Source organism: Protomyctophum parallelum, assembly GCF_964188405.1.
Source record: "Protomyctophum parallelum genome assembly, chromosome: 11".
In the NCBI taxonomy this organism is placed as follows: domain Eukaryota; kingdom Metazoa; phylum Chordata; class Actinopteri; order Myctophiformes; family Myctophidae; genus Protomyctophum; species Protomyctophum parallelum.
In genome coordinates this window covers 32,326,822-32,398,910 of record NC_139707.1, presented here as the reverse complement: position 1 = coordinate 32,398,910, position 72,089 = coordinate 32,326,822, and the positions used below count along the sequence as shown (strand labels likewise).

General features: G+C 41.9%; 2 protein-coding genes across 2 annotated transcripts in view; one reads left to right on the top strand and one right to left on the bottom strand.

Annotated features, from left to right (window-relative positions):
- Positions 1-13,899: 13,899 nt before the first annotated feature.
- vwc2l (von Willebrand factor C domain containing 2 like) lies at positions 13,900-53,055 on the top strand (the record flags this gene model as incomplete). Its single annotated transcript, XM_083776554.1, has 3 exons — positions 13,900-14,289; positions 43,539-43,668; positions 52,904-53,055. 3 exons carry the CDS (start codon positions 13,900-13,902, stop codon positions 53,053-53,055), a joined length of 672 nt encoding a protein of 223 aa, XP_083632680.1.
- A 6,853-nt stretch (positions 53,056-59,908) lies between these two features.
- The window catches only part of bard1 (BRCA1 associated RING domain 1), a 41,514-nt gene continuing 29,333 nt past the window's right edge, over positions 59,909-72,089 (bottom strand). The window contains exons 10-11 of the mRNA XM_083777559.1: positions 61,156-61,253; positions 59,909-60,258 (exon numbers count right to left, since the gene is read on the bottom strand). Of these exons, the coding sequence (XP_083633685.1) occupies positions 59,923-60,258; positions 61,156-61,253 (434 nt within the window). The 3' untranslated portion in view covers positions 59,909-59,922. The remainder of the gene's footprint in view (positions 60,259-61,155; positions 61,254-72,089) is intronic.

The window sequence follows — 72,089 nt, the reverse complement described above, 5'->3', positions numbered from 1 at the left end:
TAAAGCTTAATTTGTCAATCACCAAAACGATTCAGCATATTTGCTGATCCTGTTCACATTCCGCTATAGTTAAATTACAGTATATATCATCTGCATACAAGTATGCCTACAATCATATAGGCCTAACTTTAACCCACAATTCAGAATTCACAATATATATACCGGTACCTGTATAATATCTCTGTTGTCGGGAAGAAACCACCTAACTAAAATATACATTTTAAAGCAATACTGCCTCATCAAAGTTGGTGTTTTGACTTTATATATTGTCAATTACTTGGGGGAGAGGTGGTGGAGTTAGTTGCTTTAGCAGACCGTTTGAGGGTCCAATAGAGTAGGAGGTTTTGTCCAAAGTGTTTTTTACTACTTTCCATTGGTTAAATATTTTTGAAACAACACACAAGTAAAGGGTGTTCAATAGCACTGATTCATGAAAAAACTGCTGCAATGATACATACATGCATAAAGTAATTTACCTGAACACAAGAAATGGGTGCTAATGGAGGCATGAACTTCCCTTATTAACACTTAGTCCGCTAGCATTTATTGAAAACAATTGTATCTAATTCTTATTTTGAAAAGCCACATTTCCAGACTTCCGAAAGTAGTATTATCCTAGTAAGCTCAACGGAGCCTGGACAGGTCTTGTTTACAAGATCGATCTGGTGCACTGAAGAGGTCCACATCGTCGGCTCTGTGCCGTCAAAGAAACGTCGTTTTGACCAATAATGCCATCTGGTACAAGGAGTAGCAGATACAGGCGATTGAAAGAAACAGATAGAATGGATTATTATGGCGACGACGATCTAAGATGGGCCATCCAGTGCTGTGACAACAACATAGCTAGCTAACCGGCTAACGTAAGTAGCATTATGGCTTGATCGAATGCACTATAAAAGCGCAATTGCCATTAATCAATGGCAATGACGATAAGCGTAGTATTACAAAATAGGCTTCAATTGACCTAGACCTACGGCAATTGCGCTGAAAGAATGAATCTGTATTCAAGGAGCTCTCTATAAAGTTGAAGGCCTTCTGAAAATCAATATAAGCATGAATATGTTGATTGATTTATTTCTTGAGGTCTTGATGGAATAACAGAAGTCACTCAGTATATATATGGTCAATACAACAGTATAATAAAGTATCATATGGGTTATACATTGCAAAGAGGAAATACTGTGGTGTTTTCAGGGGCGGCCTTAGGAATCTGGAGGCCCGGTTCAAGACCAAATATGAGGCCCCCATATATACCTATGACATAATAATACTGTTGATACAGGCGTATTCACACAAATAGTTTTGACTGTTCAATATCGCACGCAGCCACATCGACAATTACAATTGCCTGGTGCTAAGCAAAGCAAAGTTACTATATTTACCCAGGGTAACTGGACTAAGCTCAATAACTTGTTTACAGCCAGGCCCCAGGGTAACTGGACTAAGCTCAAGAACTTGTTTACAGCCAGGCCCTGCTCATAGAACATTTCATGGTAGGGGTTCAATGCCTTGCTCAAGGGCACTTCAGCGGTGGTAATTTTAACGTGCCAGTCCGGGGATACGAACTAGCGACCATCCGATATCAAGACCGCTCCGCAAACCGTTCGGCCACCTCTGCACATTTTACCCAGGTTATTAAAAGGAAATAGGTGTAACTTTAACATCGTGGGAGAGAGCAAGGCAGCGAGTGAGTGAGAGAGAGAGGGCCAAGGGTGGCGGGGGGTTGACTGACACCTGGCGGTCAGTCGGAGCTCGGAGGCCCCCCTGAGGGTGGAGGCCCATTTCAATTGAAACTGGTGAAACATAGCTAAGGCCTCATATGGGTGTTTTCTCTCTTTGCTATCTTACTAACAGCCGCTAATTTATTGATCATAATGAACCTAAAGCCTTGATGTCATGTAATCAATATATGGTCTCAGACACAGGTTACTTGGTTCCCTGGTTAGACATTGAGTAAAAAAAGAAGAAAATCTATTCTGAAAACACAATGATTCAGAGCAAGTCCGGGCAATATAGCACCACTCAATTATCCCAGCTGAATATGGAAATGTGATGACATTATTAGAACATGCTTCAATCAATACTATACAGTGAAGATGCATTTTAACAACGACCTGGCTTCCCTAATTTATATACATCATTAAAGGCGAAATCTTCTTCAATATGCGCAAGTCATACGTCAAACATATTCATGTGAGTATTTATTTTCTTCTCCCATGTTTGTGGCCCTTGAGGCAGGAGCAAGGAGTAAGTCCAGCGCATTTAACCCTGTCTAATTATGGACGCTTTTCCTGCTCCTGTTATGACTGCATGCTGCACGGTTGCCACGGCAGCGGGCCTGATATTCCCCTCCTCTGTGACAGGCTTTAATGAGGTCTGCAGGTTCCCCCCTCAGTATGCAGAGTGACGTTTTCTTTCAATCTGCTCAATGCTTCTAACACCAAATCAAATCCTCTCTTGCCACAGGGTTCCCTGGATTATCACACCGCCTACCTGTGCCATCAGATCAGAGGCCTCGAGCAACAGACATGGAGATCAGGGGGACTGGTAGTGATGGTGGGAGGCATGGGGAGGGGGGCATAGTTGATGGGGTAAACGATTACAGAAGTGACAGGCACTGATCATTATTATCCGAGAGTTTTCCAGGAATGAGAGAGTGGTTACCAGAGGTATTTAAACCTTGCTGTTGCCTGCTGCAGCCTGTCGATATTAGCAGCAGTCTGCCTTCAGATAATTCCCATTTGGCTGTACTCTTCTACTGTGGAGGAAACAAGTATAAAGTAACTGCAATAAATACAGTGATATGGTTCCGAATCATGCAGTTGGTGTGCATTTTGCCCATTAGCACAGCCTTCATGGGTCAATTCAAGTAAATTCCATAACTAGTGCGACACCAACATCGTCTCCCCTGGAGACTGCAGTGCATTGAGCATCATTGTCTTTAAAGGTATATCCAGTGATTTCACTTAATTCAAATATCACTTCTTTTTTTGTTTTGTTGTGATAATCCTCAATACCATAGAGTGTGCTGACCATAAGGAGTTCCTCCCTGTCCCCAGTTAACCCCTGGGGGTCAAAAAACCGTAGGTTTCGTTTTTTGGCTAGGTGGCCCAGCCTTCATCCAATCAGAATAGAGAGGGGCCTTCTGGCCTATAATGATTGAGCGGGGTGTGTGTGCTGTTGGCCTGTCCCCCCACTGTAGTGCGTGCATGTGCAGTTTTGCACATCTTGTTATCGGGGCGGAACGGGGGGGGGGGGGGGTTTCCAAATCACCCAAATAACTGAATGCTCCTTTAATTAGTGACCTAACGTGTGCAACAGTGCATTCAAGCTGTTCAGCAGGTGGAGTTACAAGTAACAGGTCTTTAATCAGACACAAGCTTTGAGATTAATGCAGAAGCATGTGCACATCATCAGATGAGATGATCCCCTCTCAATACAAGCAAATAGGTTGTTGTGAATTGCAGAAACAGCATCAACGCTGCTACAGTATCAGGAAAGGCCATGTTTCAGCGGATCCACAATCCCAGGGGGTTGAGTCATTGAAGTTGGATACCCCAGAATACATTTCATATAACTGACTGACAGGCCTTCCACGCCATGTATGCAGTGACAATCAATCTAATCTACTTGCTGAATGTCAGAGAACATTCCAACTCCCACCTATCTCATGTGCCTGGAGTCTGATGAGGTTCTGACCGGGTTGCATGCTGCTAAAAACAGCATCATCGTGCAAATCAATTTCAGAGCGGAATATAATGTGCTTATGCTGTCCTTGGGAGGGTCCAATTTAGCCACAAATCACTTATGCAGCGTCCGATCTGTCACATATTGAGGTGCCTCTAAACAACACATAACAAATGTGATTTTATTCCCCCCACCTAATTACAGTTTGCCTGTAATTACCTTAACAAATTTGTGGGTGGGAGTATTTCGTTCTAAATTGGCATATGTAGTATTATGAACGCAAACTTCACTAGTGTTATACAGTAGCCTACATGTACCGATGTGTTCATGAAAATGGAAAATGTATCCAATTGAAGATGCAAAATACATCAAAATATAATCATTCCTCTTGTCATTCCTTCCTCATGACAAGACACTTATTTTGTTCACAGGCGGCAGCAAGACAGACAGACAGACAGACAGACAGACAGATAATAAAATAAAGTGACAATAAAATAAAGTGAAAATAAATAAATACCTCTGCCAATGAGTCCAAGTCCTTGGCAGAGGTAATAATCTTATAAATGGTATTTCCTATGTGGATTACCAAAAAGAGTTGTGTTATAGTTATACTGTAGCACGTAACAGCATTGAAGACTGTGTGGTTGTGTTTCTGTATACATCTTGTCCCTTGTGTTACACAGAGGAATCATCTCAGATTCTATTTGATTCAGATGCCAAAACGTACAGTATATCCCTGTAGGTCTTCTCCCTCTCCTCGCTTTACATGTGTATGTTTTAAAGAACTGGAGTCATAAAGAAGCAACACAGCAGCACCGGCGCTCACCTCTTTGCCTCCCCGAGGTGCCGCAGCGCCATCAGCCTTTGGAGAAAGCAAATTAGAGAGCTTCTACAGGTCCCCCTGGGTGGCTGGAGGGCTCTTAGCCTAACTTGGTGGAAAATGCCAGCACCCACAGGGGCCCTGTAACACACAGCCATGCAGGCTAATAAGCATCACATAGAGATTCAAACGTCCACCGGTGAGCCGAGACTAGAGAGCACACTGTTTATCAACCAGTGGTCCTCGGACCACAGTGTGGTCCATGGCATAGTTACAGGTGGTCCTTGAGTAAATGTTTAGCATTACTTAAATGGAACAAAGAACACACGTGACGTGTCCATAGTGCAGCAGGGGGAGAGGGGTATGTGTCCATTCATGTTCATGTTTCTGCTATTCCTAGGTTATTCATTCATGTTGTTTACTTCTTCTATCTCTCTTTCCTTCCTTTTTGTCTTTGTATCTCTTCCTCTCGTTCCTATTTATATTTCTATCTTTCTACTTGCTTTCATATTTCTTTTTTTTCAAAAGCGAGATTAAATGCCATATGTTTTTGAGGGACTCTAGCCCCTCCTATATTCAGCTATAGATTCTTTATAGCTTTCTGAGATCCGTTTCTTCATGTTTATTTCTATATAACCCTGTGTGAAGTGTATAGTATATATATATATATATATATATATATATATATATATATATATATATATATATATATTATTTTTCACATTTCACAAATACAGGACAGTTCTATCTGAATTAGCATAATATTATGCAACATAACGACGTGAGTATACTGGAGATACACCCTGCATGGAACTACGGATGCTTCCAAATAACCACAATGACTGATCCACTTAAACATTCATCATAATAAGATTACAAAATTACTTTAGTGACTCCAAGCAAAAACCAGCGGAAGACTTATTTTTTTCTACACAGTGGAGAGGCATGAATTGGCTATTGTTATGCAGTCGAAACAGCAAGGGATTCCAGCAGCTCATGCCAAGGATTAGATTTGTCACAGTTAAATTCTACTACTAGCCTTAATTTAAGGGAGGGAGGAGAATATTTAGCTACCTAGAGGTGGTCTGTCTTGTTAAATGGGAAATTCTCTGCTAGGGGACCTTGGTCCAAAGAAGAGGGAAACTTCATGGTTCACTCCTACCACAAGTCTCCAACAGTATCGAGTCACTTCAGTCACGTCACACACCCGAACCAAACTCCTTCATTTCTCTCTCTCCCTCTCTCCCTCCTCCCTCCCTCCCTCCCTCCCTCCCTCCCTCCCTCCCTCTCTCCCTCTCCCTCTCCCTCTCCCTCTCCCTCCCTCTCTCCCTCCCTCCCTCCCTCCCTCCCTCTCTCTCTCTCTCTCTCTCTTTAGTTTAATAAGACAGCATGAATAGCTGTGACCAAATACAATGTCTTGGACCTGCTATAGCAGTCTGTAAATGCAGCCCTAATGACTAAATCATTATAACATGTGGGACCATAGTGGATGCACTGCTGGAGGAAAGCGAGGCATGAGTGTGTGGAAGTGGGGAGGCGGGAGAGACAGCTGCCTGTCCATTAGCTAATTGAATTGGAATCACTCCTGTGGTCTGGGATTTGCTCCCTTCACTGCAAACACAGAGAGCAAGACTGAGAAATAAACATATATCTGTAAGCGCGCACGCATGCACACACGCACGCACACACACAGGCTACCTACCGGTGGTGGAAAAAAGTACTCACAATTTTTCCTTAAGTAAAAGCATCAACCATCAATACTGCAATGTAGACATACTGTTAAAAGTCCAGAATTAAAAATGTAATTGAGTAAAAGTACTGGCAGTAAAGTATTGGCATCAAAATATATTTAAAGTACCAAAAGTAAAAATAATCATTATGCAGAATGCCTCATTTCAAGTTTTCAAATGTATAAAAACCATTTGAAAATAGCAGATCTACAAGCTCACAATGGGTCGCGATGTCACATTGTGAGCTTGTAGGTCAGCTATTTTCAAATGGCCAAAATGAATATAGGGCTGAAGTGGTTACTGTATATTTTGTGATAATAATCAAAATCTACAAAGTAACTATAGTAAATAACGTTTTCAAATAAATGTAGTGGAGTAAAAGTACAATATTTGGATCCGAGATGTAGTGGAGTAGAAGTAAAAGTATTGGAAATTATAATAATTATAAATAATCAAGTAAAGTACAAATAACTCAAAATTGTAAAAATTTACAGTACGCCTATACTTAAGTAAATGTTCTTAGCTACTTTCCACCACCAATTCTAGTTGTTAGATTAATCGGCATCAGTTCAATTAACCTATCAGACGATTAATTAATTGGTCGGTCTGATTAATCGGTCTGTCTTTACAGATAAACAAGCCCAAAGTAACAGCTTGAACAGATCTACAAGCTCACAATATTAAATATAAAGGTATTTAAGTTAAATCTGACTTGTCTAAGCCTGCAGTGCAGATACCCTGTTACATGTTCAGAATGGACAAAATTATTATAATTTTTCAATACAGAATGAGATCATATCGACATCGGTAATATCGGTTATCGGCCATAACAGCAATTAATTATATCGGATATTGATATCGGCCAAAATGTCTCATCGGCACAATACATACACCTAAGCAAAAACACTCCATCCATCCATCCAACCACCTTATTTATAGCAGCAGTAGTTGCCCTGGCTGGTACATTTCCCAATACTGGGGTTGTTTGGTTTCATCCAGTCCATGTTTTTCATGAGTAAGAGTGAAGGCCTAATGGGCCATGCCGTGCTGCAGTAGCTGGCTGTCTGAGACAACACATCCCACGTTAAAACCCAACATGGACCCAAGTGCGATGTCAGATTTAATAATTGATATATCCCTGTTCCGGCTTGGTGCCTTGCCTTCCCCCATAGCTAAAAGTAGGTGCAAGAGGAGGAAAGGAAGTGAAAGGCTTCACAAACCATCAGTGTGTCCGTATTATATACACGGCAACAGCCTGGCTGCTCTGCGTGACACGGCTGGGGTATGGAGCTGTTGTGATGCATAGTTGAACATGTGCTATATGGTGTGGTAACTGGTAAGGCAAAACCTGCCTCTCAGTTTGACTATTGACTATTTTAGTTTAGTCATAGTCTTTGGAATGAAACTTAATTTAGTTTTAGTTACCTGTTAGTGACCTGGAATGTTTTAGTGTTATAGTCTAATTTTAGTCAACTAAATGTCATGCGATTTTAGTCGACTAAATATACAGTTGATTTAGTCGACTAAAATGTATTTTGGCTGGCCTTGATGGCATCATAATGGCTGATTTTACACTCGCTTTTACATTCACAACGCGCCACGCTGTGACACGTTGTGAGCTTGTAGATCGGCTATTTTCAGCATGCAACTAAGTGTAAAATGACTTATACTGGATCTCTTGTCCACTAGTCCCTTGTGCTAACCTAGCTAACCTTGTTGACGAAATTGTCAATATATTTAGTCTTAGTTTTAGTCCTCATTGATTAGTTTTCAATTAGTTTCCATTTAGTTTTCGTCAGCGAAAAAAGGTAGTCGGCGAACATTTTTCGTCTTAGTATTAGTCGACGAAATCAACACTGCTCTCTCTCAGTTAGAGTGAGATTTCTTTTGGAGGCCTTCAGTCTCTGCAACGTCTTCCAAGAGTTACATCCTTGCATGGCAAGGGGGAGTGACCAAAGGATAGAAGCTGCACTACTCAACATCCCCTGTGGAGGAGGGGGCAGAAGGAGGGAGAGGACTGAGGAGCTATACGCCAATACAACTTGCAGAAGTCTGGAAATGAGATGCTAATAACTTTTGAGAGAATAATGCTTAAGTTAAAAACAAAATGCTAAAACGAAATGCAGGAAACCGTGAATGAATTGCACACCCCCTGCTTCTGCATTATTCAGCCAAAGAGAAAAAAAGTTATCTGTAGCCTACGACCTCAGTTTGCCCTCCCACGTTAGCCTGCTAGATGTTTGAGCTGACACTGTAATTATGCGCTTGTCACTTGTCACAGAGGGTTTGCGTGTTGTGATTGCAGCCGAGGCAATCTCTGCATTTCCAGACACCACACCTGTCACCTTTTAGAGAGAACCAAACTCTGCGTGATCCCATACAGTGTCAGAGGTATTGTCTCAGGGTCTGATCGACTTAATGATGTGCTCAGATTGTACAATATATCATTACGCAATAGATCATTAGGTTGCATGCAGTAACCACACAGTATAAATACATGGCCCTGCTTGTGGAGCCTTTAGTAGGAACTCAGGAGCCAATTAGCAGAACATAGTTGACAGCTGCACGTTAACGGGTCACTACCTCGAAAAAGTGAGAAAATGTGTCTCAATTCCATGTCATCAAGCCAAGGATCTCTGATTGCGACCACAGGTCGCAGTTACTATGAAAACGTGCAGGAAGCCTGTCACACTCAAGCCTGTCACACTTCCTGTACCCGCATTAAACCAGGAAATATCGCATCAGGACTTTTGCTTAATCTCGTCGAATATCTTAGTTACATCAATATTGTTCTTATTAAATAGTTGGTTTGTGCCTAAGTATTAAGATTATAAAGATAGCTTTTGTCATTTGGACTGCCAGGGACTTCCCATTCACTTCCCATTTAGGCTTCTGTAGAACTCAGAGAGTCCGAATTCAGGGTTGCGTTACAGGCATCTCTGTTCTTTCTACTGAACCTATAAGGGATGTTAGACCTAAGATATGCCCATACATTGTTGTGCAAATGTACTGTAGGCCTACATACATAATAAGCATGCAATTATGTACACGTATTACACAGGGAAGCTCAGTGGCCTTGTGGTTAGCCCTGAGATTGGAAGGACAGGGTTTGATCCCGACCTTCCAAAATAGACAGATAAAAATGGGACTCCCTGCTTTGGGACCCCTTATCCCTAAATGTCTTTGCCTTTTTTTGAGGGGCGCTATAGCCCCTCCTATACACAGGTTTAATGTTTGTCTTTAGTTCAGTGTTTGTTTTGTAAACGCCATTGACAATGAAGGGAATATTTACTTTATAATGTAACTCATTACATCATATTGTCTCTTTATTGTTAATGGTGTTTAATGTTTGTGTTGGCACCGTTTGTTTTACATCTCCATGACATCACCAAATCAACATGAGTTAGACTTTAATATATTAGCGGGTCACTTCACACAGGTTATTACTTGCGCAAGCAGAGCGCGCAAGTAATAAGTTCGCCCGGTCTCCTTCGTCGTGACAGCCGTTCCGCCATTCGAGGCTTACGCAGAAAAACATGAAATCTGTGCCTGTTTTGCTGGACCAATGATGACGAAATGACCATATTTCTTACGTCATCATTTAGAGCTAGTCACTACTACTACCATACTATATACATAATCAGTAAAAAATAAAATAGCAAATTGTGCCTGATCTGCTGGGACCAGAGTACGTGGTGTGTATGTGTATGACTAGCTCTAAATGATGACGTAAGAAATATGGTCATTTCGTCATCATTGGTCCAGCAAAACAGGCACAGATTTCATGTTTTTCTGCGTAAGCCTCGAATGGCGGAACGGCTGTCACGGTTTTTGGCGCAAAGTAACCACAGTATACCGCTAATCAACTTACAACTACACACTCTATACAGTATAGAGTATAGAGTATATATGTATACATATATAGTATATGCCTATATACTATATATACTATATATATTTCTTATGTCATCATTTAGACCTAGTCATACGTATACTATATACATAATCAGTAAAAAATAAAATAGCTAATTGTGCCTGATCTGCTGGGACCAGAGTACGTGGTGTGTATGTGTATGACTAGCTCTAAATGATGACGTAAGAAATATGGTCATTTCGTCATCATTGGTCCAGCAACACAGGCACAGATTTGATGTTTTTCTGCGTAAGCCTCAAATGAAAACAGTATTTCTTATATAGATAGAAACTTGAATCATACTTAATAATACTAGATGTTTATATGTATAAAGTAGGTAGCAAATAGTTACATCTAAACATTAATCATTTCAAACGTTCCTTCACAGAGATACTGAGATTTGACAGTTTACAGCGGTCGAAAGGACTTGCGCGCTCTGCTTGCGCACTAGTTGGCCATTTATGGCCTACTAGTGTGCAACAAGCAAGTATGCACTCGACAGAGTGCAGTTCTAGTTTTAGTACTATTTTGAAAAACATCTTAAAATTGTTCAATTAGCCGTCCTACATCCACAAGTTGTGAGCTTGTAGATTAGCTATTTCAAAATCGTTTAAAAAAAGGCAAATAACTTTAGGGACAATGGGTTTAGCACTGATGAAAATATAGCCCATATATATAGGCTCCTGCCCTATGAGATCACAGGGCTCGACAAGGCTTACTTTCTTTCTTACATACTGCATGTACACAATTACACACAGACACGTTACATGGACTTTTCTTATATAGTTGTATAGCCTATACTTATGTACTCACGTAGGTCTATAGCCCACAGTGTGTCTGTAAGAGTGGTTGTCCAAGCAGAGCTGCCATATGTACAGTATAGAACATCACTTAACATGCATACCATGTCTATAATATTTTATAAACTTACTTGTAATGCATTATAATCTGTTATTTCTCGCTCTCTCTCTATCTCACTCTCTTTCTCTCTCTCTTTCTGAACATTTGCTGGGAACATGTAGAGCAACAGATATGCATGATGTGAACTGTGGAGGTAGATTGGCATATAGAAACATTTGATGTATCACAGTTATCTGCAACAATGGTAAATTAGGTTTCAATATTCCAAAGAGTGGCATTTGAAATGTATCAGCTCCAGGGCTACTTCAAATATTATGTTCCAATCATTACAGTACATCAGCATCATAACAATTAGCTAGTAGGCTATCTATCTAAGGCAGGCCCCAAGGATCCCTTTGATAATATTGGTGCCATTAAGCAGCAGCGATCATTGATTAATATGTGGCCTCTGTGGCTGATAATCATTTGTGTTTTCACTTTGAATGTGGGCGGGCAGTGGCCTCTATGGGCAATCTTCTGTAAAGTGAAATGGACATTTTTGTTGCTCTGAAGCAAAAGCCACATTCACTAAGAGATGTAATTTTATATAAATGTTGTCAAATTAAAAACTAATGCTGCAAGTGACTGAGGCAGTGAAAACATTGATCATACGGGCAGGCACAAAATCCATGTCCACACACAAACTCACTACACGTGCAGGCACCTATATTCTGCGCACTCGTCCGCACACATAGTCACATAAAGAATGCACAGCGTAGAAGCGCCACATTTTATTGGCATGCAGAATGCAACTAAATCCATTCTTGATGCATTTGTTTTAATCGATGGCCCACGCCCGGTTGTTATTTATTTCTTTTTGTCTCGTCATGATTGCACTCACACTTTCTGAGTTATCGCACGTCGTTTTAACAGAAAGGGGAAGCGGGATGAGTGCAGGTGCTGAGGTCCTCGATAAGACGCGCTGCTGAACAGCAGCTGCATGCATGTGCCGTGGACAGTCGCTCTCCAAGGTTCTGAACAGCGGCTGTGCCGTGGACAGTCGCTCTCCAAGGTTCTGAACAGCGGCTGTGCCGCGGACAGTCGCTCTCCAAGGTTCTGAACAGCGGCTGTGCCGTGGACAGTCGCTCTCCAAGGTTCTGAACAGCGGCTGTGCCGTGCAGGACAGTCGCTATCCAGGGTTCTGAATCGAGGCTGTGGCGTGGACGGACAGTCGCTCTCCAAGGTCCAGAATCGAGGCTGTGGCGTGGACGGACGCTCTCCAAGGTCCTGATCCGAGGCTGGACGTGGCGTGGACAATCGCTCTCCCTCCTCCTGGAAGTCGGAGCGCGTCCTCCTCACTCGCAGAAGGATGATGACAACTTGCTCTGTCCGCTTTCACATCACTGCCCGCATACGGACTTCTTGAATCGTGTGGTTATTTTCAAGCCGGAGGGATGTCCGTACAAAACACTTTCAAGCTCACGGTGAGCTTTCGCCGAGCACCAATAGCGCCGTATTATATCTCTGTAACTGCCCTTCTTGAATATTTTTCGACTCTTGAAGTTGTCCAGTAAGCTATATTGTCTGGATTTTGTCTAATTCTCTCAGTCTATATGCAAAGTGCTGGATGTATGCAACCGAACGCCATTTCATACACCTGCATCGTTTGGAAATATTATAATGACTGGGTGACCGATTGCTCTGGGAACAATTCATAGGATTCCTCTAAAGGTTTTCCCCCATTTTTTCCCCATCACGTGTTTTTCTTTCCATTTATTTTATATCCGTTTTTTACATTACTGTTACCATGATTATGACCAGTGAGTTCCCAGGAAAACCATGAATCAGACCTAGTTTTACGTGGATATCACTTTGCTTGCGGTGGAAAGGGGCTAACGATGTCTACAAAGGGCTGGTGCTTTAATTGCTTTTAAGCAGAGCCGCAAACGGGGAGGATTATACGCTATATGTTTTCGGAGCCTGGCGAATTTACCCCGTGGATAAACTGAAGGTGGCTGTCTTTGATCAGCTCTACGAGCTGTTGATTCAGATTAAGTGGAATCAAACAATTTAACGCGGTGAGTTTGTTATTGCCAAATTTCCAAACTACCATTTACTGAAATACATCATCTTTGGTGATTACTGTATACCTCACCCTGCTCGCTGCTGACAGTAAGTGACATTTCAACGCATTGCAATGCCAGTGAAGCAAATGCAAAATGAATCAGAGAATCCTTTAAGTGTTTACAAAGTCTATTGTGTTCTGCTTTAGTTTCCCCCTCTCAGGAGGGCGATACACTTGGATTAAAGCCCACTGCGCATTTAACAGTGAATCGGAACATGATGGTGTGTACACTAGTATACCGTCTACAGCAGGCTACCTGTTGTTCCGCGCAACTCATAATGGATTTTAAATTGTTCACATCGAAATTAACTATTTAATTTCGACGTAGGCCTAAGAGTAGAAAATAAAGCGAATAGCCTGCACTCCACCCACTTTAAATAATGGACGTGTTGACATTTTCACACGATGGTGGGAGCATAATTGTCATGACTTTGAATTAGGCCTATAGTATTGAAATTAGAGGCATCTCTATTCTCTCTCTCTGCGCCCTCCCCCTGGCACACACTCATTATGAACACACGCGCACACGCACACGCGCACACACACACACACACACACACACACACACACACACACACACACACACACACGATATCCATGAATAGATTTGTTCTATATTATGAGTATGACGTAGACTTAATAGTCAAAAATGCGTTTAATTTGTGTCTGTTATTTCGTTGTCCCCATTGAAGCGCAGGAAAGGCGAGTGGACACAACAGGGGCCTAGAATGACATCCAGACCCTCTTGTTGAATGCAATGTTGGGAATACCGCCGTGGCGAAGGATGGGCCCTTTCTTTCCAACGACCTGTGTTGTTCTCCTCGCCCTGAACGCCGTCTCTCCGGCCTCCGTCAGTCCCGAGGATTACCCCGTGGCGACGGACGAGGCGGAGCGGACAAACAATGACAACATCGTCTTCGACGACTACCGGGGGAAAGGCTGCGTGGACGACAGTGGCTTCGTGTACAAACTCGGGGAGCGGTTCTTCCCGGGACACTCGAACTGTCCGTGCGTATGCACGGAGGACGGGCCCGTGTGCGATCAGCCGGAGTGTCCCAGGATCCACCCCAAGTGTACAAAGGTGGAGCACAATGGATGTTGCCCCGAGTGCAAGGAAGTTAAAAACTTTTGCGAATACCGAGGGAAAAAATACAAAGTCTTGGAAGAATTTAAGGTAAGGAGCCTTAAACTTCGTTTAGAGCCACTTCAAATAATTTGCTTCATTGATGCGTTTGGTTCCATTGTGTCCATACGTTCATTCAAAATGTAGGCTATACATCTTTGGAAAAGCATTATTATCCTATTATTTAGTTTAATGTCTGGAGGTCGCAAAGGAGCCATGCTATTATGGCTGAACCAGAAAGTAAATGTAACTATATACAAATAGCCTTCTCCTGCATGCATGCTCACATTAGGGTATTATGCAATAAGGTCAACATCACGATTGCCATTGACACAAGAGCACTGCACAAAGTCTCTGTTGTTGTGTAGATCAGTGGTTTTCAACCAGTGGTCCCCCATGCATGCTAAGTGATGGAGAGTTTGTAAGCCTTATATATCTTTAACTCTTGACCATTTGGTTTCATGAGAGGCTAAATGTCATCAATTGGTGGTCAATTGGTCATGGCTCAAATGCAGAATAAATAATGGTCCTTGATATGAAATGGGTTGAAAACCACTGGTGTAGATGGCTGGGTAGCATATAGCCATAGCATATACACTGTGAAATAGTCAGGGATCTCAAACTTAATTTTAAGTACCACCAACTTAATATGTATTTGTCTGTGGAACCCCATCTGGAAAGATTTTGTGCCAGAGATGCTAAATAAGAAAATCAAGATCTTAAAAAATTTAAGAAAAAAGAAAAGAAAATGCAGACATAGGCCTTCATTGCAATTTTGTGAGCTTGTACAATAGGTCTGCTATTTTCAAATGGCCGATGTGGGTTAACTTATAAAGCACGGTTAGACTGACTTTGTTGCTATATTGACACATTCAGCTGGGGACCCCACCCCCGCACCCCCCTCAACAACCCCTTGGAAAAGGTTGCGAGTGTTAATTTAACACTCAAGGTTTGTGGTGTGTGAAGAGTAAAGTGTGTTTGTGTGGGAGGTATGCATGGCTGCCTCCCTGAATGACATCACTTGCTCCTCGCTGCTCCAGTCATGCCAACATGCAGCATTTCTAAAGTTCCAAAATGCAGTGCTGATGTTGGGAAACCTTTGCTCTGTGGAGGATCTGCTGACATCAAACCAAGAAGCTGTTAGATGTGTGCGTGTGTGGGCGTTTGTGCGTGCGACAGTGCGACAGTGCGACTGTACATGTGCAGCTGTGCTCCAAGATAGTTTATCTTTCTGGAACATGCATGCATGTAAACCTTGTGCTGTTCTTGATGGAAATCGCTTCCCTTTCAGACGTACAACTTACAATTTAGGTGTTTAGCAGATGCTCTTATCCTGTGCTTACAAAGTGCAAGATGGGAGAAAGCAGCTTGAACCTAAACTAAGTATAGTCCACTGGTCCTCAACATGAGGTCCAGCAAACTCAGGAGTCTTTGAGGCAGCACCACAGGGGTCCCCACAACTAAATGATTGATGGTTAGAAACCAAATGGAAAAAAACTGAAGTTGTCCTTTAAGTAAAAGTACCAATACAAGTAAAAGTCCGGTATTCAAAATTTACTTCAGTAAAAAATACAAAAGTATTAAATATAATATTTAAATATACTTAAGTAGCCTACTGAAAGTAAAAGTACTCATTATGCAGAATGAGTCCCATTTTACAAGTTTCCAAATGTATAAAAATGCTTTGAAAACCGATCTACAAGCTCACAATGTGTCACATCATGATGCATTGTGAGCTTGCAGATCTGATATTTTCAAATGTCCGAAATATAGGACTGAACTGAAGTGGTTAGTGTGTTTTGTAATATTAGTCAAAATCTACAAAGTAACTAGTAACTAACGTTTTCATACAATTGTAGTAGGGGGTGGTGTCATGTAAAGTGGGCCATCAGGTAAAATGAGCCAGCTAAGGTTTCAGCCTCCTAGCTACTGTGTCTTTAGATTTTTACAGCCAATGACTGCACAAATGTCTTGCCACAACTGTAATTGACTTCAAACAATTGATTGTGTATAATCTGTGTTATGATGGTCTTCACCAGATATAATGCTGATATTTTGCTTAGCTAACACATTTTTTAATGAAAATGCAAATGTTAGTGGCCCAATTTAACTTAATGTCTTTCAGGTTAAATGGGCCACCCATTTAAGCTAAAATGGGCCACCCATTTTATCTGTAATGATGAGCCCCTCGATTATTGTCATTTCTGCATGCCTGCACCTGTGTGATTGCAAATAGGTTGCATCTATGTCATATATGTCAAACTCAAGGCCCGGGGGCCAAATCAGGCCCGTGAATGAATTATCTTTGGCCCGCGGGATGATATTTAATTGGTATTAGAACTGGCCCTCTGGTATACTGCACGGACCACCATAATACTACAAGTCCCACAATGCACTGCGAGTGCATTGTCACGTATTGAGGGCCCGCAAGCATGCGTCTTATCTTCACTATTGATCAGCAGTGAAAGTACATCACTTGTGGTCAACTTTCAGCTACCCCTCTCCCCAAAAATGGCCTGTGTGTTGAAACACAGTCCGTCCCTCGACTTGTACCAATTTCTTTATTTTGGCCCACTGTGTATTTGAGTTTGACATCCCTGATCTATGTGATTGGGGCTGTTTTTGCATGCACATACATTTCTTCCAAAGCACAGACTTCTATTGACTTAAAGTTGAACAAACTCATTTGTTTTATCATTAAATGTAATTCTACACTGTATGTTGCATGCTATTCATTGTATTATTAAAATGTAGGCCTAGTGACATTATTTTATCAGAAATGACTCTGTTTTGCTTTTGCATTGTAGATGATAGAGTGGCTCATTTTTGCTGAACACCTTTAAAATGTATTTCACCTGGCATCTGCCCTGAGCATTCATCGGGCGCGTTCGGAAATGGCGCACTGAGCGCACTGTGCAATGCAAACTAATAGGCGAGTGCGCTCCCAGTGTGCATTTCCGAACGCACCCATCATATGACTGATGTGGTTGCACCTCATCAGATGTGATGCATTGCATCTCCCACCATAACAACCATAGACCAAGCATGGTCTTTTTATGTCAAGTACAACTGTGGCAAGAATCATGTGCATCCATTGGCTGTTCAACTTTAAAGAGCAAGGAGCTAATAGGCTAAAAATAAATGTGGCCCATCTTAGCTGATCAGGTGGCTCAATTTACATGAAAATGTAAAATCAAAAAAATATGTGACAGCTTATGTTTCAAAAGCTGTAGGGCCTGAGCTATTATTTTTTTATTATATAAATGTAACTCAAACATATTGAAAACATTCAATGTTAATCATAAAACCCAATGTGTCACTTTTTCTTAGATTCCCAGGCTAATTACCAAAAAGTGGCCCAAATTATTAAAATATTTTCCTGAGGTCATGATTAGTAGAAGTAAAAGTATCAATTGAAAACACTCAAGTAACACTCAAGTAAAAAATACCTCAACATATTGTACAATACTTGTGTAAATGTACAGTACTTATAACTTTACACCACTGCTATGAGCAATGTCAAATACAGGCTGTTTAACCCACTTAAACTCTATATACTTCATTGACCCCATGTGGCGTAGCTCCCCTCCTACCTTTTCCCTCTATATACCAAATATCTTAGTGGAAAATTACCGATCTACCACCTCATGTTGTTGTTGCTGCCAACGAGGTTCAAACAGCTTAATCCAACTGTGTGTGGGCTGTGGATGATAAACATCGCCTTAACCCATTCAGGACGGGAACCCCTTTTGATGTTTTTAACATTATTTTATACTTAAGCTATTGATGCCTGAAGAAGGTCAGTAGACCGAAAGCTTGCAAAATAAATACTTTGATTGTGCGCAGATCTGAGTGTGCGGGGCTTCCCTTCTCATTTTCCCTTTGTGACTCCAGCACCTCACTTATTTTTTTTCAGCAGATGAGCCGTGGTTCTTTTTACATACTTTAGCTATTGAAAAATAGCAGATCTACAAGCTAATAGCGCAGCACCGAACTACGTGCTATGAGCTTGTAGATCTATTTTTTTTTATTGTGAAAACGTGTCGCAAATCTTTGAATATATATTATTTTAGAGCGAATGTTTTTAACTCAAATCTTTACTTCTGGTCCCTGGAACAACATATTTTCAGATGGGGGTCCGCAGCCAAATACAGATAATCCTTGACATGACTTGTTTTGTTTTGTCTTGTTCTCCTGTATGCCAACTGTCTGTTACATGATGTTTGTCTAATTGCTCAGAAACGTGTGTATTTCGTAATCTCTGGATCCCCTTGAAAACGAGATGATTCATCTCAAGGGGCTATTCCCAATAAAGAATTTCCAAAAGGTTGAGCACCACTCACACAGAAACATAGGTTGTTCTGAAAACTTTAAGGATTTAGAAGACTTTTTATTTTAGAATCGGCCTCAGGAAGCGTCAGGGACAAGTGTTAGAGAGACATGGGCAGATTTTAATTTATTTTTGGCAAAAAAAAAAAAAAAGCGAAAATAGAGGATCCACAAGCTTAACAAGATTTGTTGTTTTGCATTCCCTTCACCATAGTAAAAACTGCATTCTTGGTCTGGAGAGGGCAGTTTTTTACATATGGGTATGACAGGGGCTCAAGCCTCCTTTGAAAAACAACAGAAAGGAGCTTTAACTCCAATATGCATGCAGGTATACAGTATTTTCTCATCTTCAAGCCCTATAGTGCCACCGCAAAACAGCAGATCTGCTATTTCCATTTGTGGACTAAGATTTAGCATGATGCAAAACAGCATTAATAATCCTGTTTAAGAATCCTATTACTACTATTAAATCCTAATACTTTACACATTTTTGGAGTAATACAAATTGGCTTTTGAAAGTTTAGACTGTTGTGGGTCATGACGATGCCAGGCGATGCCAGGCCCAGGAAATGAATCCCAATGCATTTTTCCCACAGACATTTCAAACGTAGACCTTTTAGCGTCTCTTGTCGTGACAAATCATGACAACACACACAACATTTTGGACCAAACAAATAATTAATTAAATAATAAAAGAAAAACAACAACAAAAAGTGTTTGGCCCTGAAAAATTGTGTTTGTTGTCATGATTTGTCACGACAAGAGTTGGCTTTGTCCGCGGCGTAAACGTCTTTAAATAAATACTTTCTGAAAAGTCTATGAGGAAAATGAACAGGGATTTATTTTCCGGGTCTCTCGAGGGGGCGGGACTGCGACGCTCTATTATATGCACAGCAAAAGCCTTAACCACTTTTACCCTATAATTAGTTGATTGTGGTCCCTCCAGGGGTCTATAGGTCCCCTCCTTGTTGCACTCTACACCCACTCTCTGTGCAGAAAATAGCCAGTCTACTTGCTCACATCAGAATGTTAATTTGCCTGCTCTGAATAGGGATGTATACGAATGTCTTCAGATTAAGCTTGAATATTGCCATAGAAATGTTGGATTTACACAGGGGATCGTTTTTATCACATCCTGTGTTTTGATAAAGTAGTAAAGTACATACTGTATACAGCCACCATACAGTACGTTCAATCTAAATTCAACTACATTCAGAGTATTACTTCATTCGTCTGGCTTTAGAGTCACATTATTGGACTGTGCAAAGTGTACATGCACCGGATGAGTGCAATCACACACAACTGCAAACACTACTTATTGACTCACTGTAATATTTGTTTTAGGCTAATTTATGAGTTATGTGTCAGGGGAATAAAAGGTTCTCATTCATCAACATTACAAGCAGTAGGATGCGTCAGAGCATTTCTCTTTATCAAACACCTGGAGCTAAATATGGCTTGCTATTGTTTACAAAGCTTATTAGCTCTCGGGGGCTTTAACATCAGGCATGAGCGTGGGGACTTCAAGCACAAACTTGATCTACTTATCTATGTCACATTAATAATCCTTGAATATTATATCTGCTATTTTTGCAAGCATTTGAATTTAACATATGACATGCCCAAAATAGGGACAGCAGTTTTGAAAGTGGTTAAGTGACGTAGTGTGATGTTAATCAGGGGATGTGTAAAATCAGCCCTTTTGCCCATGTAGCTAATCTTATGTGACCAGTGTGTTTGCCAGCATCAGCCTCAGCCTCAACTCTGCATTGGGATGCATGCACACACTCTCCCTGCAAGCATGTGAGCATCTCAGTTTTGAGTCCATCAATAGTGCATCTCACCCTCACTAACCTTGAATTGCGTGGCCGGTGAGGGAAGGACATTTCACGGCACTCAAAAAACGATTCATTTGCTGTTATTGATTTTTCCAGCATTGAAAAAAGACAGCCCTAAAGAGAGAGGAAATCGTGGCTATGAATGGCCACCCAATGTTAATCAGTGGGAAAAAAACTGATATTGCCCAACTGGGAAGGGGCACAGAACTGCTCTAGCAAGGTCATGCGGATTACTCTCAGCAAGTCTTTGTCAAATACAGCAGTGGTATCTCAACTTATAGGGTCCGAGGTCCCCAAAGGAGATTCCTAGGGGTCTCAGAAAATATTTTCTGGGCTGCTCCTTACAGAAAATATTTTCTGTGAACTCCCAGAATGTGTTATTTAAATTGATCATTTTTTGATCATGAAAGGAAAAAAAGTCTGCAAAAGCAGACAACCCGCAACACTCGAAATTAGAAGAGTATTCTTATAGAGCGTTGCAGTTCCGTTCCCTTTCATGACGACAAGCGTCCGTCATGATTTAAAGACCTGTAAGCCTCGGACAAAGCCAACTCGGATGGTGACAAAATCATGATCAATATAAAATTAATAAACACAATTTTTTGTGCCGAACAAATAATTAGAAAGAAGAAAAACAACAAAGAAGTGTTGTACACCACATGCCCTTTTCTTCTTCTGACCTCATCAAACCCTGTACACTCAAGACACGCTCTATATATGGCCAATACATAATTCATAGCAAACAAAATGGTAGGAGCACACACCAAGAGTAAGGAGGTGCTGACCACGGGAGACAAACTTTAGAACAGAACTCGTAGTCCCGATGCCAAAAAATACTTTTTATTTACCAATGTTTCGACAAGCTAGTTGTCTTCTTCAGGCTATAAGCCAGCCTGACGGCGTGCCGTGGGTTCGACTCCCGATCCCGACAGCCTTTGCCGCGTGTCATCCCCCCATCTCTCTCCCCATTTCCTGTCAGTCTACTTTCAACCTATCAATAAAGGCAGAAAAAGCCCCCAAAAAATATCTTAAAAAAAGAAAAGCTACTGTAGATGTCTTCTTCAGGGTATGAATACAGAATTCATTCCATATGTTGATCTGACAAAGCGCCAGCGCTCACCCAGCAGTCTGCCGTCACCCAAGTGGATGCGTGCATGCGACCTCGCCCTTTAGGTATTTCATTTTAACACAAAGTATGCCAAGAACACAGGACTTCTTCTCTCCACAACCCGCCTTTGCCAGAACGAGGGAACTTGTCTTTCTTTAATTTAATTTAATCCAGTAAATAAAAATAATATTAAATAAATGTTCTGCACAAAATGAGACAATCTGGGGTGTTTAGGATCTTAGAAAACATGAAAACAAGCTAAGCTAAGCTAGCGCTGATGGTACCGCCGGTGGGTGCTGCCCCTCCATGAGTAATAACAATCCCAACATGGGGGCTACACCACGTGGTTAGTCAGGGAGCCCTTCTTCTTCTTTGGTTTTTCACGCATTCTTCTGGCACTGGCGCCCCTTTTTCCCCTAGAGGGCTGGGATGGATTGTATTGACTTACAATAAACACATACGTCATTTAATAAAACCACTTACAGTAGGCCCTATTAAAACGTTTAGAAAATGACCAACCTGCATTGCTCACATAATCACATTGTGACACGTTGAGAGCTTGCACATCTGCTAAATTAGAATGTTTTTGAAAAGGTTTGAAAGCAACACACAGGCTGCATAATTGCCTATACCGAGTCAAACAAAAATAGCCGATATGTTGGCCCTATATACCGATGTATCTGTCTGGCCCTAATTTGGTGGACCTTGACAACTAAAAGGCTGGGGAATACACAGCATCCAGCGACAGCCTGGAGTACTTCAGTCAGGAAATGAACGTCCTGGCACCCTGCAGTGTTCAAGGAAATCAAACACTCCCCAGTGTCTGAGAATAGAGACCCAATTAAAAGATGCCGACAGGTTAACCTTTGGTGCAGGCCTCGTGGCATTTATTTGGTTGTGATCCTGGGGAGTTGTGTGCAGCTCTGTATTTGCATTCGACAGCAGGAGAGGATCTGCATTGATAGATGAATTCGGGCAAGAAAGGACCTCACATAGGTCACATATAATACATACAGCAGTGGTTCTCAAACCGTTTCACCTCAAGGACCCCCAAATTGAATGTATTTGACCACAAACACCCCAACTCTCAAGAGTTTGTGTGTGTGTGTATATACACACAAGATCTCTACAGTACTAGCATACAATGCAAGCTTTCAGATATAGGCTATTGGCTATTTCCGAATAGACAAATTATATAATAGGCTTGCTTAAACTGACTTTGATGCTGTATCAACACATTTTAGCTGGGGACCCATTGGACCCCTGGGAGTCCCCCGGGCCCCACTTTGAGTCCCACTGCAATACAACATCGCCCTTGTTCGCCATCATTATAGTGAGTCTCATCACATAATACAACAGAAAGGTCAGCCATTAAGTGACACTTACGTAATGCTGAGAGCAGACATTGTGTCAGTGTTTTCAAGGGCCATTCACCCCATGTATAGCGTTGGTACATTGTCGGACTTCCATTTGTATAATTCTAAGCCTGGCTTGCCTCATGCAGTACATCAGCAACACAGGAATTATTTTGACAGTGAAGCCCAGTTTTGCAGGGAAAAACTACTTTTACAGCTTCCCCCAAGCAGATGACGGCTCAGATGGCTCTGATGAGCACACAGGGGCATCTGTTATGGGTTAAGTGTTTTGGACAGGGAGGGACAATTTGACACGTAGACGTAGACTGAGCCGAGGGTGACCTTCCAATTCCCAGATGTCCTACATACAGTATAGTACTACCCATTCATCTACAATACAGAACAGCCGGACTGTATCAGTGATGCAGTGTTGTTTTGCTGTCCATTACTGCCCTGAGAGAGCTATACCACTCACTCTAGGCATTTCACCTACAGGGGGCAACCTACTGTAGAGGGTGCCTATAGGGATTCTGCTTAGAGATACTGCAGGGGGGCCGAACAAATCATTATTGTCCGAAAATCTTTGTTCGTTTTCATGAGTTGTCACGATCCGAGTTGGCTTTGACCGAGGCGTACACGGATTTAAATGAATACATTATGAAAAAAATAATTGGAAATTGTATTCTGGGCCGCTCATTTTTAAGTGCATGGTTAAGAGTCTGAAAATACACATTAACATGAATCCAACATCAAACTATAAATGTATATACTATACAAAACAATACAATCTATGATAATGTTTAATCTTCAACACAAATCTGTCCAATATGTAGTGGGGGTCCCTTCTCTCTCTCTCACAGAAAGCACAGAGAAAGCAGTAGCTATATTACTATCACTAGTACCGTACTATTTTCATAGAGGTGACCAGGCTGGGACCTAACCTCGCCTCACCAGGCTTTCCACCACCTCGGAGGAAAGCCTGGTCTCCGTTTCAAAAGTCTGTATGATCCGGTCAGGAGCGGATGATATCGTTACGTCATGTAAAGTCAGGAACAATCAAACGGAACTTCCTTTTCCCTCAAACCGGAAGAATAACAATAAAAGCTCTCGTAGCCTGTAGCTTTTATTGAGAAAAATCGGTTTGAGGGAAAAGGAAGTTGCCGCCCCGTTGTTCTTGCCTGTCGACTACAAAACAATACTACAACATGACATAACGATATCATCCGCTCCCGACAGGCTCATATACCCTAAATTAAATGGTGCCCTATAGCCTGGGATCAGTGTTCACTTTAGGGCTGTCTTTTTCTTTGGCTAACTGGCTGTATATGGGTGGGTGACGTGACATGGTGTCCCTGGCTGTCCTTAGTGTCACTCATGTATAAATAAGAAATATATTTGTCAAAAACCTTCTGAATATTGTGCAGGACATTATGGTCCATGTGAACATACTCAAGACTCATTTCTTCAGAATTGTCAACCAAACACAGCAAAACTCATATGGTGCGACTGTCCTGGCCTTGTTTCTCAAAGTAGGAACTTAAATAAAACTAAGGAAAAAAATGCTAAAATTCTTTAAAAAAATCCATAAATATAATATAGATCTAGGTCTATTTGTGAGCCTAATCTTTTCAAAGTCCAAGCATAATGTTTTCAGTCATTTCTGATTAAAAATATTTTGTCCCCCAAACCAAAATCATATTGTGTGACACCATTTTGGGAAATTTCAACAGGCAATTGTTTACACACCCATTGGGATAGAGAGGTACTTCTTCAGTAAGGCTGTTCAGCACTTGCATTACAATAGCATGACAGGTGTCTGTGGTGAATTATCATTTTAACATTTTCATAAAATACGATTACGATACGATTTGAAAAATGAAGATATGATCATACGGTGTGACACTAAATAATTTGGTGTGACGTTCCAAATAGTGAAAAAATCATACCTTTATTAATGATGAAACCATCAATGTTTATGGATTACATAGCAAATAGTCTAAGGAAGAGTCACAAATATTTGTGTAATTTTAGAGAAAGTTTTGTCACAATAAATGCAAAATATATTGAAAGACCGATAACATGGGCCTCACATTGAGTGTTGATTACGAAAATAATATACAGATTTAATACATTTTCACAAAACTATAGTGGATCACAGGTTAGTTATGATAAAGGACTTTGATAAAGTGAGCAACTTAAGAAAGTTGTACTCCATTTTCATTTTATAAACAATTATTGTCATGTCACACCATATGACGATTTTAGGCACAAGTACAACAAAATGCTGAATAAATTCTGATTCCAATAAAATATCTAAAAACAAAATATGTTTCCATAAAGATGAGAGTGAGTAGAACAAAAGTAAATCATTTTTATTCCTGTTATTTACAGTTGTTATTACATCATTCACTCTTACAGTATGTACTGTATACGTGCTGCAGAAAAGTGTCTGTGTGTGTGTGCGCGCGCGCGCTGGGGGAAGTAGTAGGCTAGGCAACATAGTGTCAATCATTCACTGACTATCTGATCAAGATTATCTCTCATCTATTATCTCAAATAGATCCTTGGCCTATAGACTGGTGTGGTCAGAGACAATAGTGACACGTTTCACTATTTGAAAGGAACACAGCAAGTAAAAAAAAAAAAAAAGCACCACATTCCAGAACACATTAAAATGCACTATGTCGTCATGCCACTTTGTCTTTTGGCATCAGCCGAACACGGCAGCGTGCGTTTTGTCTGGGTCTCTGTCCTCAGGCTGCAGGCAGTGTGTGAGCTGAACCTCTTTGAACCACTTACTGTAAACCCTATATACTTCATTGACCGCGGTTCCCGGAGGGTCTGTATTCTTTTTATTTCCCTCAACTGAATGAGGTGCACAACTAAAAAGCATTCTCAGTGGTGCTGAATCAGTGCATGCTTCCGCACAACAACAACAACAAAAGAGAGCGACTCGTAAGAAGGTGCTGTGTGTGGTGGCACCACCACTAGCCAGCCCTTGGCTTATAGGGCACGTGTGCCACTGAGAAAAAGGGAGCAGTGTAGCATGTCTGTTCGGGAAAACGTCTGGCACCAGCCTCGCTTCAATGAAGAACCAAGAGACATAGCTTTCTTCTCTGCAGAAAAAGCAGAATAATTCCTCATTTAAAAGCTACTGATTCATTGTTACAATAAGATAACTGTCGAAATCTGCCATCTAAATACTTTATGCGTACTCCTCTCTCTTGAATCTTTTTTTTTAATAAATCCTCAGGACTCAGATCCAAATGTATTCAGTCAGTGCAATCATTGACTAAATGTGTAGAAAAATACGGAGGAAAAAAATATGACTTTTTGAAGTCCTATAGAAAATTTAAAAAAATCATCAGTCTCAGATTACTTATAAATGTGAATTTAAAATGCTCACACAGCTTTGCATAACTTGACACGATTACTGAAAACTAGATTAGATGAATGCACACATGCGCACTCATAATAACCAATCCTGGGTACACACACACACACACACACACACACACACACACTTAGTGACTTATCTTCATCTTCATCAGTGACACCTATGAGAGGGAAAAAAAAGCAGCAGCGATGAGTAGCTCAAATTGATTTTCCTATCGTGCTGCGTGCGTGCTTACGTGCCTTCATTTGAAGAAGTGATCAAGAGCAAACAAGTAGGCCAGAAGCAACTTTCAAGACAGTTTTTCCTCAAGAACTCAAGAAGTTTAAAAGCAGTCCTCCTCTTAACATCTAGCAAACAACCCACCACCCCCATTCCTTCCCCTGATGTGCTGAACTCCCTGACTGCTGATAACATGCAGCTCTGACACGGGTGACAACAGCTTCCAGTTTGACTGTCAAAGCACTATAACCCTTCATCTGGTAGCTGCCTGCATGAGCTCCCTTTGACCATGTTGTCTGGCTTCAGTGTACGTTTACTCTGCTGTTTACCCGCTCGAAGGTTGGCTTTTAAGCAGTTATTTGGCCTCCTCCTACAGTTAAGTCGGAGTGAAACTGGAGGGGCGTGACAGCCGACTCACTCATACAGTATACCAGGGTGAATGGGATTTGGGGGAGGGAGGGGACTTTGTCTGCGCATCACCAAAACATCCTGCGGCACTTCTGAATTCGGTGTCGGTGCTGTTCGGGTTGCTGGGCTGAGGCATGCATAACTGATACAAAGGTTTTCAATAAAGACTTGAATGCCACTGAATACTGAGTTGATCGCTGCTGTATCACAGGTGCATGTTATTTATTATTATTATAATTAAGCCATTTAGACCAGCTGCCATGGCACCGTTACTTTATCTTTGAAGCCAGGAATGCATGCACTTCTCCTTGATTTATAACCACAGCCCGCTTCTGTGGCCAATGCGGAAGTGCCTCTCGCCTGCAAACTAGACCTAAATATATAATTCTATGGACTACACCGCGACGGAGGCCCGCTGTCTCAAGCAAACTGAGACATTATCGAGTGAGTTGCCGTGTCGAACGTTACAAAGTCGAGCCGACTGAGGGGCGTTCGAGTTGCGACCCGATAGGCAGAGAATAGTAAATCATGTTCTAGCGAGAGCGTTTTCCCCGACTGCCACTCGAAGAGGCCAATCACAAGTGCACTGGCCAATCACAGCGTGTCCTTGCACAACCCTTGTTGGCTTTCGAAGGACGCAGTTAAGACAAACAAACAGACAGGCCATAGGACACAAATATGATGTGCCGTGCTGTATGACACCATAAGAATAACAAGTACGTTGTCACATTGAGCGGTATTGACTGTCACCAGTGCCTTTACCGTCGCACTTTATGTGGCACCACGATTTGACAGAAACCTCTCACTAAGGAAAACAAACGATAGCTTAAGCAGGTTTAGTCATGCATCACTAATGTGGCCCTCAAGGATTATATACAATAACAACTCATTTTCTCCTTTTTTGGTCTCTCTCTAAAGATTGTAATGCATCTTCTGAGGAAAAGAGTGTCTTTGTTTGCCAAATATAGATTTCAAAAGACAGCTTGCCTTCGTGTTTTCAGTTTTCTGCACGTTTTATAGTAATTTCCTCCTCCATGGCGGCGTTGGCAGCTGGTCAAATATTAATAACAATTTGAGTTAGTTGGATCCATGCATCCATTTAACTAATTGTACCACCTGGAACTCCAATTGTGAGTTCATGTTTGTAAACGTGTCTGCTCCCACTATTAGCTAACTTGGACTGACGCGTATCAGAGCATCTGGTAATTCCTGTGCAATAGCATTCTGCTCATCAATTCTACTGTACTCTGCTGTCCAAATAACTATCACATGGATTGTACAAACAAATATGATTTTACCAGGCTCAGGATCAACATAACACTAAATATTCATTTCAATTCAAAAGGGCATTATTGGCATGAGAAAACGTACGTTAAAATTGACAATGCAAAATTATCCTGATAGGTTGAGTTAAATATCTCAACCTATAACAAATGTTGTTTGTCATAAGACACATCTGCTTCAATAACAAGATGGAGATTCAGTGCTGCTAAGGTGCAGGTATAGATTATGTTCAATTTGTCACAGATTTATGGGTGAAACATACTGTATATTTTACTGTAGATCAGACCCTTATTTGTAACCATACACATACATAGCCAATTTGTAAAATAAGCTACAGTATTCTTACTTTAATTCCCTGACTAGGCATATCTGCTGTGACTCAACATAATCTTGATTGAACATGGGTTTTGGCCGCTGGCTATTTCTTATCAGAATAAAGCCAGTTGTGAATGTGATTGCTATTATATTTTTCACAGACCCAGGCACCCTAATTTCACTCGACAGGCAATCAGTCTTGCCAGTAAGCCCCATGTACAGTAGTAGTGTAACCACACACCTTCTTTTGTCCTGCAGGGTAGGTTCCCAAACCTCGCCTCAGAGTGCAGATGTTCTCATTGAAGTAACAGACAAGAGAATCATTAGTTTGAGATAAGCCAAAAACACGGCAATTACACCGTATTACATGGTTTAAACGCCTCAGACTTAGGGAGGTCTCGCTTCTTACCCCCGGTGTTCCTCTACTGACCCTGGCTCCCACCCTCTCCTGGCCCCCGCAGACGCAGCCCTTCAGGCTGACAGGCGGTGAGCCCGTCTCCTCCATATGCATGAATCAATATCTTGCTATTTTAATTGGCATGCTACCGCATGGACGGGTGAGAGGGGCAGCAACCTGTAGTAATGTTAAACACTGCCATTTGGAGAGCATTTCCTTGCATTTTGCTGAAAGAATACAAACTCTTTGACCACTTGTCTTAAACCCTATATACTTTGTTGAATGGAAGGGTCCGTAATTGGTAATTAAATAAACTAGTCCGGGCATGTGGGGGAAGATAACTGAGGGGATGAGGAGCTGATGGGTAAGCATGGACTTAAGGAGAGAAACTAATCTAAGGACAGATGGTGGTGGATTTAGAAAAAAAAGCATGGAAATGGCTGTGGTGAACGCCAATTTCAAGAAGAGGGTGGAACACTGGGTAACAAGAGCATAAAGGTAGGAGCACAATGACTGGACAACTACTGCAGAAGTTGTAAGGGAGACAGCTTAGAAAGTACTTGAGGTTGAATGAATGGAGTGCGGGTCGGGAAAGCATACAGAGAAAAGGTAGGCAGGAGTACAAGGTGATGCAGGGTAAGGTAAAGAGAGAGGTGGCAAAGGCTAAGGAAAAGTAGCATAAGGACTTGCATGAGGTAGGTTGGACACAAGGAGAGAGAAAAGACCAGTACCGATTGTCCAGACAGAGGGACAGAGCCGGGAAGGATGTGCAACAGCTAACGGTGATAAAGGATAGAGATTGAAATGTTCTGACAAGTGAAACAGTGTGTTGAAGATGCAGTACTTCAAGGGGCTGATGAATTAAGAAAATGAGAGAGGGAGGGGGAGAGAGAGAGAGAGAGAGAGAGAGAGAGAGAGAGGGAGGGGTGGATGGATGGATGAGGGGGATTTGGAAGGAGGAAGTGAGGGCAGCTATTAAGAGGGTGAAAAATGGACAGTTGGTCCAGATGACATACCGGTGGCGGAGTTTCCTCTCTAGATTGTAGTGATCTTGGAAGGCAAGAGGATGCCTGAACAGTTGAAAAACAGTGTTAGTAACTAGAGAGGTCTAAGGTTGATGGGCCACAGCATAAAGCTATGGGAAAGAGCACTGGACGTTAGGCTAAGAGAAGAGCTAGGTGACAATTAGTGAGTAGCGGAAAGGGTATAGCACAGACACTGTTCGCCATGCAAGTGTGTAGAATAGATGGAGAAGGTCAGAAGGAGTTACACTTTTGTCTTTGTGGACCTAGAACAAGCAGGTGCCGGAGTGAGGAGTGTGGTAGGAGTGACGGTTTCAAGGTGGGGATGGGCTTACATAAAGGATTGTCTCCGAGCCATTTCTTTTTTGCATTGGGTAGGCTTGACAGAGTTAGGCAGGAGGCACCGTAGAGTAGACTATGATATGTGCAGGCGACATTATGATATGTAGTGAGAGTTGTAAGACAGAATATGTGTGCTTGAACGAGAGAGAGAGAGAGGATAGTGAGGATGCAAGGAGTATAGAGGTGGCAAAGGTGAAGGATTAAATACCTGGGGTAAACTATCCAAAGTAATGAGGAGTGTGGAAGAGAGATGAAGAATTCTTATTTAGGAGTGCAAAGGAACATGAAATTTAAAAAACCCTGTTTGACACTCATTGTCATATGACTCCTGGGATCATGTGTACCTAATTTTGTACAATGTTTATTCAACAAACGCTGGCATTTGCAGCATTTGTGTTGCCCCCTGTGGGTAACAATGTGTTTTGGACAAAATCTGTATAGTAGTAGAAAAATCACACCTGTGTGAGATAAGGGGTCGTCTCATTATACATCATCAGACATCATCTCATGAACAACTGAATTTATGTGATTGGTTAGCCGATTTGCTTGTCTACATATGACGTATATTTTCCCTTCATTGTCAATGGCATTTAATGTTTGTATTGCCACAAATTTACGACATATTTGAGGCACATATTATGACCTTATTTCACGATTCATTGTCAATGGCAAATATGAGACATGTGGGGACAAAAGCTGTATATACTGTAGAAGGGGCTAGCGCCCCTCAAAGAATTACACTCATGTGAAGTGAGGGGCGCTCTTAGCCAATAAAATCATCACATTCCGTGCTCAAACACACCTACACACACACCTATACAAAGCTGTGCATAGGAGAAAAAGTGTTTTGAAGTAAATGCAAAATGACGGAAAAATCTTGTTAGGCAGAAATGTGTGTGGCCTACATGGGGAGTTATGTCATGATCCAAGGAATCCAGGGGGAAGTAAATGTTGATAGTGCGACCTACAGTACACTGTAAAACTTGATAAGTTAATAGTACCCAAAAAATTTGGTGAAACTTATTACATCGAAATTTTTAAGTTAAATAAACTTTTCTATTTCTTTTTTACAGTACTATTAAAAATCTAGTATTGATAACTCTAAAATGTTTGTTATATGTACTATTATTTTTTACGTTATATAAACTTGATATTTCTCTTTAAAAGTACTAATACAAATCTAGTATTGATAACTAAAATGTTTGTTACATGTACTATTATTTTTAAGTTATATAAACTTGATATTTCTCTTTAAAAGTACTAATACAAATCTAGTATTGATAACTCTAAAATGTTTGTTACATGTACTATTATTTTTAAGTTATATAAACTTGATATTTCTCTTTAAAAGTACTAATACAAATCTAGTATTTATAACTCTAAAATGTTTGTTAGATGTACTACTATTTTTAAGTTATATAAACTTGACATTTCTCTTTTACAGTACCAATAAAAACTAGTATTGATAACTCAATATTTTTTTGTTACATGTACTCATTTGCTTAGGTTAAACAAACTCAATATTTATATTTTAATATTAATAGAATAAATCTAAAATAGGTTACCTTTAGGAAACTTTCTAAAGCATTAAAAATGAACTGAAGCAGCTTTTACTCTAAAACACAAACACATTTAAGTCAATTAAAAACAGGTTAACACAGAATATTTAGATTTAAACACAAGTTACTTTTATTAAGTAAAAATATTACACAAGTTACTTGTATCAAGTAATCAACATTTTGTCAAAACAGCCCTTATAAAATGGCTGTACGATGAACAGAGCAATGCATTTATCAGTGCAAAATATTAACAATCTGAACAATTATGTGCACATCCTAATATAGGACTCGAGACCAAAATGTCCACCATAACCCATCCCACTGTAAAGAAATACAGGTAGTATTTGGAAATATGGTTTATAGGAAGCAATACTTCCTAAGAGCTTAGTTCCCTTGCACTATTCTTTTGTAAATTACCTAATCTAGATAAATACGTTTAAGGACCACATCATTTATTGGATTATTTTTATCCAAGTGAATGTTTTTGTAATTTAGTAGTCAATTTTACCACAATTTAGTCATTTTGCCAATTAATTTCTCACCACACATTGGAGTTTCTTCCAGCAACAGTGGTGTACCCTACTAGCTCATCTACCAGCAGGACATAGCCTGTATAGGTGCATGTACAGTGACAAACATCACCCTTCCATTATTGCAATGGAATTATCTGATTGTGACTACCACAGTATGATTCACCCATATTCACTTTCCTACAGTGTAAACTTACACTCTGAACATTGTTTCTAGAATAGTGCAAGGGGCCAAGGGCCTAATGAAATGTCCAATAAAACACAATAAACCATGATTACATTTTGATAAATCAATTAAACTATTTATGGATCCAATCAGATAAGCAGTGTTTGGCTAATTCACCAATTTGAAAAAGCATCGAATCAGATAAGCAATATACGTTTGGCTGATTCAGCAATTTGTTCAGCAATTTTAGTATCTTACAAAGTCATGGTACTTGGTACATGGTACCCATTTAATCTTCTAAAATAACAAAAATCCAATATTGCCATAGACAGTTCAGTTAATTGATTTACCAAATTCCTCATGGTGACATAATACAGTAACATCACAGAAATAACTAGCAGTACAAACAGTATGGCAAATATGCCATACTGTTTACACATCCACATAGTACTTGGTGAAGCGTATATCTATTCTACATCCGAGCATAGACATGGTAACAGACTGATTGGCCTACCGACCCTACACACTGCCCTTCTAGCCTGTCTAGCCCCCATGGTCTCACCAGACTGTCCTCCGATACGCGAGGTTACTCCGTGGTGGGACATAATACAAGTACAAGAGAATGGCAGCATTATTGGCACGAGCGACTATAACTTTAATTTTTGTAGAAGAGGCAAACTAATAAATAAACTAAACTTGTGCCGTTTGCTTTGATTGAATGTAGTATGGTTAGATTTGTTCTAAATACAGTAAAGTGTTGGTGTTAAACTAAATACTATTATACTAAAAAGATAAAGATCAGGGGAAAGATAACTTTTTACAGTACAATAATGTTTCAAGTTTATGTATACAAATAAACAGGCCAACGGCATAAACAATATTACAGTTTGCCTGTCTTCTACAAAAATAAAAGTTACTGTCGCGCATGCCAAGCTGTCATTCTCTTGTATTATATCGTACTTGTAATTTGTATTTCCCACCATGGAGTAACCTTGTGCAGCAGACTATCCAGCATGTATCCTCAACCTCGGAGGAAACATGTGGTAAGGCCGGCAGTGTCGGTAGGACATATAGAGGCAGGCGGGGCCTCTGATTGGAATAAACATTTGTCCAAGTTGTTTCTCAGTTGAGATTGCAATTCACCAGGATCATTAAACTCAGTAGGATTATCTGGAGAATCCAGTTCAACATTCTGACTCTGAGAGGGCCCAGCCTCATCAGTTTGAACTTCGCTTTGACTAAGTTGGCAGTCTGTTTCCATCAAGACAATGTCAGTCTTAAAATCAGAGACTTCACAATTTGCATGATCCCTACTTTTGTGGGCATTGAAGGAGGAATAAGCATTTGTGCTGTAGTTACAATTTTTGAATGGACAAACCACCGTCTCATGGCGTCTTAAATGTGTCCTTAAATGACCAAAGACAGTTGTGTCATTAAAAGGTTGTCTGAATTTACACACTGGACAGACAAATGACTCATTGTAACTTTGAACAGCATTCTGGGTATGTTGCCTGGATAAGTGAATTTTCAAAGCAATTATTGACGGAAATGTGCACACACAGTCATTGTAGAGACAGGGCAACTGACTGACTGAGGAGACATTGCTATGATGCAAACAGTAGTGTTCCAGCAGCTGCGCTCTGTTCTCAAAATTGGCAGTACAAAGTTTGCATTGCCAAGCCATTGTCTGACTAGATGTCAATAGTACATACCACACTGACTTTCTCAGCTCGTTACCATGTCTATGCTCGGATGTAGACTCGATATATGCCTTGTAAAAGCATCTCAGGCATTTACTTTTTCAAAAAACATTACTAAGATGTTTTCCAAAAAATATAAAATGGAATATCAAAGAGTAGTCCAAAAGAATAACTGTAGTGCAATTAAAGCATATCAATTAAAGGTGCATCCTCTACAATTTGTAAAAGTAACACATCTAATTGTAAAAACAAGGTGCAACCTCTCTAGGATTTCAAAAAGGAAAAACACTGTTCAAACAAAAATGTATTGGCCAACTCTTTGGGTAACTTAAAGCATGACAAACTCTTCAGTGCTTGTGGGGAAATCAATGTTAACCTCAAGTACGACCGCAATATTCTCTAGGCATAAGCACGTGGCATTTATCAAGAAGAGCCCATACCCACATCGTATGTCATTAATGTTTGGTTCATGGCAAATATGCCATATTGTTTACACATCCACCTAGTGGTACTTGTTTTAAACATTTAAACAGTAACACTTAAATGCAATAAGAACACTTTCTTATTGCAGGATAAGAAAGGATGTTTTCCAAAAATAGAAAAATAAAAACGCCTATAACTTTTCAGTGCAAGAAAACTATTTTAGTGCAAGTGAAGGATCTCAATCAAGGTGCAACCTCTCTACGATCAAATAAAACGCCTTTCACTGTGTGCAAAAAACGAATAAAACAAAAAGAGAAACACCCATTACTCTACTGCCAAAAGGTCATTCTTAAGGCTCAACACCCTGGGCTTCAGCTTCCCATCATCCAGGCCCATCAACACTTTCTGGGTAAAATCAAATGTATTGGCCAATGCTTTAGGGTAACTTAGATGCAGTGCATAGATCAGTGCAAAAAGCATAGCAAACGCTTCAGCATATGTGGGGAAATCAATGATTATGTTACCCTCAAGCACAACAGCAATCTTCGCTGGGCAGAAGAACGTGGCATCGGTTGGATTGGCATCGATCAAGAGGAGCCCAAGTGTTACGTCAGCAATGTCTGGATCAGCAGACTCCTAACAAACAGGAGAAAATAGAAATTAAAACCCCTTATGTATCATACACAGGAAGAAAAAGAAAAGCACTTCATGTTCTATGACAGGCATGCATCCATGACTGGACAGCATATTCAACACATCCTTGATTTTAGCAGTCTATCCTCTGATGACTAAAATCTAATTTAGTCGTATTAGATAATGTGACTTACATCCCACTTCTTCAGAAAGCTGGAGTCATCTTCCTGGAGGTATGCCGTGAGTGCACGGAGGACTGCAGCACGCCTGGTCTCGACATCAACTTGTTCCTTTAGTTAGAGAACATATTGTCAGTCAGGCAGAAACCATGTCCATAGTAGCCCATTTAGACCTGATGGCGCATACGTGTCACTTTTAACGACTTTAACCATTATATTAAACTCCAGCTGTTGGGAAATAGCAGATCTACAAGCTCATAGCACAGCACCAAGTGCCACACTATGAGCTTGTAGACCTGCCATTTCTTAAATTATGAAAATGTGGCATAAACCTTTGCTGTGAAAGAATATATTCAAACATTTTTTAACTCAAATATTTGCTTCTGGGGGAGAAGGGTCCTCTGGTCTCTTCCTCTTGACAATACAACACAGATTATGAGCTTCAGGTCAGGCCAGTTGGCTGGCCAGTCAAGCACAGTAATATCATGGTCAGTACACCAGTTGCTAGAAATGTGGGTTCTCATCTTCCTCTAAACAATACAACACAGACGATCTGTACTATGGAATAGATAATCTGTGTTGTATTGTTAAGAGGAAGGAGAGACTCTAGAGCCAACCACACATGACCCGATCAACTTCATGTCACGCCCCACTGAATTAAATTAATCAAAAGTATCCGACCAAGTATTGAGCACATAAAATAACATGAGTGGTCGACATTTCTGTATTATAAATCATTGTTTACAGTGGCACGCACATGGTGAAAATACCTGACATGCCAGGCTAGTACTAAAAACAGAACTATCCGTTTAAACAACTTACCTGGAGGTCATAAGTCGTGAAGAGCTGAGTGAGGACTTCAGCAACTTTCCCTGTCCGTCCAGCTTTCTTCCTGAACAGGCTCTGAAGACGAGGGGCATGACGGTCCAACTCTGCATAAAAGCGGTTCCTCAGGTTGACGTTTGAGATTCTGTGGAACTCTGCACAGATCTGAAAAACAATACAATCACTTTAAGTCACAGTATACTGTATAGACATAGTGTGTGTACAGTGTGTCCTTTCTGAAAGGGAAAAATCTCAAAAGAAAAAGTCTTGCTCCTTCTTGCCAGGAAGAACGGGGGATCAAACCATAAATCTTTGGATTTCAAGACAGATACTACCGCCTCCTAAGCCACTGCTGCTGTAAAAGAAAGTTCAATAAATAGGTGTAATGTAGAAACAAATGTATTACCTGTGACTGCAGTTTGAGGGCAGGCCAGCGTTCCAGGATCTCAGTCACAGCTGGGCCATCATTGATGATTTCTTTGCGCCGCAACGCCAAGGTGGTCTGCATTAACTTTCCAATCAGGGGAAGGTTCTTTTCGGTCTTCTTAACTTCTTCTACAATCTGCAGTCTCTGTCGCTCAAGGCTTGCAGCATCTTCACCCCTTGGGAAGTTAGGGAGGAAATTCACCTCTTCCCTATGTGGCCTTTTAATGTTAGTGTGGGGAGATTCTCTGTCTGGATTGTTTCTGCTTCTCTTCCCTGAATTGACAGCTACCTCTTGGCATCCTGCCTGACTCAACTTAGCGCGGTAGTTCCCCATCTTCCACTTCAGACTATTTTTCCAACCAGAGAATCCAGTCCCAGATCCTGGTTCTTTCAGACAGGGATGCTTGGTGACAAGTGCTTCTGCTATCACTGAAACTTCCTTCTCACTGGGGTATGCTTTGTTGAAGCTATACATAAGAGAAGCAAGGGTCTCTAGAATGTCATGTTTCTGTCCCCTAGATAACTTCTGATTCTTCCCCTCTCTCTCATAAGCTACATTTCCTTCACCAAGTATGATTTCTACCGCATATGAGAAGGTGGGCACAGAAGGCGGCCATCTGGGCCTGCCTACATCAGTGGCATGGAGGTCACATATTGTACCATCTGATGAATCTGCGCTGGCTGCACTCTCAGATCTAATCACTTTCAGCACAGCTTTCTGTGGAAGTTCCTCAATGTCTAAAAGGGAAGCTAACTGCCCATTGAAATCTGGATCTTCGTAAGATAGGCTAAAGTCAAAGTCTAGCTTAAATTTTTCTTTCATCGTAGTTTTTAGCTCATCCACAGATTCTGGGCGTGAACTTAATGTCATCTTCCTGACGATGTCTTTGGAAGTATGGACATGAAGTAGGAATTTTTGAGCTTCCATTTCCTAGTATAAAGAATAAAGAAAAGAAAGAAATGTATTAATGATTGCCATTCACTTGGATAACACTTAATCCTGATATTGCTCTAAAGAACTGCCAGCAGTTAACAATTTTTACTGCCGTTTGCAATAAACAAAATCTCTACAGGGCTGTTGTGATGGGCAGTTTGATGGGCAGTTTCACTGATTGCACTCATTTATCAATGGCCTGATTATTTTCTCCACCGTTTCAAGGGACTGTATTGGCCCTCAAAACATTTTAACCAGTTAAACTATATATACTCGTTTGTATTCCCCCAGGGTCTGTACTTCCCTGTACACCAAAACTGTCGGAAATAGCCAATCTACAAGTTCACAACATGTTGCAATTTGATGTGAGCTTGTAGATTGGCTATTTCCACTGAATGTTCACCCCAGAATATGGACAACACGGTTCGAGTGGTTAGTCCTGCATGTCTCTGATCAAAATGAATCTTCTCTGCGTTAACATTAAATGTCCATCAGTACTGTACGGGTACGCTGTGAGAGGTAATGTGTCATTTAAATCTGACAAAAGATGCACAGACATGTGGCCTGTGGAGGTCAGCTCAAATGATCTCAAATGCTCCCTGTACCAGCACTCGTAGTTACTGCAAAGAAAGGACACAGAGTTGTTCACAAGCAGAACCTGATCAATTCTGCTGAAGTTTGGAAGTCCTCCACTGTGGCCTACAGAAACAAACATGCCATTTGCAAACTCTGTGCCCTTTATGGAGATCTTTGATGCGCTGTATATGATTTGGCTGTTTGTCTTTGTCTCAATGAAGTCTTTGGCCACTTGCGGGAGTGTGGTGACTTGGACAGAGCTGAGACTTGAGGCTTGTGTGTGGGGTTTGAAAAATGATGGTGCACTGAGGTGATACGCCATCATATATTGATGCCTGGTTGCAAGAGTTTTCAAGACATTCTTGAAATTCTGTGCGTCATGTACAACCCTTTTGAAAAATCTGTGCTTTCCCTCAAACCTCATGGTCCATAGATGAACAAGAGGCCCAAATCGCTTTGTCATTTCTGGGTAGTGTTCAATGTAATGATGTTTGGGTCTGAGCTTAAAGTCAGGAAACATAGCTTTAAGACCCTGTCTGTGATCACTTATTTTAGTCTGCATGTACTGTATGGACTCCTCTGTGAAAGATGGGGACAACGCCATCTGCACAATTTCTTTCAGGTCCATCAGTATGGCCCATGTGTCGTCACCTTCAGGAATTTTACTCCCTATCAGAAGAGGCAATAACCTGATTAGAGTAGAATTTTCATGCCCATTTCCACCTATGCTTTTCTTTTTCGCAAAAAGCTTTGAGATTGGTTTAGGTTTATCAACCTTATCAGAGTGCTGATATGGAAATGTTTTAATCCTTGCGTTTAGATAATCCAGTGTGAAATACTTCTGACGAATCATCACGCCGATGCACAGGGCCAACTCAACTGGCACAATACCCTCAAAAAGGTCATGAAGTACATCAGGCGGGAAACCATCAACAGGATGAAAATGCTGCAATGTCGTAGTGAGAGCACACCCAGCTGTGACACCCAAATACGCCTTTTCTCCTTCCACAGCATTCTGCACATGAACATCATGGCAGGCCCTCGTTCTCATGCTAAACTCTCCTTCAGAAACTTCTGTGGACTGCATCTCATCAAAAGTACAGCAACAAAATCTGCAGATATAGTTTTTGTTGAAACACCGTGCAAAACCTGCAAGACCATGGGCACCCAAATTATCGGCTGCAACACACATGACGGTGCCTTTTACACATTGCCCAAGAGACTCAATAAAGACACCATCCTGCTCAAGTGTTTGCAAATCCTTCAACAAAGGTGAAAGAAGGCTTTCATAAGTACAACTCTCCAGATCAGTTACTTTGAACAGCATTCCTAGCTGTATGACATTAAGGCTGGACCGATACTCACTGGGTATATTAGCTAACAACCAGTATACTGCACAAAGCTTGTGGATCTTTCTAGATGTGCCTAAAGGATTTGCTAGTTCCAGGTCGTCCATGTACAAGATTAGTGATAACTTCAGCTCTCCTGTTTCTGACAACAACGGATTGTCTTTGAAATATGTGCCATCTTCATGAGACATGTACATGCCAGGTGGCGATGGTTTAGCTTCTTGAATCTTGTCAAGTAGATCTGTATTCTTAAACATTGTTTGGAGCATCTCTAATACTGGAACATAAACTGCTGTGTGTTTAATGGAATCCACAGCTGGCACATCATATTCTACAGGCATTACCAGAGGGTAGTTATTCTTTACAAATGTTTTCCTTCGCTTAGTAGTGGACAGCTCTGCACGTTCAGCAGTAGCGCTGACAAACACATTACTTTTCATGACAGCTTCCACAACTTCATTAAGAAGTGCATCGTTCATAGACTGGCCATGCTCTCCTAAAACCTTAATGACAGAGTCTTTCACAAGGGGTTTGGACAAAATGAATATTTGTGCCAAATTTTCAACTATGTCTTGTATTGCCATCTCTGATACATGCAGAACACTCTGCATTTTCAAGAACAGAGAAGCCAAGTTGTTTCTCAGTTGAGATTGCAATTCACCAGGGTCATTAAACTCAGTAGGATTATCTGGAGCATCCATTTCAACATTCTGACTCTGAGAGGGCCCAGCCTCATCAGTTTGAACTTCACTTTGACTAAGTTGGCAGTCTGTTTCCATCAAGACAATGTCAGTCTTAAAATCAGAGACTTCACAATTTGCATGATCCCTACTTTTGTGGGCATTGAAGGAGGAATAAGCATTTGTGCTGTAGTTACAATTTTTGAATGGACAAACCACTGTCTCATGGCGTCTTAAATGTGTCCTTAAATGACCAAAGAGAGTTGTGTCATTAAAAGGTTGTCTGAATTTACACACTGGACAGACAAATGACTCATTGTAACTTTGAACAGCATTCTGGGTATGTTGTCTGGATAAGTGAATTTTCAAAGCATTTATTGACGGAAATGTGCACACACAGTCATTGTAGAGACAGGGCAACTGACTGACTGAGGAGACATTGCTATGATGCAAGCGGTAGTGTTCTAGCAGCTGAGCTCTTTTCTCAAAATTGGCAGTACTACAAAGTTTGCACCGCCAAGCCATTGTCTGACCATGTCAATAGTACATACCACACTGACTTCTTTTTCAGCTCTTCTTGTTTGTTTCCAAGCTGAAAAGAGATGATTAAAAATTAAGACAGGCTGCAATCCTTTTTTTCAAAAACCGTATCAGAACAGGGCTCTAAACAAGACACTATAAACATTAATAAATAAATAGAAGCCTGGTAGCACAACATTAAATTATATCACCTTTACTGAAACATATGGTGACATCAAAGGAAATATTCCCACCGAGAAAATTTAATTAGAGATGACAAGATTAGTGGGCATGTCGGCAACCACAAAAGTGCTTTCCACAGTAGCCTGGTGGCGTGACTTTAAATAATATTACTAATACATTTACTGAAACAGGACGACGACCATGGACATAATTCCATCGACATGTAAAGTCGGCATAATCGTCATTAACGTTCGTGATGTTTAATACAGCCTGCCGACTGTTTAACTACAAAAACAACATCGCTAGCATGCCAAGCTAACGGGAGGAGGAGGAGGGTTGTTCAGGCGGGACTCGGGAACCTTTACTATGGCTGAATCTTTAATGTACACATACACAACAACTGAAACTATTTAATGAGTAAGGTCTATATATCGGCATAATCGTCATTAACGTTCGTGATGTTTAATACAGCCTGCAGGCTGTTGCTACAAAAACAAAATCGCTAGCATGCCAAGCTAACGGGAGGAGGAGGAGGCTGTTGTTCAGGCGGGACTCGGGAGCCTTTACTTTAATGTACACATACATACACAACAACTGAAACTATTTAATGAGTAAGGTCTGAAACAATTTAATGAGTAAGGTCTATAATTCTATATGGTTCTAAAACAATTAAAAAACGTACCCGTATCGGTGTTCCGTTGCAGGCTGCAGCAGGCTTGGCATGACAGGTTGTTGTCTTGGTTGAGCGGGGTTTTTAGCGCACAAAGAAAATGGCCGCTCTCCAGTTTTGAGAAGGGAACCTGACGTTCGTGACGTCGTGACGTCACTCGGAGCCCCAGCTAAGCTTTGAGCACCGAGTACTAGTATACATTGAAATGTATTAAATAATATATGGATTGTTCACTTAAAGTTTGAAATGTGCTCTGATAACTCATACCGTTTAAGGTGATATGATGATTATTGCATCTTTTAGGTCAAACAACTCATATTATTTATGAGGCTTGCACTGTTTGGATTTACAGTGTATGGTTCATGAGTTATAGGCCAAAATGTAAAGCAGTCTGGTATAGCTCCACTATGAGGTTAATAGAAAAAATTAAAAAATTGGGTAGTGTGCACAAAACGTTTGATGACGATCAGTCCAGCAGTTTGCGAAATTAGCTGCACATAGACACAAACATAATTGCTGCCGCCTAGTGTTAATAATAATAATTATAACTTAGTGTTAAAGTCTATACCAGGGTTAGTTAAGCCTCACTGAGAATCCACAGAAAGTCTGGTTTAAGACACTCAAGCTCCCACGGAGAGCTTAGATAAAAAAAAAGAAAATACTAAAAAAGAAAATCCTGTCACATCTCAGTTGTGACTGAAGGCTCATTCTTGTTATGAACTGCAATGAGCAGGACAACAGTGACATCGCTTGAACTGGAGGAATAATGGAATAACGGGGGCTAACTGTGTCACACATTCCCTTCTCAATCTTATTTTCCCCGGTGATCTGCTGCAGTCACCTCACTACTCACTCTCCTCCCAGCTGGATTGTGAACAGAACGAAAGGGGAAATGAGCAGAAAGGTAATGTTAGCACAGAAAGTGCTGCTGGAGCTCGCATGAGTGCAGCTGGGAGGGACTGTCGATGATGGCAAGACTAATAGAAGAGATAAGATAAGATAAACCTTCATTGATCGCTGGAGGGAAATGTGGGTGTCATAGCAGCAACAGCAGTAAGAGTGAAACACAGGAGAGGTACAGTCAGGTACTAGAAACAATGAAAGACTTTCCAAACAAGAACGAGATGTACTTATCGCTAACAAGAAAATATAACAGATGAGTTATTGTGGTCTCATCATCTTAAGACTTTTGCATGCTATACACTAATACATTGGACAAGGTCATGAGTTGCCTTCTCTTTCCAATTTTCTGGGGAGGTGGGGGAGTGGGGTATGAAACACTTTGTGGCATCAATATTATACATCTTTCCTACATCCATATTTTCTCAGCAAGTGCAGACCTATTGCATTTGTTGACAGAGGGCATGCACTGCTGATGACGAGCGGTTGGAAAATCTGGAATGATGAGTAGTTGACCTTTGGCGTGTTGTGAACAATGTGTATTTTTCCGCTTCATGCAATTGCAATTTTACGGTCAAAAGAGTTTGTACAGTTGATGCAGTCAAGATGCACCAGCGCAGATGGGACAGATCATCACTATAAAGAATGCTAGGCGAGGCCCCTGAGCCGGGTCTGGAGGCACAATGCAGCAAAATGCAACACACTGTGAGCTAATTGAACGACTGAAAACATACCAGATTCTATATTACATTCTTACTCCTAATGCCCTTGTTCAATGTTGGTTCAAGGCTGTGCCTGTGCACAAAACACAGACTTATTTCTCAGCTGGACATTAGTTGCAGAGATGGAAAATTTGCATTAGACAAAGATCAGCACAAAGGCATAAAAGGAGCTGCGAAGTGTGGAGAATGAATCTGAAATATGACTGGCGTTACTGTATAGGCACTCGAACTGCACTTCAATAAGGGAGATGAAACATGTTGAGTCATCTAACCCACATTCCACTCTCTCTATCCCTCTCTCTGCTCCCATAGCCGTCGCCTTGTGAATGGTGCCGCTGCGAACCAAATAATGAGGTGCACTGCGTGGTCTCCGACTGTGCCATTCCAGAGTGTGTCAACCCCGTGTATGAGCCGGAACAGTGCTGTCCCATCTGTAAAAACGGTAAGTGGCCCGTCTTCTATGCTGGAATGCATGCAATGCGTGCACTCTCTCCAGAAGTAATTAAAATTGCATTAACCACTTAACCATATATAATTAGTTGACTGAGGTCCCCAGGGATCTATACTAGGCCTCCTCCTTTTTCCCTCTACTCAAAAAGCTTTGCCGAAAATAGCCGATCTTTACAAGCCAGTGTGTCCTGTTGCAACATGCTGTGTGCTTGTAGATCGCCTATTTTCGACAAATGGTCTCCCCCAGAATAGAGACACAAGGCTCGTTATTAAACTGACAGCAGAAAGTGTATCTGTATCTGTGGCCATTTTATGACCAAGCCTTCAGAGGATGAGGACATAATTGATGTTTTATTAATTAAAATTGGCCCGTTGGTCACTAATGAGTGGTACTAGCTTTAATTATAAATGACACACTAAGCAGAGTAAACATTGGCCCATTGATTAAGGCCAGAGTAGGAGGGGCTAATGGGACCCTGGAGAGCCCTTTATCTCCCAGTGCCCCCATGCCCTTGTCACACTCAGCCAATCCCCAAATTAGAATTATAGGATTCCAATGGCTCGTTGGCTATTTACAAGGTGGGATGGGAGATTTCCCTTAGCCAGCCCCAATTCTGTAGGGCAGATGGAGCTTTATGACTGAACTGCACTAACTGCTCCTTCTGAACATGGCCCAAGAAGGGCCTGGGAATGATTAAGTACAAGAAGTGCTTAGAGTACATAACATCGAATGCAGTCGACAACAATGTTGCGGTATGCAAGAGATTTATAATCAGCCACGTACGTTCTTACGTATGTGGCTGATTATAAATTGTTGTGGCAGTACTGATTAGAAGACTAATAAGACTGTTAAACCTCCAGGATAAAATTCAAAGGAACCCCTGATATGCAATGATAGGAGCATAGAGAACAGAAGGAAATGCAAACTCTGGTTATTGTCTTCTCAATTTGTACTGTACCTCAATCAAATGTAGAAATTTATTTCGATAATTGCCTATATATAGGATATATATTTTGAAGGTTCTAATGGCTGACCTACTATACTCAACTTAGCTTATTTAAAATACAAATGAAAATGGTATTGGACATGGACAAAGATATTGACACCTACTGTATACATTGAGGACTCTAACAGGAGCTCTCATTCAAGGTTTCTTCGACTATGCATGCACCTTGTGGTACCACGTACAGCACCACAAAGGCCCTAACACGGCTCCAGACATCCCAAAACAAACTGGTCAGGCTTCTGCTTGGCCTCACTGCTACAACACACCTTACCCCTACTCTTTTTTTTGTTTTCTAAGATTTGTTTTGGGGATTTTCTATGCCTTTATTGATAGGGAAGACAGGAAATGCAGGGAGAGAGATGTGAGAGAGAAAAGAGATGGGGGAGAGAGGGGAAGAGAGAGAGGGGGCGGGGGGAGAGGGAGAGAGAGAGACACGCGGCAAAGGCTGTTGGGCTCGGGAGTCGAACGTGGTCTACTAGGTGCCCAGATGGTTGAGATAACCGTCCGGGCCACCCCTACTCATTCTGATAGGTTGGGATGGCTCAGGGTAGAGGACAGTACATAAACTTGCAATGGGCCATGTCTACAAGATATGCTACACCACATAGACACCCATGTCAAACCACGTCCTAAACATCAATGCCTTCCACAATCACCACACCAGAGGAAGCTCCACTAATCACGTTCAACCCAGATTTGGCTCAAACTAGGGGGTAAATGTGTTCTCCTCCTATGCAAATCCCTACTATCCTTCAAAACTGCTCTGAAAGAGCACTTACAGGTGGCTGCAATTTGTTTGATTTCTAACCGGTTTTTTTACGATGTTTTTGCATAGTACTGTATATTTGTATGTCATTAAATGTTTCTTAAGTATGAAAGACCTTGATGGAAAGAAGCCAATAGGCTTTCATGTCTTAGCAGACATACTGTAGTATTGAACTGTACTTTCCTGTTCTTTTTTCTGCAAACTGTTAAAGCAATCAATCAATCAAACCTCAACTTAATATATTCTAGCAGCTTTGTTGAAGCTTTGGAAGCAATAACTGCAATCAAGCACTTTCTGTAACTGAATTTGATCTACTTTACTTGTACAGTAGCTTGTTGGCCCACTCTTGAGCAAACCGTAACCGTAGTGCGTAATGCAGCAATGCAACCCCAAATCATCACTGAGCTCTTGCATTAGAAAACTTAATTTTGTCTTGATGGCATTTACCAAAACACTGCAGTCCAAAGAACATGACAGTGGCTTGTCAACATGCATGATCTGGCAAAGTCCAGTTGGACCTTTTGTGCATTCAAACAGCGACAAATGATGCAACTGTACCTTCAAATTAAAGACCAGTGTGATCTATTTAAAAGTTTCCCTTGCTTTTTTCCCTCAACCATTCAAACAATCTTTCTTTTCCATCTTGCGACCGCATTAAAGTTAGCTACAGTCCCAGGGGGTCCCAGGAGCATTAAACTTAATACTATTCGCAACAGTTGTCAAAGGACCATCAAGCACTTTGAAGATAGTTATAACCTTTACATTGAGGCAAGGCAAGCAGAATAGCAGTAGTTTCTGAACTTTTGTGTTTTGTTCTTCTGCAAATCATCTTGCACACCGACTTGTAGGTGGTGCGCATAATAAAATATATTCTAATTTGAGCACATTTCAGGAGAAAACTTTCGTGTGACCACGGCGCTCTGATTTATGTTGTGTTACCAACTTAGATCAACATCAAAAGCAGAGAGGTCGAACACACCAACACATACATTTGAGCAGGTTTATTTACTTCTTCAGGACAAATATTTCGGCTACAAGCCTTCTTCAGTGTTCCCCACTCCCAACTACACTGAAGGCTTGTTCTTCAGTGTTCCCCAGTCCCCACTCACACAACTACACTGAAGAAGGCTTGTAGCCGAAACGTTTGTCCTGATGAAGTAAATAAACCTGCTCAAATTTCTTGGTGTGTGCGACCTCTCTACTTTTTATGAAGTACATTTCAGGAGAAATTATACATTCTCTTAAAAAGTGTGTGTAAGCCAAATAGTCTCCTGTAGCAGTAGAAAGGGGAGAGTTAAGCCTAATATATCCATTGTCTCACGATTGTGGCACGACACTGTCGTGCCATTATTGTTTTGGTGTCTTTATGTGATAGTTCAGTGAAAAGACAGGAGAGTTGGTGAGTGACAAGCCGCAAATGTGCCGGCAGGCTCAGGAATGGAACACGGGACACGCTGTCAGGCATCAAACCCTATGTGGTAAATGCCTTAACCACTTGGCCATCAGCACCACCGGAATCAGGCTTTAATCCGGGCAGACAGGAAACACCACAGTGGCATTTTAGGGAGGCCTGCTGTCTCCAAGCCCCCAAGGGAGACTGGCCCAGCTTTGGCAGGCATATGAAAACTCTCTGAAGGTGGACAGCTGAGTGGTGGTGGGGGGTGGAAAGAAACACATAGTAGCAGAGCTTCGCTTAAGCCATGGGACGGGCAACCGTGGGAGGAAGCCATCCACTCGTGTACTGCATATGGGTGCACAAGTCTTCAAAGACTCGGGCTTGTCTTTTTTTTTCTCTCTTTCTTCACCTGCTCAGAGAAAGGAGAGAGGCAGAGAGAAATGGAGGTTTAAGGCTCCAGTCACGCATTCGAAACAGAGATTCTAATGTGTGACTAAGGCCTAAAACCTACTGGCCACTGGCTTCCTGAGATTGGACACTTGGCCATTGGAAGGGGCTCTTACATGCATCACCAGATACAACTCTTAACTAAAACATTCTGCCGGAAAGAAAGAGATATCAAGCTCAGAACAGTTTCACCCCAGGCCAGTGGAAACTCAAGAAAATGTCTCCTCCTTCTGTGCCACACTAATCATATGAAATCACGAAGGGGATACCTGCAGTATAATTATAGAATATTTGTGCAAAGTGCCCCCCGGCACATACAGTAATTAGCAAGTAAAAATAAATGGCCAGTGTTATTTGTGAACTCAAGAAGGCTGAATCATTTACAACTCATGTCAGCTGGCCATTGTGAAGCCACGCAGTGACACAGAGGTTACTAAAGCCAGGTAACACTTATTCCTGATGACACTTTGACAGCGTTTCATGGACAACTGACAACTGACAGTGACACGAGACTTGATACACCAGATAATGTCATATACTGTAGCCTGCAGGTGCATTTTCAAGACAGAACACCATTGCAAATTTAGGAAGTAAGCGATCTGAAGCGACGGCGTGGACACAGAACCGGGCAGAACTGGGCTCGTTTCCCTAAAATGTTATGGACCATAAACCCAGAGAGCCTGCAGACCAGCATCCTTTGAGCAGTGACAGGTAGCGGAAACTATGTCCTTGTGCCTTGCAGCGATACGATCTATCTGCCCATAAACAATCACACACTTGGCAGCCATTAGTGGTCACCCTCTTTCCTCATTAACCTCCCCTGGGTTTGTCCTGTAACCTGTGCCAGCTGTCCGGGGGCAGATCTATGAGAGTTTAGACTTGGCAGGCTCTCTCATAGGGGATTCACACTGAGACGGACTGAGTCCGTTTCATTCCGTTCCCAAATATGGTTGACTGGTCCCCGCTGGCCATGATTCACATTGGCCGAGATTCAACAGCGCACCCGGGTACAATTCATTCAACTTATGTGCCTCAGAGGGGCGCTGTGGACGATGGGGCCTTGGGAGAGATGAAATGTCATGTCACAGAAGAGTCACTTTCAGAGTTTAGAGCAAATAATAAAGTTTGGCTGTGTTCCTGACGTTGTCTTGAGTTATAATAATAACATAACAACAATACACAACTAAAGCAGTGTGCGCTGATGGTCTTAAACAGCACAATGCAACGTTGTCTCTCGTCTGTATGACGGTGATATCACGTACATATCCTTGGTATGTTAACAGTGAAGTCACTGACTAATCCTTGGTATGTTTGTCCTAGCTGCATTGCGTGGCATGCGTTTCTTTTCCACAGCTCGTGCTGTGCTACTCAAACACTAGCGGATTACCAATCATTCTTTGTCAACATTCAAGTAGAACTACAAGAAGTACAACCGAGGTCAAATAATGTGTCATTATAAAAATATCTAAATTATGATAATAATAATAATAATAATAATACACTTTATTTATATAGCACCTTTCATACATAAAATGCAACCAAAAGTGCTTAACATAAAACAAAAAGCAGCCGAAGACCAAAAAAAACAAAAAGCTAGTCAGTACAAGAAAAAAGTTGTACAAATTAACAAATAAAATAGCAATACAAACACAAGACACAAGATACATTTAAACAAATGCCAAGTTGAAAACTCGGTCAACTCGGTCTTAAAGACATCAAGGGAGGTCGCCCTTTTAAGGTGCAGTGGTACTGTGTTCCACAACTTAGGGCCTCACCGGTGTTCTTATGTTGAGCTTTAGGCAGTTTTAGTAGAAGAGCGGAGGAAGACCTGAGTGTTCTAGGTGGAACATAAGAATTGATGGAATTCTTTGTATATGAGGGTGCCAGGATATTACGTGCTTTATACACAAATAAAAGTGCTTTAAAATTATTCTAAAAGATACTGGTAACGAATGTAGTGTTGACAGGACTGGACTAATGTGATCTCTTCTTCTAGTATTTGTTAAAATTCTAGCTGCCGCATTCTAGATTATCTGTATTCTTTTTATAGATTTTTTTAGGTAGTCCTGTAAAAAGGGAGTACTTCTGCATCTCTCTGATTTAAAAAAGGTCTTACTTTAGCCATGTTTCTTAAATGAACTTCCACTTCCTCCTTTTAGTACGGATGGCTTTCCCATTGCAGCAATCCGTATCCGAGACTTGATTGATTGCGAACGGTACGCATCATTCACACTACCACAACATCTGCAAAGTGGTCCCGAGTGCGCACCCGGGACCATAGTGTGAATCCCCTATCAATGTCTCCTCTAAGGCCAGATCGAATGGCTTTTAATATGTCCAAGTAGTCCATGGGACTCATCTGTGCCGAGGGGAGGCAAATTAGGCATAAGAGGTTGCCAAAGATTGCTTTTTATGGCTTTCATAGTGTCGCCGTCAGGTCGGAAACCTTGTATGTACAAAACTGTTACTTTATAGGAAATGGGATTTTCTTTTCCTTTAACACTTTCAACCAGGGATCCTTATTTTGGGCACGTCACTGCAAACATTTTCAAAAGTAGTGAAACTAGCAGATCTACAATCTGATGACATGTGAGCTTGAAATAGATTGGCTATAAATTATGCAACACTGTTGTACAACGTCTAAAAGTATAACGTGACCAATAAGATTAATAAAAAACAAACCAAAGAAAGTACAAGGAGAATAAGAGATACAAGGTTCCTGCCTGAAAGGCTAACATATACAATAGGGACTTTAAGCAATGACGGTTTTCAGGACGGCTCCGCTAGGCGGAAGTACGGCTGCTATGACGCAATCACTGTAGCAGTCAAAATCGTTAAGCAAACAGCCGTCGGTGACGGGTTCCCACCCCTTTTTGGTTCCCATGGTGACGACGTGTCTATGCAGCATATATGTCAAACACAGACAGAAAAAAGAGAACACCCTGTCGCGCGTCAGCTAACTTGCCAATAACTTGCTTCTTACATGCGCTGGACATGATCAGCAGTGGAAAGAGGAAGGTACTGGATCAATTTGTGTTATTCTAAAACAGTTTTAATAAACATGGTTATTATGATATATGGAATTAGTATAATTTCTTCAGAGCATGCCAACACATTACACAGCAGAAAGTGATAAGTGATGGAGCAATCGGTGTAAATGTATGACAGTTTATTTCAATAAACATGGTTATTGACATGGCGTTGTAGAAACTACGTGGAAGTGTAGGTTGCCGTAGTAGGAAGGGCTATGACCGTCGGCAAGCAGGTTTATCTATCGAGTGCTGATCCATTTCCGGTTGCCGGAGCGGACTGCCGTAGCCGTCGTTGCTTAAAGTCCCTAATGCTTGCTCACTGCACCACAGCTCCACTAGTAAACAGGATGCAGGGGCATAGGAAGTTGAACCGAAAGAGAGGAAAGTGATTTTGAATCCAGTCTGATGTGAGAACTAAAACAACACATATTCTCACTAATGATGGTCCCACGGGGCTGTGGGCTGTTCTGGAAGGCCCTGCTCTTCATGCTAATCTCTGAGTTGAGTCAACATCCTGGAGAGGAGGAATCAGAGGCCGACGCTATTATTAGGGTCCAATGCCGATCCTAATTTTGTCCTAGACCACGAATCTAGAATTGATTAGAGAAAACAAAAAAATAACCGATCTACAGCACAAGCAACACAACATGGCGCAACACAACGCATCATGAGCTTGTTGGATCAATTTTTTTAAATAATAATTATAATAATAATTATTATAATTAAAACGTATGCTTCGATAATGACATGCACAAAAGAGTAGCGCATAATTGCAGATGGCGATGACATGATAAATGTCAAAAATTATAGGTTGAAGGAAGAGGTCTGAATATGAATACACTGTTCAAATTCCACTAATATTGCTGACTGCATGGTAGTCACTTGGTCCGCGCTCTTGAGACTGTCTCAGTAATAGGTTATTAACCATTTCTTTAATGTAATGTAGAATTAGTTAGATATATGATGCGCGTGAATAATAATCAGAAAAGCCAGTGTCTCCTGGGGTGTCAAGGGTTTTTCATCGTCAGAAACGGAGGAATGGAGTCTGGCAAGATTTACAGAGCTAAACGTAAGAGACAAATCCAAAGTGACCGTCACACTAATTGAGCCACTGATCGTTTCATTTAAATTATTACAATTGGGACCAATTCCTGGCACATGCATGCACTTCTGTCTTGGCAAGGGACGTGGACGTGGCAGTCTTGACCAGGGGGGCAGTCAGACAGATATTTTGTGAAGCCACAAGGAAATCGGGATTTCCTGAACGTTCATATAATGGCCTGTTGTGGCGCTGTCATTGGACCCAGAAAAACCCATAGCCCCATAGAGGTCCATGTATTTGGGCCCAACTTCACCTAGACTGTATTACCTTAATAAACATGGTCATGAATACTTTCTGCTTCCAGTCACTAGTTTAAAGTCTCATTTCTAATGTCATAATATTCTTTTTGGAAAATTATGGTCCCATTTATGAAAAAATGACCATAAAGTCACGTATGTTCTGAGGGGCGTGGCTACCGTTACAGTCTATGATCGGGATTCCCCACCCACTCGAGTCAAAATAAAAACCAACGGAGAAGAAGGGGGGAAGTCCCACCTCGTTGTCTGGGCCAGCCAATGGGCCAGCTGGGCCCAAACGGATCTAGAAAGATGGCGACTTACAATACAAGGACTGACAGGCTTCATTTTACGTTCATGTTAGACCCGGAGAACACTTTGTCCATATTTTTTACAGTCTATGGTCTTGACTCACCAGAGGCAAGATCTTGATCATGTGGTTTACATTTACAGTAAGTAAGGTCGATGCATTTAACGAAAGTGACAGCGATTTGACACGCAAACTCAGTCAGATGATACATCCGGTGAAATAATTGTCCATCAAATCAGACAATTTGCCACATGAACCCTAGCGTAACCCATTCTGGGCATGTCATAATAGGTAGGCTATAAGATTTAAGTGGTTAAAAGGAACCAGAATCTTATCACCAGAAACAAATCCATGGAAGTAAATCTTAACCGCATTTCACAGATAAATGTGACTTCACGCCTTATCAGTTCAATAGTTCTCTACAGTTTCACCACAGGACGGAATGGGCATCCAGAGGAATTGTGTGTGTGAGGAATTTCTAAGGAGTCTGTGGCCTTTTCATGCAGACTGAAGTGATTAACACCATCCTCCCTGCTGCCTCTCAAAGCAGCTTTCTCTCTCTCTCTATGTACTCCCAACCTCTCCTCTCTGTACTGCCAAGCCAGTGCCTGGCAGCCTTCTCTGCTCGCGGCGCATTAGGATGCAAAGCGCTCCATGTCAAGGGAGAAGGGGAGGCTAACAAAAGCGCTTTAGTGTAGCAAAAACAAGCCCATCGGTGCATGCCCGTGAAAATATCTGTGCGTGTGCTACTGTGCTCCGACTTGGCCGACTCCCTGTGGCCCTATGCATTGCTCCAGACACCCCTTGTGAAAAAAAAGTAAATAAAAAACAGAATCCCAGGAGAGCCTTACTCAATGTATCCCCCCCTCTTCTTTCTCACCCCTTCTTGCTCTGTCCCTCTCCCCCCTTCCTTCCCATCCTCATGCGGCAGGTCCAAATTGCTTTGCCGGAACGACGATCATCCCAGCCGGTATAGAAGTGAAAGTGGACGATTGCACCATCTGCCGCTGCCACAACGGGGACTGGTGGAAACCTGCGCAGTGTCTGCGGCGGGAGTGCCTCAATGGCCAGTCGTTGTCATAGAGACCCTATCAGGGAGGACGGTGGCAAAGTTAGGGCGAGGGCCCTGCCCGCTGTGCGTGCCATTTTGTATGATTGACAGGGAGAGGAGCACAATTCCTTGGCAACCTGAGGCTGCGTGGTGCAGCCTAGAGACACTTCACTGGCTTCAAGCAAGAGCGGCGGACTGGGCCACTGCTGGACGAAAAGGACGGAAGTTTGTCTCAAGACTCTTTTCACCTTTCCAGTTTTAACTGTTGCTATATATTTTCAGAGATCGACTTGCTTGACTTTGCTGCTCTCACACACTGAAGTTTATATATTTCACAAACTCTTTCCTAACCATTTGGCACTGATGAAATGCTCTGTTGATTTCTGTATGTATGTCATCCCGCTCGTTGTAGTCGCCATCACGATCACGCAGGTGTTGTAAAAACCTACCGACAGCAGGTGAAATACAAAGTAAGCACACAACTTGGGGCATTTCTTTCTTTCCTGTAAGGATAAGATATACGGATGGGAACGGAACACTGCAAAGCTTTGCTAATGTCTAACAATGTTAGCTTAACCACTTAGTATATCAAACATGTCACAACGCATGTCGTTGCGACCACGTTGTGAGCTTGCAGATTGGCTAGTTTTGCCGAAGAGATCTGGTGTAGAGGGCAAAAAGTGACCAAGTACACAGCCAACCCCATTCAACTAAGTATTAGTTTACTAGAGAGGGTTCAAGTGGACAAGAGCTTGTTTACAAGATGCACATAATCACACAGACACACATTTGTGTCCTAGTATGGCTTTTTTGTGCTTTCCACTGTGGCAGGAAATTATTACTTAGGTGCTGCTCAGTATTCTTATTATCAAACCCAGCAATGTGTATATGGTACTATGGTTTGTGACTTCATCAACCATGATAATGTAGTTTCAAGCCCCGTCTGTGATAGGGTAACATAGGCCGACAGAGTGGGTGGAATTTGACAGGAAGGATTTAGCCAGCCAGCAACTATCACAAATCATCTGCGAAGCGAAATGCATACCCGAAAGCCATGGTGGACAGCATTTCTACACAGTCAACCCAACTCTGGGCAATCCCTTTTCGCTTAATTGCCCTTATTGTTTTCCCCTGCGGTCCATATCCACCAAAAATATTCCTACAAACAGCTTGAACTTGTTATCTAAGCAATTAGTGAGCCAAGAGCAGGCTGCTTTAATTTCCCTTAATCAAGGAGGAGTATTGTGTGATAAATCACCCGGCTAGAAGCTTGGCACCACAACAGCACCCTGCATGCAGAGATCACTTGGCACCAACCAGGAGACAAAACTGGGAAATCGATGTGTCTTCGTGCTGTAGAGCGCCATTCATAGCACATTATTCACATGCATGAACACAAGCACTTCCATCAACACACATACTGTAGCTCATTTCAGTTCATGTTAACGGTGTTGTCCCACACTGCACCATGTTAAGCACTCAAGCCAATAAGAAACTTCATGGGACAAAAGGCTGTTACCCGCCACTCTTCTGCTATAGATTCTACCATAGACTTTATGTTTTGCCTCCTCCTCCATATATCTGCATAGCTCAGCCACTGTGGTGTGTGGCTGTAACACCGGCCTATACCTAAGGACAGACTTTAATGCATTGGCTTGATAGATTCCAGTTCCAGGTTGGCTTTTAAGAGGTAACACAACACTCTCCCAACAAACCCTGCCTATCCTGGGCCCAACACATCACCGCTTCTTGAGATGATAAATACTAGTCATTAATTCAAAGGTGAATTCTGGTAAGCTTGCACAATTCATCACCAGAAAATTTCTTTTTCCATTTCCAGAAAATCCGTTCCCGTTAACCTTACAGACCCTATTTCTGGGCTGTGATTGATGGGCTGTTTAATAACGGCTCCCAGCGCTCTGTAATGAGACAGAAATGAACATAGTATGAGGACCCCAGACTGAAAGAGGTGGCAGACTGAAAGACGGCGCAGAGGAACACGTCACCTTAAAAGCCACTAAAACACTGGGTGGGCATTCTGCGAAGCTGCAGTTTACTGCGAAGGAATGCAGATACGGAAGGTTGCCAGGTTCAAGCCCTATTCAAATATATTAAAAGAAAATAGCCTATACATGAAGCTCACAATGCGCCATGCTTTAAGCTTGTAGATTGGATTGATTTATGTTTTTAACATTTTTGAAAACGGCTACATAATTGCACATAACGATCGTCAAATATGTGAAATAATGGCTGATATAAAGTTCAATCGGAGGTCCAAAATTGTATCCGGGGTCATTTCTACCATTATAGCTGCAATGATTTAATGTCTCTCATTGTAGAAAGACAGACCTCATCCATCTGGCTTGAGACGCACTGGTCCGCAGACAGTTATGAAGCTGATGTCTATATTTTATCAATCAGTCTCAGTACTTTGTGATTAATGGCGGTGTTTCGTTCATGTTAATTACTTTAACTGTCAAAGGATTATTCAAGTCTATATAGACATGTCTAAATGAATGGGAATGCCGGGTATTGAGGGAAAGTGAGTGTTCCACATGACGGGGCATTACTGCCCACTGATGCCTTAATGCTACTGTTCCAGAGTAGATCCTTATTTAAAGCATGGCCTTGGGCTGCGTACCAACAGCTGAGACCTCTCTATAAGAAAAAAGAGCAGGTGGGACACCACTGTACAGTGCATTAAAAGAACATTAAATGCCTTCAAAGATGTGTATTTGAAGGCTTAAAATGTTTTTTTGTACAATGGTCTCCCACCTCATCTTTTTACTTTGGACCTTGACCTTATTGGGAATCCTCAGACTTTCCACTTGTGACAAATCTACATATAAGTGCCGTTTTACTTTGCACCCTTCGGTGTACTGTACCAGCATTGCTGCAACGAACCACAATAAGCAAGCCAGACTTCAACCTGGTCGCCTCAACCTTTTGTGGGTGTCCAGCCGCAGCAAGCAGGGCAAAAGTCAGGGAGAGAGACTCGTCGGAGCACAGAACTAAACGAAAACGTGTCTATGACTGAGGTTGACAGCCTCCAAAGATAGCTGATAGGACTTTGAAGTAGCAGTAAGTGGTTTCTGGAAAGGACATCTACAGCATACCTACTGCATGTAGATGTATATGGATGTATACATGTTGAAAAATTCAAATAGGAGCACTCAAACTCATTGAAATTTGAAACTGTAACCCACACACATGATCTGGATTTGAAATAAAATAAGTCACACGGACATCGAAACGCATCGATAGTTGCACACCAAGAATTGTTTATTCTTGTGACGTAAATTTAAATATATGAATAATTCGTGCTTGTGCAAATTTCAATGTGCAACATGTATATCGCATGTGTTCAAATTAAATCTATGTCTCAAACTTTACAACATATATACCTTCATGTGTATGACCTTTCCTTCTTTTCATAAATGTGCAAGTGTGAAGATAGTGTGAGAGGAGCTAGGGCAGAGGACCTGAGCCAATACTTCATTCTCATTCCCTCAACACTGACTAGACCGGAGGTTTCACCCTCACTGGCTAGTGGCTGCCCACCAGTCTTTTGACCCCAATGCTGATCACTACCGTTAGTCCATTCTACATCAACTCACCACCAGCTGCACAAGATGAGCGACAGGATTGAGAGAGGCTAAATTCAGGTAATGAGATAAGCTAAGGAAAGAAGCGGGGAAGTATTGGGATCGCTTGAATGGGGAACGAGGCATAGTACAAGACTTTGTACATCACAAGAAGTAGGTCACGTAATTAGTTCCCTGAAACTAAGTTTGAAAAACTTTGATCAACTGGGAGTTGAGGAGTGGAAGTAATTCCCCAATTAGATTTATGGCTTCTGATGGATTCCACAGAGGAACACGAATAACCCAAAACTCAGTTTGACAGCCCCACCCCCTCTCGTAGGCAGGGTTCGTGCTTCGATGTCAAGATGTATGCACATCATCTTTCGTGATTCGATAGCATAGGCTGCATAAACACCTATGTAAAACGCAGCCACACACACAGCATGATGGGCTCCATGTGAATGACTAACCGTTAACCCTGAGGTGACCTTTCTCCCGTTAGCATGGTGTGAATTTCAGGAATAACCCGCAATCTGTCAGTGTTCATTTTCCATCAAGAAATTGATTATTTTGTGTCTGTCCCCAAGTGTCTATTCAAATTACAGTAGCCTACCACCCCCCACCCCCAATCCATTACAAACCACAGGCTTGTACATGGGCGTTTTGTTATAGGTGTACTACTTGCTCTTTCCATGAGACACCGACTTACTGTAGCTGGACGCTATGAAAGATTTTTTTTTCTTCTTCTTCCTTTTTTTAAATAACAAAACTGTTACATAATGTGTGCCTGAAAAACAAAGATAGAACTATCTGGATTAAGGAGAGAGAAACACTGTTATTATACAATCAATTATATTCCTTTTCAGGGGCACCAGGGGTCTGCTGATACAAATGTGGTTTACTATTACGTCTTCATAGAGTCAAACCGTTATGTAAAATAGAAAGAAAAGTTTAAGTTCTGGCAATCCCCATAGCACGCACACCCACACAGGTTCATCACTAATAGAGTATGTATGAGCAAAGGGTACGCCAGGCCAAAAATAAATTCAAATTAATACAAATTCAAATTTGAAAAGTAAAAACAACCTTTGGTGCTCCTCATGCTGTGAATATGTAAATATCTTCGAACGTATAAATGTGTATTCTGACATCCCGAGGTGGAAAAAGGAAATGTGTATTATTTATGGAAACAAAGACTATTTTGTTAAATAGACTTGAAAACGAAGTGTTATTCAGAAAAACGGTATGTGTCGTGTGTGTGGATTTCTTTAATCTTTTCTTTAATTTATGTTTTTTATTTGCGTGGGAGTGCTAAAGATCATTCACTGCCCTGCAGGTCACTATACAGCAGACTCTGCATGACAGCACGCCGATAACAGATACTGCACACACACAATTCCTTAACTGCTGACAAGGCCGGTATAGCTCCCTGCGTCTAAATGTACACCGGGCGCTGCATGTTCGCTCGCTGAAATCCCACCACAGCTCAGAGAACGCGGCTGCAAATTATTTTCCCTGAACCTAGTCCCACCACCACTCCTCCTCCTCCTCCTCTCTGCACGCCAATGTCGAACAAAACAAAACATACAACTCGCTCTGCTATAGGTTAAAGCTGACCCTGCGAAACACACACGGAACCTGTCCACCGGGCAGAGGTCTGTTGTGAATTTAGGTCAAGATAAAAACTATTCACCCGTCTTGCTGCTGTGGGAGAGAGAGTGAGATGGTAAAGAAGATTGTGGTGGATAAGGGTTTGGTGCCGCTCGGTGAGTTAAAGGGCATTTACTCACAAGTTCACCCGCCCTCCCCCATTCCAATGCATTACCAGTCAGTCTGGGCTTCTGTCCTGTCCGCACCACTAATTGCCTTCTACCCCCCCCCCCACCCCACGGACGGGAAGGGAAGGGGGAAGCAATTTAATGCAGCACGCACCAATCAATAGCAATTAGGCGCATCCCTGACTAATCCTATTGAAAACAGCATCTTGGGAGATGGCCAGTATGAGACCTCTCGAGGCGCAGGGCCAGAAATCTGCTGCCTTGCACCGGTAGTGGTTCTGGTTGGGCAAGGGACGCACACATGCACACACAGAGTACACACGCGCACACATACAGTGCACACACCTTGCAGAGACAATAGGGAGAAGAAAAGTTTTTGCATCCTTTCCAGCGAAACTACGAACTGACAGCGATGAATTGCCTTGCATTTCCTCATTCTATAATTAATCTTGCTTTGTAATCGATTTTTTTTCTTTCAAAGACCCATTTTCTTCGTGTTTCTTTGTTTTACCAGTCACATTGGCAATTAGAGTTAATTAGTTAATTAACTATTTCTGGTGAGTATTAACTCACGCGGTAAGACTCAGCACTAGCTGAGTTTTACCGTTGACAAGAACACAAAACAATTGATTCCAATACGCTGCACCCACGGTGCAAAACAGGGATATTCATTTTCAAATGCATTTAACATGACTTTTATACAAAAAGAAAACACCTTCACAAAACACACAATAGTATACATATACATCATGAATACGACACAATACATTGTCATAGCATGTCTATAACACAATACAGACATTGAGTCATGTATTCCTGTCTAGGAGCTGTTATCAACACACAAAAAACAAAACAAAATTAGTACAGTTTTCAAAGGATCATTCCATGGATCAATACATGTCATGGACGCAAAACAAATTTCAGTGCAAGCCGACAATAAAGTTGTATCATATCGTATCATTAGGGCTGGTAAATGCATCAATATTATATCGAGACTAGATATTCTAGACTATACTTATACCGATCTAAAGCCTCACAGCGTGTTGTATCGTGACCCGTTATGAACTTGTAGATCTGCTATTTTAGGGTGTAAAGATTAAAAAGTTATCGTCACAAATAATACCATATTGGTCTATATATAGTGGTATTTGATTTGGTAATATGATTGATTTAATACTTTATTGTCAGAAATGTAATGAGTACATATCTTTCACGTACAGCGCACGCACTGGTCTGCTGGCCTGTAATTGATTCAGAACTTTGGTAGGTTGTATTAGCAACATTAGTCCAGATATTGTCCATGATGCCATCCACTGTCAAAACAAGTCTCAAAATTACACATATAGCCTCAAGGCTACATGTGAATTCCCATTCCCATTACAAGGAGTCCGTGGCCTAATGCATATGAAATTCGGGTAAAAATGTTTAAGAATCACTGATTGGTATCACACGTTTAACTTGTGGTCAAACTGAACCAGACTAAAGGTTTTAGCGGCTCCATTGGTTTTCTGAAAAACGTGTCCAGTGTGCAACCACCTTAAGTCTTGGGCACGGGCAGCAAGCGGAACGCTGCGATGCAGTCAATGACCCAGGAGGAGGGGGCCGACCACACCTTGCCCCGCCTCACCTCCGGTGGCTTGTGTGGGCCCCGGGGCTCGTACAGGATGTACTGGGTGCACAGGGCCTGGTCCGAGCCTGGCAGGGCATGGTAGGCGGCGGCGCTCAAGGTCTGCGTGACGTCGCTGTCGGGCTTGGGCTGCCGCATCAGGAGCTGGCCGCCGCCTTCCCTCAGCAGCTGGATGAGTTCCTCTTTGGGAGGCGCCGTGAAAGAGCCCAGCAGGAAGAAGAAACAGCCGTCGAAGAGGGGCGGGAGCTGAGACCGGGAGAGGAGATGGGGGAGGTGGTTCACGGAAACGGAGCGCGCGAGATGGGGAAAGGGGAGGAGGGAGAACGCAGTGGGAGCCAGAGAGAGGGACAGAGAAAGAGACAGACAGAGAAATTAGACACCAATGCCCAACGCATCACAAGCGAGTCGTTTCATGATTCACGCAGCCCTGTTCCACATTAGCAGCTTTCTGCAGCATCAAAGGCCTGGCTCCGAAAGAGAAACAGCCAGGAGTTAGATCCCTTATCTCCAGCCGTTTAAAAGATGTTAATCATTCAGCGGGATTCACTGGGTAAAACCTCACGTCTTAACGAGAACAGAGGCGGAGGGAACAAAGTGGCACCCCGTTACCCTTTCCCTTTTTCTTGTAATGAATTTTAATGCTGAATCATTGCGTCGACTCAGTCTCACTGCTCTGCTGTTGCGTTTCCAACAGTGTGGGGTACACAGCCGTACAGTGTGGGGTACACAGCCGTTTGTGCGTTTTGAGTCGTAGCGTGTGCGCGCTGGCACTTCATAATGACTCGCTCCCCAACTTTTTTAAGCAGCAGGAACAGAAGCAAATCGAGCCACCTGAGGCCGTTCTATTCGCAGCATCAATGAACTCAATTGTTTCAGGTTGAAAAGATTTTCACCAATATAGCGTGCCACTCTGCTCTAGTCTCCTCCACAGTGACCATTTTCACTGCACAAAATGAAGAGGACCAGTCGAAAGGCAGGTCTTTGTTATCCTGTTTCAAGGACAGCGCTGTATTACACTGCTGAGTATCTCAACGGGCTGCTGCTGTCCTTCAGGTAATAGTAAACATCTTCTACAAGTAGCTAAACAGAACTACGTACATGTCTGAGTGCCACTCTTTGCCCGTCTTCATGTTTCAGACTTACCAAGCTGCATCTGTTGATGCGGCTGCGCTGGGGGCCTTCTACTGCCTCGTACTCAGGCTCAGGAACCCAGCCGCCTGCCTGCAGGCATGCATCCACCCCTAACAGTGGACAGAGGGGGGTGGGGGGTAACACCAATAAAAAGGTAAAAACACACACATACAAAGCAAGTGAGACTTGCAGCAAGACGGCTGCAGATGAGGATATACGATGGCTGCATCCCACTCATCGTCGCCAGTGGCTAAGATGAAAGTGCTGCCATCACTGCGTGTGTTGACCAACAACAAGCGCGATCCCCAGTATGATGGACTTAATGATGCAATTACTGTTCAGAATAACAGAAGACTTAAAAGGAATCAAGCTCCATCTCTACCCTGCCTCACTGGAGCTGTGTGACAGTAAAAAAATATTATTTTCAGGAAAAAGATGATGAATGTTTCCACTAAAACTCTTTTGAGAATTTCTTTAAGCTGAAAATACAAGCACAGTGACAGTGAAAATCAGCTGCCTTCACGACCCAACGCTGTCACAGATAAAATATGTTTTTGAACAATTGTATTAGATATGGGAGCAGTCTTCAGATGCAGCTATTTTTCAGTAAATGCTCGGTTATTTGATTGTTGATTTTTTTTTTTAAGACGACAAAAGAAAAACAGGCTTCGTGGATCACCATTAAAACACATTGAGTGCCATCTGGTGGACAAAAGTAATGGTGCTTGGGTGCCGGGTGTTTTCAGGCTATTCCATTATGACTCACATCTGGTTTTGGCTTCCATCTTGGATGCTAAAGTATTAGCGTTAATGCTACCGAGCTAAAATAAGGCGCCAATGTTCCTTCCCATCGCGCTGGTTGAAGACCTCCGAACATCGCCTATCTGGTCAACACCACGGACAGCGCATTAGTTTCAGAGAAAAAAAGCGTGCAAAGGCGCGGCCTAAAACAGAAGCTAATGGCTATTGAGAAACACAAGCAGTGCAGGCGGGGCCCTGGCAAACGTGCATAGCAACCAGAGCGGTCCCAAAAATGAAACACAGCCATACAATCTTATAGCGATATCAAACGCCGGCTTAAGACGACCCTGCTCGTCATGCGTACCCAGCGTCATTAATTTATAGGACAGGTATACTCGTCATACGGATCCAACGTGTTAGGAAACCAGTATATTGTGCATGTTAACTCTATTTTTCCCAGGTACGCATATATACATACGTCGACGCTAGGTGGCGTCATATACCAAGTCTGAATATATACGTACCCCAACGTAGACTCAGTCTATCTATATAATGGTTGATGCCTACGGAAGCCTTTAACATTGGTCCGGTTCCCATAGCAACATCCCACCGTTCCAACTATGGGATTGGAAATATATTCACAGTGCATAGAGCACCGAAGTCCTGACGTAACTCGCTCATCCCGACGATTCCCCTGGTTCGCGGAAGTCATTTCTCTATGGAGAATAACATGGGGTGATCTTAATATCGTCTACTATAAGCGTTGTGGTCCAAAAATAAACAAGCTGTCTCGGCGTTATTGTCAGGGAGGTGTCTCTGTATCGTTTGCAACAGTCAGTCACTCATATATGATACAGTCTGCTTCTAGCAAAAATGTAACTAATTCAGTAGCAGTAACATTAGCGTTTTCTCTCAGTCAGTTGATTCTTCATATCCATATGAGTGAAGCGGCCGGGGTGACATGTTTATTTTTCAAACACAGTTCTTATATGAAGCAATCTAAAAATCCTCCTATGGCAATTTCAATGCAACTAAAAAAATACATGAACCTGGGGACTGACGCCCTCTACTGAAAGTGACTTTGGTGCTCTATAGCAGTGGAAGAGAAGATTTTCAAAACATTATAACTCTGGTTCTAAGATCGCTGTCCTTGGTGGATTTTCTGCCATCCACATTTCGGATTTAATTTGTGCCTTTTTACCGCGACGCTGGCGCCATGTAAACGCTTCTGATGAGAGGTAAGGAGTGTGTGAGTGTTCCAATGCTACGGTAATGTGTGTAGCAACAGTGTGTGGGGGGCGGGCAAACACTGTCTTCTTAAAGTCAGCGTGTATGCTGGCCCCTGGAGCTGGGGTTTATGCTAACAGCTAGCGGTAGAGATAGAGTTAAATAGCAATGCAGCTGAAATGACTGAAACATGGGGTGGAAAAAGATGGCAAGCATGATCCATCCCTGACAAAGCATTGACATGATTGCAAATACGTCTTGCCTTAGATTCAATAATCACACAAACACAATATAATGACACAAAATAAGCTAAAACGGCTGTGCAGCAACTTAAAATAAATAAATGATACCCTTGTTTGTAATGATAATTCATAGATTTTGCATTAAATACTGTCAATGCAAATGGCCTAGCGGACTTAATAGAGATCGACAAGGTGCCCTGTGCGTTTCGCCACAACAACTACACGCAACCCCCTCTTCATTCATTTCACCTCCCGTGGCCATTTAATTTCCCATGTGGTTACGCCTGGCTGCAAGATACAGTGACATTAACAGATTAGGTTACAATGTGTGCGAATGCCCCGCCACAACATGGCCATCTAAAGATGACACAAAGAAACCCAGCAAATTACGTACGCGCACACGCACGCACGCACACAGTAACACTGGTTGGGTATAATTACATTTCCTCATCCCCCTTAATTACAGCTTTCATTTGGAGACCTTGTTGGGGGGGGGGGGTTAATCCAGCCCTCGCTCCGGACGACAGCACTGGTTCGTTAGCCCGGTACCAAGAACTCATCATTAGCATATCTGCTAATTACAGTTGCACAGAATACAAGTGTGATCTGCAAGCCCTTCAAACTCTGCCTTATATCCTAAATGAGCAGTAGATACAAAATAAAATAATGCGTGTGCACTGGATGCACAAGTATGAGGGCTTTAGTTCCCTCCTCAAGTACCAGCAACTACACCTAGAAGGCGAATTCACTGTGGTGTGCACCGCAGTGAAACGCAGCCATGTCCAGTTCCAGAGGGGCTTTGCTATGAGGGCATGCAGGGGCCAGACACACACTAACAAAGAAACAGGGGGTGACGGGGAGAGGGAGACAGAGAGAGAGAGAGATGTGTATCCACCACAGCTTGGATACACTAGCTCCACAATAAAACAAAGCAGGTAGGGCCGGCAAGAAGCAAACTGTGTCTTTGCTATGAAGGCATGGGTCCAGAGTCACACACTAACATAAAGAAACAGGGTGGTGACGGGGAGAGGGAGACAGAGAGAGAGATGTGTATCCACCAGAGCTTGGATACACTAGCTCCACAATAAAACAAAGCACAGAATGACGGAGTAGGGCCGGCAAGAAGCAAACTGTGCCTTTGCTATGAAGGCATGGGGCCAGAGTCACACACTAACATAAAGAAACAGAGGGTGACGGGGGGAGAGAGAGAGAGAGAGATGTGTATCCACCAGAGCTTGGGTGCACTAGCGCCACAATAAAACACAGCACAGAATGAAGGAGTAGGGCCGGCAAGAAGCAAACTGTGACTCGAACCTTGCCGTCAGTGGCAGGCTACTGAGGCATGGCACGCCCAGAGCTGCGTGCACGCATGCACACACACACACACACACACACAAACGTGCACAGCCCCACACAAGAAACATGCCCAAGTGATTGTGGAGAGGAGACGAGATGTGTCAAGAGCTCAGCTGCTGTGGAGAGGACAGGGGAACGCGGAGGGTTCCACACACACACACACAGGCATGCAGTGCACGCATCGACAAACATTGAAATTTCTAACTTCTAAATAAAAGATGGCAGGGACACAAGGGGTGTGCACAACATTTGGCATTAATTCTCTCTCACACACACACACACACACACACACACACACACACACACACACACACAGTACACACACAGTAAAGAGACTGCTGATGGATACACCAGTCAAGGGTATACCGCAACAGACACCTCTTTGACAGGCTGTCCTTTTCACTTCCCCTGAAGCAAAGAGTCTCTGAATATCGGCTTGTCGCAAGAAATGTCGTTCAAGGATGCCAGAGGCAGATTGGGAATGGCTACATTTTGGCTGGACCACATTATGGCGGGGCCAGCCGTATAAAGGGGAGTGTCTACGTCTGATTAATTGAAAATGATGGACCCTGTTGTAAACAAGTGTATTGTTTTATCATCGTGTTGTCCACAGTAACAGTTTTTGTATTCAGTTGTGCTTTTGTTTGAAATGTACCCATTCTGCATACTGTGAATACATTTTTCAATGAATCAACCAAGCAGACTTTTTACACCATTACAGAAATTACACCATTTGGCCCAGTTGGCCTAGAAACGAAGAAGCAAACCGTGAAGCAATCTTACCTCCAGGCTATAGCATGTAGTCTATTCTAATAACCAACCGTTTCTACAGTGTGTGTATTTGCCCGTAAAAATAGATATGTACAGACCGGAAAAAATATTAAGCAGACACATGTGACAACTTTTCATTTCCCATTCACGTGCCATAACATGAGCTGTGACTGCAATATAGCTTAAAGTAGTTTGTGTAGTCAGGCCACTGCTGTGAACACAATGCTAGCCTCTCCTCTATTTAACATCTCCGGCACCCTCCCTCCCCTTCAATTTGATTATTATAATAAACACATTTTTATAGCACCTTTCATGACATAAATGCAATTAGAATAATATCATAGAACATAAAACATTACAACACAAAAGGCAAAAGGCAGTGATTCAGGCAGAACAGTGAATACATGAATAACAGTTTTTAAAATTTCAACTAAAAGCCATGTGTAAATATTTCAGAGATTGGCCAGAAAGTTGGTTGAATTAAGTTCATTGCGATCTTAAATTCCTTTAGGGTCTGTATAACACTGGGTAGTGGGTACGAGTGATTAAAGGCTTGCTGTGTGTCTTACCCAGGCCGCGAGGGTTTAGAACTCTGCCTCAAAACCAACTTAGTCAAAGGCACGTCTTTTGCACTTGACACTCTCTCACTTCTGTCAGCGTTTCTGTGAAGTCAGGAGAGTTTACGTAGCTGTTTTGGGGGAAGGAAAAAAGGTGCTCGGCTCATACTTGACATTCAGGTCAGGAGCGTGCAAATAGAATTTAGAGATGGGCACTTTCTGCTATGAATGCACCTTAGACGCCAACCTCACAGCGTAGCTGGGGGCGGCTGGGGGGTAAATACGACTAGGACAAAACCTAGTATATGGCTGAAGACTTTAATTGGAAATATACAGGAAGCAGTGACACTCTAACGAGAGAGTTACAACACTCCAATAGTCTTGCCATGCTGATCTGATCTCATCAAACCCTTAGATCACCATATGGAGCCGACCTGTTCTGACATTCCATATGTATAATACTTCTCCCTTTTGACTGATACCTGTCCATTCAAACTCTAGACGGACCCACACCAAAGTCATTAGCGCAGCAGGCAAAAACTAGAGTTCTCAACCCGCCTGAAAATTAAGGTCCGGCCCTACATGGGCCCTAACTGCGCTGGCCCGAGGCCCCGCCTGGCCTTACTAATTAGCACACATTTTACGCCCTACCCGCCCTGGGAAAAATAATCTCATTATGGGCATTCCCAGACCTGTTGTTTCAGCGCGACCTCGCCCTTTAGGGTGTCTTACTGGTAAATGAATCAATAAAATATTCTATATTCAATCATGTATTGCCAAAACCAGCTTAGAATTGATTTATAATTTGTTCGTGTGTGCTCAGAGATACAGTAACAACTTTGATGATGTCATTTCATCAAGTCACTGACGTTATGGAGGGTTTCATGTTCACGTCTTCCTCGTAGATGTTTGGACTTTGGTCATGTCAGTTCATAAGTATAAAAGATCATCCTGGCAGGCTGAAAACAAAGGATCGGCCAACCAGCCCTGGTGTCCTCTCTGCTTGATCGACTGCTGAGCTCAGCAGAGGTGGAAACTGCAGAGAGGAACTGCAAGAGCTCATCTAAAACGTATCAAACAGTATGGGCACAAAACCTCGCTACGTGATCTATTATCAACCATTATGAATAAAAGGTTGTCCGTCACCTTACTAATCGTGACATTCTTTTACCAGAAATAAGTGCAGTCCATCTGGATCAAGACAATACAATCTCAGAACTAAGATTAAAGACAGAGCATCAATGCAAAGTCTGTCCTCACGTACAGCTCAGAATGCTGGGGACTGGTTAAAAGTTGAATAAGTTCCTTCCACAAAGGGTGCTTGAGAAAAATCTGCTAAATCTCATGTTAAGTTTCTTCTATTATGTTGATGAACAGGACCTCAAGTCAGGACCTCAAGTCTTAAAAAGGTACAGAAAGAGTACAAATCTGGAATGAACCCCAGTTCATTCCAGATTGGGACCTTAGGGCCACTCACTTCATAAATATTTCATATATGCTGCAACTACAGTACCTTCACAGGAGTCTCTTAATTTTTTTTAGTTTATTTATTTATTGAGCACACAGCTCGACATTGGTGTGTTTTAAGTTTAACTGACATTTTCCTTCTCTCTACTCAAGATTATCTATTTTGTAACTGCAATTCATGTTGTCTTGTACAGAAAGTAATTTCACCCGCTTTTTTAAACCTCTAATCTTGTGACGTGACAATAAACTTGACAATCGGCTTGTGCCCTCCCCAAAGCATTCCTCTCACCAACCATCTGTCTGAACATACTGGCTCTCACCGTTCTGAATCTGGTGCTGAGCATGTGGGTGTCTGTGTGCTGCTCCCAACTTGTTCATTGATCATGTAGGAGTGCACAATCTTTAAACACTTCAAGTTCTCCTATTAAACATTACTGGTGTAAGACATTAGCTGCAACAAACAGTATGCAACTCCATAAACGAATACAAAACAGAAAAAGTACCAAGATCCTGGCACTGCCTCTTTAAAAGTAACCAACATGAATGGAAACACATTTCTTGTATTATACTTGTGCATTAAATTACTATACCATTGTGCTATAACTGCACAGAATTGTCTTGTGATGATTTGATCGTTATATTGATTATCAATAAAGCCCAATGCCTATCGTCTGAACTGAAAAAGCAGTTTTCTGAAAAACTCATAGCGTATAGCTTACATATCGCTAAAATGGCATGCTTTCCCGGTTTTAATGGGTTAGGGTATATCATTTGGTATATTTTATTATTTGAATTATTTTGTATACTTTGTATTGCTTGATAATTTGTGTTTTGCAAGGTGGAGACTTGGTGGAGAGGCTGTTGGACTGGGAGAGAGAGTGGGTTAACTGGCTGGTTGACACCGGCAGCTTTCTGCACGGGGGAGTTTGGAAGCTTTTAGTTTCTTTCTGCAGGGAATTGGTTGCTCCCAGCTTAACCCTGCTGATGATTCCATGACGCCGAAGCTATGGTATTGGCAGCTAGAAGAGCCCTACTGAACAGTTAGTGATGACAGCTCTGAGGGACATCTGAACGGCATACACTCAAATCTTTCCTCCCACCAAAACAACCTTTGCTCACGAAAGACCTTTTTTTACCCGCTTTTTTCTCCCCAATTAAATCGTTGTGCCAATTGATTCCGGCCACACACTTGCTGTGGTACTTGTCACTGTTGTATCTTACCAACTAACCTGCCAGTGAGGATCCCCCACCGGGAGGATGTAGAGCCTTCGTCCTACTCCTCCCGCTCAACTCTCCCTGCTGACAATTATCAGTTGCACCATGGTGGATTCAAAGCTACAACCTCAGCGGTGGTGGGATAACAAAAGATTATATTAAAGACCCGGGCTGTTTGGAACCTCTGTGAAAGAGACTTATTTACTTTCAGTTCACATTTCAGTAAATTAATATTTTCTGTTGTACAGTTGTCCCTTAGTTTATGTTGTGTCCTTTACCTTTATTCCCCTAAGGAGCTAAATAATTGAGTGGAAATAGTCAATTTGGAGTGTCCTTGCCTTCTATGGAATACATTGAAATACCTCTGCTACAGCATGCATATATTCAATGTTCATGGTCACCTGGTGCAGCTGAGTGGAGAGCTCCTGATTCAGTTGTGAATGAAAAGTACCAGCCAGTAGCCCGTTTATGCAAACCAAGAATTAGATGGTGGGAACTGAAAATAAGTTAGCTTCTCTTCTCACAAATCCTTTTTCGTTTTTCATGGACAATTCTAATTTGTGTAATTCCTGTCACTGCTCACCCCTACAGTTGGTCATGTGGGCGGTGTAGACAGTCATTTGTCTCCTTGCTATACACACTAGTGTGTATAGTAGTACTAGTTTCCAGGAGACTCTTTTCACCTGGCAGTGAAGTTTCAGTGGGAGGACGTAATGCATGTGGAAAACCACCATCTTTCCCCACTGAACAGACAACCTGACCACCAACCTACAGTATAGTAGTCGCCACTGCGGCTTAAGAAAATTAAATCAAATGAGGCAGAATTAGCTACTGTGATTTCCTTGGTTCCTTGCCAAAGTTATACTGCATTTTTTGTAATTAATGATAATAAAGGTATAACACATCTCTTAAGTACTGCCAGGTTTTTGGTTAAAGATGACAGGCATACAGTGTGACTAACATGTTCCTAGGATTTTACACATTTGGCTCCACAGAAAAAGCCTGTCATTGTGTAACCTGTCCAAACATGGTCCAAGTAGAAACATTTGTATACTTTTATTAGCAGCAAAAAAATAAAAAGAACAAAAAAAGACAAATATTGCCCTCTATTACAGTAGACACTTTTGTCTGGTCAGCGTAGCATCACTCTGCATTTTTACTTGGGACAGCACAACAATACAGGACAGGGTTATAACTTATAAACACTAATACCTGCTTTTGGTGAACCACCTGGTCTAAGTTTGTCTGACTCGCACAGACATGAATATGAGGAACAAGAGGAGGAATATAGTAACATGGTACTGTGTGTGTCGTATCGATTTGAACCAAATGGACAGAGAAAGTCATGCAGAAATATTATGTGGAAAGGGTCACTGAGGTTGTGTATGACAGAAATTACTGCTGGTATACAGCTGCAGTATACACAGGACAAATAGGAGCTCTGGGAATTGTTTGGTGATGTCAACAGAGGATGAATCCTGGTGTGGCGAGAGAAAAAAAAACCTTTGACTTTCAAATAATAGTCCATCCTGCGTATCGTAGTGTGCGCACCCAAACTACGACTTGAGACTGCAACCACTGATAGGCTCACACCCAAACTACGACTTGAGACTGCAACCACTGATTGGCTCACACCCAAACTACGACTTGAGACTGCAACCACTGATAGACTCACACCCAAACTACGACTTGAGACTGCAACCACTGATAGGCTCACACCCACACTACGACTTGAGACTGCAACCACTGATTGGCTCACACCCAAACTACGACTTGAGACTGCAACCACTGATAGACTCACACCCAAACTACGACTTGAGACTGCAACCACTGATAGGCTCACACCCAAACTACGACTTGAGACTGCAACCACTGATAGGCTCACACCCAAACTACGACTTGAGACTGCAACCACTGATAGGCTCACACCCAAACTACGACTTGAGACTGCAACCACTGATAGGCTCACACCCAAACTACGACTTGAGACTGCAACCACTGATAGGCTCACACCCAAACTACGACTTGAGACTGCAACCACTGATAGGCTCATACCCAAACTACGACTTGAGACTGCAACCACTGATAGGCTCACACCCAAACTACGACTTGAGACTGCAACCACTGATTGGCTCACACCCAAACTACGACTTGAGACTGCAACCACTGATAGGCTCACAAAACATCTAACTATGACTTGAGAGTGCAACCACTGATAGGCTCACAAAACAACTTGATGGTGGTAACACTGTATAGGAAGGTCAGGTATATACTATATAATGCATTGTAAAACACATTCATAATGCATTTATAAGTACCTATGCAGGTAATATTAAACAGTTCACAACTAAAGCAATTTGCAGGCGTGTCACACAGATTTGTGCAGTGCTGGTCAGCAGGCTGTGGGTCCACTTCCCAATGCACTACAAACACTCAGAAAACAGCCACAATTCTTTCTATAATGGACAAACCTCGACATCAGAAAAAGACAGAGCATATACTGTACAAGTCTTTTGGAATAGTACATCGATCTAATGTTAAAAAAAACTAAATATTATTTTAAATAGCTTGTTATTCATTACAGTATTACATTTATTTCCATATGTGGCCCCTGAACATCTCGACACCTACCCAGGTGGGCCTCGAGTTGCAAAACGTTGAGAACCATTGATAGTGTTAGTTTGAGTAGATTTATTTTGAAAAATGACAGCACACACTGGAAGAAGGAGGAGGCTCCTGCATTTAAGCACTGGTTAAATGAAATGACTAGTACACTTCATCTTGAGAGAATAAGGTATTTCCTGAGAAACAGGGAGAGACAGTTTGATAAGGTTTGGCTGCCCCTTGTCCATTACCTGAGTAGAAACAATTAATAGACAGGATACCATTGATATGGTTGACTGTACGCCATTTTCTTTTCAGATGTTTTCCATGAGCTTTCTATCATCTTATTATATAGTATGCAGTGTCACTGAGCACTGAGCAGTATGGGTGGGAGGGTTAAGGGATTTCTTTCTCTTTTTTGTCTTGTTTATTTTTCTTTCATTTTGTTTCATTAAAAAAAGTATTTCATATCATAATGTTTGTTAAAATTCATAATCTGTTCAATAAAACATATTTGACAAAAAAAAAGAAAAATGACAGCACAAAAACTTGTGATTCTTTGGTAAAATTCCCTAGATGTTCCATGACTTTAACAGATAATGTATCAACACTTAGTACTTGCTGAATGTACTGTTAAGAGCTGTGGTCATGTGTATCTTAATGGCATAACATCATAAAAAGGACCGTGTGGCTTAATGGCTAAAACATTAGTACTGATTAGTACCGAGGTTATTAGCCGTTTCCTGCAGGGCCCTTCTATAAATAA